Source organism: Neofelis nebulosa, chromosome 2 (assembly GCF_028018385.1).
Source record: "Neofelis nebulosa isolate mNeoNeb1 chromosome 2, mNeoNeb1.pri, whole genome shotgun sequence".
NCBI classification, from domain to species: Eukaryota; Metazoa; Chordata; class Mammalia; order Carnivora; family Felidae; genus Neofelis; species Neofelis nebulosa.
Window position 1 is genome coordinate 126,051,733 of NC_080783.1, and position 72,089 is coordinate 126,123,821.

At 41.2% G+C, this 72,089-nt stretch overlaps 1 protein-coding gene across 2 annotated transcripts; it reads right to left on the bottom strand.

The window, feature by feature from the left end:
- Positions 1-4,092: 4,092 nt before the first annotated feature.
- Positions 4,093-57,076, bottom strand: CTTNBP2NL (CTTNBP2 N-terminal like). Of its 2 annotated transcripts, none has more exons than XM_058716203.1 (6): positions 56,972-57,076; positions 43,859-43,982; positions 40,833-40,940; positions 14,539-14,769; positions 9,494-9,601; positions 4,093-8,311 (listed from the first exon to the last, which is right to left on the bottom strand). In XM_058716203.1, exons 3-6 carry the CDS (start codon positions 40,929-40,931, stop codon positions 6,830-6,832), a joined length of 1,920 nt encoding a protein of 639 aa, XP_058572186.1. In that variant the 5' UTR covers positions 40,932-40,940; positions 43,859-43,982; positions 56,972-57,076; the 3' UTR covers positions 4,093-6,829. The 2 variants fall into 2 exon arrangements, with proteins under 2 accessions (XP_058572186.1, XP_058572185.1); XM_058716202.1 differs by lacking the exon at positions 56,972-57,076 and adding an exon at positions 46,739-46,862.
- Positions 57,077-72,089: the final 15,013 nt, after the last annotated feature.

The window sequence follows — 72,089 nt, forward strand, 5'->3', positions numbered from 1 at the left end:
GGGGGAAGAGCAGAGACAGAGGGAGACAGAAAATACCAAGCAGGCTCCACGCCATCAGCGCGGAGCCTGGTTCTGGGCTGGAACTCATGAATCTTGTGAGATCGTGACTTGAGCAGAAACCAAGAGTCAGATGCTTAACTGACTAAAGCACCCAGGAGCCCCTATTATTACTGTTTTGACTGTTGTGTGGCCAGTGGAAGGAGAGTGGACTCAAAGGCCAAACAGGCGAAGGTTTGAATCCCACTTGTGTCGTTGAATCTCAGCCCTGCTCTGCTGCAGGTCCGGAGGCAATTTACTGGGCCTCAGTCGGCCTTAATTACCTTGTGGGTCAAGAAGGAATCCCTGCTTCGATTAAATCAGGTAACATAGGAGATGCCCTGGCACCAAATAAAATACTCAGAAAATGTGCCTGCCCTCCTTTGGAGGAATTGATCGTGACCTAAAGGGACAGAGGAGAGTCTGAGATGGAGGCTGGGTGGGGGGTGGTTACACACCTTTGGGATGCACAGGAAGGGAAGAGAGGGAGAGGGGGGAGGAAGAAGGGAGGAAAGGCTGAGCTGCGTTAGTCTCAATAAAGGGCTCAGCCAACCCTACAGGGGTTTTGAACTAGGGAACGACCCGGCAGAGTGGTCTAGATTTGGGATGGGGGGGCCAGGTCTTTATACTCCATGCCAATCAGTCTTTGGACAGCAGCTGCCCCTTACAGGAGAGGTGACCCTGGTCAAGCCGATTCCTTTCAGTTCAGGCAATTCCTGAGGGGCTTATACCCGAGGGCTCTTTTCTGACATTTCCTGCAGCTCAGGCAATAAATCCTTCATTTCTGAAGGGGACCTGAGTGGCTACCATGTTGAGTTAGTCAGTTGGACTCTTGGCAAATCAAGTAGGGGACTGATACCCCGGGGAGAAGGCCAACCTTCTCAGTAATTTCTCAGAGGCAACCATTTCACAGCGGCGCGGAGAGAGCCACATGATACTCCACATGCTCTCTGGTGTGATGGCAGCATGAACATTCACGCTATGGGGAGAAGAGGAGAAGTTGCTTTTATATCCCTCCAAGGCAAGAAGTCACTTGCAAGGTGTCCCAGAAGGATTCATTTGACTTAAAAAAATTTTTTTTTTCAAATGTTTATTTAAAAAAAAAATTTTTTTTTTAACGTTTATTTATTTTTGAGATAGAGACAGAGCATGAACGGGGGAGGGGCAGAGAGAGAGGGAGACACAGAATCGGAAGCAGGCTCCAGGCCATCAGCCCAGAGCCCGACGCGGGGCATGAACTCACGGACTGCGAGATCGTGACCTGAGCTGAAGTCGGACGCCCAACCGAATGAGCCACCCAGGCGCCCCTATTTATTTTTGAGAGAGAGAGAGAGCATGAGCTGCGGAGGGGGCAGAGACACAGAGGGAGAGATACAGAATAAGAAGCAGGCTCCAGGCTCTGAGCTCTCAGCACAGAGCCAGACGCAGGGCTTGAACCCTCGAACCGTGAGATCATGACCTGAGCCGAAGTCGGGACGTTTAACCGACTGAGCCACCCAGGCACAGGTCATTTGGCTCTTTTCAAAGTTTGGTTTTCATTTCTCTCTTTTGCTTATGGAGATTTTGAGGGTAAGAGGGAACACTTGTGGGTAATGCAGGATTTTTGCAAGGAGGTCCTTTCTCTATTTGCCTTTTCCTAGGTTTTCCCTACAAGTTACTTGGGAATGTTTTGCAGATGCTGTGCCCTGGGGGCTCCTTCTTACACCAGCCCCAAGTCCTTGCAGAAAGCACACCACACTGGTGTCTGTCAGTCTCCCTGAAACAGGACTCAGTTCTTGGGGACTTCCAGTGCCTCTGTCTGTGACCACGTCCTAAGACTAAGACAAGCCAACTGAAGCATCATGCAAACACAGGGAGATACTGCAGTACCCTAGGTAAACCAGGGCTTTGGAGAGAGGAGAAAAGACATTTGCTCCTTTTCTAGTTAACTTTTTATCTGCCCACAAAGAGCTCTGTGTGCTACCATAACGCTTTTGCCAGAATTACCTTCAATAACCCTGTGTGGCATTTAAACCCCACTTACACAATTCAGTTGTCTCTGTTAACATTTCATGTGTTAATGTTTTGCTTTGCCCAACTAGAAGATGAGTACCCTGAGGGCAGGAAACACAGTTCAATGTGTGTTTTCCATAATAGCTACCTTTCTGGCTCATCTTAAATATTTAAGAAACATTGGTTGCTTGAGGGGAATTAACAAGAAAGATGCTTTTTGTTCAGCATATCTGACCTGAGAAAGGTCTCCTGGCGTTGGTTAGGTCTGAGAATCCACTCCTGGGGGTGGGGGTTGTTAGGGCCAGTGGGAAGAGCTGTGTGGTGTCTTGCAGGGTTCCACCTGGTCCAGCCTTAGAATCAGCCCAGGCACTCATCTTAGAGCCCCACCTTGGATTACTGAATCAGAATTCCCAGGGCAGGCCCTGGGCCTGGCCAACAAGCACCTCAGGAGATACTCATTTGGGAAACACAAGTAGTGGAAAGTGGGAAGCACCAGAGGCTTAATCCATGCTGTCACTCACCAAGGGCCCTTATACCAATTTCTGGTACTCAACGACCTCATCTGCACATGGGCGGTAACACAGTGCTGGGACCCAAGTAAGTACTCTTGGCTCTGAATATCACTGACATTCTGGCAAACCAGATTCAGGAGTTTAAGACATCACCTCAGGTCAGAGGCAAAGTTCTTGTGAAAGAACAGGTAAGGGCAATGAGGCACTGTTTCTCAAGATCGAGCCTCAGACCACCTGCATTAGCAGGCCCCTAGGCCGAATCCTCAGGAGTCCTTATCTTAGAAGGTTTCACAGGTTACAGTAAGGTTTGGGAACCGCTAGCCCAGTCTTCTTTCTCCTTTGCTTTTACCAATGAATTGGCCATTGATGTGCAAGCGGCAGATGGGTGCTCTTAAGTTTTGTCAACTGGCTTTACAGCAATTACATGAAAATTACTCCCGTGAAACAATGCTCATTGCTTACATCAGACTCAGAATCATGAGAACAGATCCTATTTTGAAGCCAGCATTTCAAGACATTTAAAGTTCTGTTTCAAAGACCAAGCATCAGAAGAGCTGCTTATAAATTAATTGACAAGGCAGCATTGCTACTTCTGGGGAACATGGCGGAGCAAGACGGTCCTAAGGCTCACTTCGTCCCACAGATACACCTAGATAACACCCATAGCAGTATAAATAACCCAGAAAATGACCCAAAGACTGGCAGAATACTCTCCACTGCTAAATGCAGAGAAGAGGCCACCTCCAAGAGGGTAGGAAAGGTAGAGACACGGTCTAGAGCCAAACAGACCTGCAGGATCTGCAGGACTGTCCGTGGGAGGGAGGGATGCTCTAGGTGTAGAAGGGGAGAGGAGCAAACCCCACCCAAGGCATGACGGACCACCTGGGGAAGACAAGGCAGCATTACTGACAGTGAGGCTGTTCCGGGAAGACATACCCAGTGTTTGTTGAAATGATCATTAATTGGCTTAAATGCTAGAAACTTAACATATGTAAACATCCATATTGTTTGAACGTCACAAGATTTTCAAGTGCTTTTGTCTGCCTACAGCTCTCACTTGCTAACGATGTAGCACAACAGCACTGGACTAAGAGGAACGATGAGGGATTTGATAGTCACCTGTAAAATGAGAGGGCACGACAAGATCAGGCGTTCTTAAGCTAGAGTACGTGAATCATGGATGGCTCCAGGGTCTTTGGATTCTGTGAAGCCATCAACCAAACTCTACATACTAGTATATCCATTTGTCTGGGGATGGTGCCTAGCTTTTTTCAGATTCTCAGGTCCAGACCCCCCCCCCCCCGCCACGGGTTTGAAAAGTACAGACTGGATTATTGCCAAGGCTTCTTCCAGCTCTAAGGTTCTAAAGAAAACCAATATGCCAGCTCCTTTTGGAGTCTAACCTGGATGGGTCACTGACTTCACTTGGGTTTTTGAAAGCCACAGATGAGTGCTTCCTCTACACCACCTGCTCCTTCCCCAACAAAACAGGCCCTGTTGTGCAACATCCTTCACTTTGTACAAACAAGACTAGATTTTCCCCCAGACAGAATGATTTAACTTGTTTTAATGTAGTCTGCTATAAAAGTGGATGAAGACTTCTGCATGGTACATTTGGCTTTACAAACGATTTAGTTAATGCTTGTGTTATGTGTCGCACATCCATTATAATCTGTTGAGTAGTAACACAGCTTTCACAACATGGGTTAATACCGAAATTGTGAATCATGGAACTTTTACTTAGCACACACACAATCTACAGCAAATTTAAATACTAATCTAGAATACCTAACTGGAGTATTGGATCCATTGCAATATTGTGCTTATTTATCTTAGAAGATAGGCAACTAGCAAAAATACACGTTTCTTTTGCATTTCCCCCACCCCCATATTACACTGTAAAAGAAATACATTATTCAGTGCATTTCCTAAGAAATAAACCTCCTTATAGTATTTCTCTCTCTCTATATATATATCTATGCCAAAACAAAGGAAGAGCACAATGCAACTTTTAAGATTACCATTTAGAGCAAGAGAGGTAATAAAACTCTGGGGCTATAGCCCCCTCTCCTGTTTAAAAAGTTCAGCTATTTTATCATCAACACTTCATTTGGCTATGCGTGGGAATAAAATTTCATGCATGATCGCTTTGGGCGATTTCTAAGATACCACCTTCATCATTTGGTAGATGCCCTGGGCCATTAGTAGTATTTTAATTTTTTCTGTATTGGCCTTAATCAAACCGTAAGCCCTGGAGACACCAATTGTGATTTATACATTGATTTCCATCACCTGCCTGTCCCCCCATCAATTCATATTGGATTGGGAAGAAGTAGATTTAAATTATAGCAGGGCAGGGCTTCTGGGTAGACACTGGCTAGGGAGAATGTAGGTGAGGACACCAAGGCCTCTCCATCCATGGACAAATCATATAACCACCTTGTTTGAGCTGGGTTGCAAAGTCTTGTTTGGAAGACGAGGATCCTCATTATATTCTATAGCCTCTGTCAGCTGTACTAGCCTACAAGTTGGAGAGTGGAGGTGTCTGTCCTCACAAACTAACAACGATGCAAATGATGGAAGTTTCTAGAATGAATGAGGTTGCAACTTGTCAGCTTCTGAGCTAAACCCAGCTGCACAAGTGTTTAACCAGAAGTTTAAAATTGTTTTTGAATCTGTTTTGATATTTAAAAATGAGAATGTTTCTGTGAAAATCTGGCTTTCCCCCAAATTTGAGGAGCTGGTAACCCTGGGCTAACACTATCGCACGGCAGCAAGCAGCTGGAGCTCAACAGGGGTGGCCCTTTCCTTTCACAGGGGGCCTGGGCACTTCCGTTTGCTACAGCTCCCCCTCTCCTGGCTGTCTTACAGCGCTTGATTGAGTGACCTGTTTCACTCATTCATTTGGCCAGTGGAGTTTTGTGATGCTGGGGTGAGTTTGGCTCTGGTTTTTCGTGATGCTGAAGACCTGACTTCATTTGGAATTTCCCCATGTCCCTGTGGACAAGATTCCTCCTTTGACTGATTGGGTCCCAGCTGCATCTAGTTGCTGTGACAGGTAATCTTAATGTGCATGTCTACTCGTCCTTTATGCTATATTGCAAACTCCAAAGATATAATCACGCTAATATTTATGTGTTTAAGTGTGTGTATGTTAAACACGTAAAGGGGTGTGTATCTATACATATATGTATATATGTATGTGTGTGTGTGTGTGTGTGTGTGTATATACACACACACACACACACACACACACACACACACACATTCTTCCATTTAGGGAAAAGTTAATTTGGTTCCACAGATATAGACACCAAGTGTTGGCAGCTCGGAGAAGAAGTGTAATATTGGTAAAACCTGTATAATTCTGACTTATAATATTACAAAGAGAGTGACTTTTCAGTTATTGCTTTTTGATTACAGAATAAAGATCTCATTCTGTTGAAAAACTTTTATACAGAACGAGTAGCCATTTTCTATTCAAGTAATAGCGATTGGAATCAGAAGTTCCTTACACAACAGTAGATGCCCGAAGACATTTTTTGAAAGGAGATGTGATTTCATTCCATTCAAGAATTTATGCAGGAAACTGGGAGTGACTTAATTTTTCAGAAGTACAAGAAAATCGGCACCCCAGCTGCTTACTGCTCAGGAGGGTTTCTCAAGGGCTCTATAAAGCTCAGCTTTGTGGGGAGTCCACAACCACCTTTAGGATTCCCATCCTACTGTTGCAGCCTTGTTTCTGGACACAGAACTTATATTAAAAACAGCAAAAGAGGGTTAAAAGCAGTGTTGGTTTTTAACATTCAGGATTCACGGAGGATCTCATTTTCTGCAATTAGATGATCCATTTTGTGTTTTCGCTGCAGAATCACATTCATATGGCAGTCTTATTTCAGGCACTTTTTAAACACGTTCATCTGGAATAAAAATTTACACGAACCACTTTCTGCATAATTCAAAATGAGTGTTGAGTGATTCTAGTCCCAAAATAGCAAATCACCACCTGGTACTCAATTAGCTTTCTCCATCACAACAGGTTGGTGACTGCCGAGCTGGAGATGTCTTTGAGGTGCCCTTCCCGCGTTAGTACAAAGGTGTGAGTCATACAAATCCAAACTACTCGGTTTCTACTTAAAAAAATACAAAAAGGTGAAACACACTAAATGTATTATACAAATGGTTTCAGCTACTATCAAAATAAATAACATGATCTGACTCAACGGTTTGACTCTGAGCTCTTGGACAAAATCTGGTGGAATGTCAGACGTGGAGCCTCCCGCTAGGGACTAGCTGCTGGTAGGCAGAAGGATCTCGACGTCCTTGCCGTTAGCCACAACGGCATTTGAACAGCAGCTGCCGGCTAGGTCTTCTGCGGCGGCCAAGGAGGAGGCCTGGGAAGGGGTTTTGGTCAATGGAGTGGTAGTGGATGGAGAGGGAGTGAGGCCCGGTTTTTTGGGTGGGATGGGAGGCGGGTGTCCCCTCTCAGCTCTGGGGATGGTGGGGGACTTGATCCCTGGAGACAGAGGGCTCAGTGGACTGGACACTTTCCCTGGAGTAGGGGAATGGCTGGTGTCCCCTCTCGAGGTGGCAGTGCTGGCCAGATTCCGATAGTCTGTGCCAAAGGGAGAGCTGTTGGGGGAGACAGGCTTGATCGGCCCTTGCTGGCTAGTGAACCTGGAGAGCACCTGAGTGACTGTGTTGCGGGCCTGCTGCTTGGCGGCAGAGTTGTCTAGGAGTGTGGGAGACAGGTCCCTGGATGGAGGGCTCTGCAGACCACTGGCCTGTTGGTCCTGATCTGCTTGGGACTGAAATTTGTGCCGCGCTGCATGGAACCGCTGGTTGATCCCTACTTGGTAGGATGACTGGTAGCCGGGGCTGCTGGCTGAGGACCCCAACAAGCGCTTAGTTAGCACTGGGGAAGAACAAGGAGAGGATGTGAGAGAGGAGGAGGCGGTGCTGCTGGGAGACAGCGAGCCCCCGCTGGACGGGAGGTGACCAGGTGCTGGGACAGGAGTCTCAATTCCCACAGGACACCCGCCATTCTCCACTGCTTTCTCTTGGGCCAACCCCACAGACCTCTCTCGTGGAGGCACTTGGTTTTCCACACTGCTGCCTGTAACCGACTCCTTGGCAGTTTGTATCTCGGGCTCCAAATGGCCATTGGTTTTTGCATAAGAGTAAGTAGGAGTGGTGGGGCCAGGCAGCCCAGTGGTCAGCACCTTGGCTACGTTGCTCCCGTGGGTTCTTTCTGCCTGGAAACCTTCCGTTTGGCAAAATACAGACACCAGCACAGGAGACTCAGTCGCTGTGCCCTTAGGTACGGTTACCGGTTTCTTGGATTGCTCAGTAGGGCTACTATGCTGGTGAGAAGCCTCCAGATCCTTCACGATCTTCTTCAAACTTTCCATCTCTTCTTTTAGAGTTCTGGTCCGGTTCTCTTCTCGGTTCAGTTTTGCCCTCAGCTGCTCTCTTTCAATGTCGAACTCAGACAGCTGCTTCTCCACCTGGGCTTCTGTCTGCAAGCCTCGCTTCCGCTCCGCGGCCAGCTCTTCCTCCAGCTGGCTCACCCGGCTCTTCTCCTTCTCCAGTTTCCGGCTCAGCTCTCCCGCCCTCTGCCCCTCCTCGGCTGCCTTGCTGGTGGCTTTCTTGCATTCGAGCACCAGCACGGACGAGAGCTGCTTGTGGCGGGAGCGCTCCTCCTCCAGCTGACTGGACAGCTTCTTCTGCTCCTTCTCAAACTTTTTCACTTGGGACTTCTCAAATTCCAGCTGGAAAAGAAGGCCGCCATACATGGTGATTAGAGTAAGAAAATGAAGAGGTACGCTGCAAAACTACTCTCCAGGCGAGTGTCCTGGCTAGCTCTTCTCTGGCACGTGGTCTGCCACGGATGCCATGTGCTTAGCTCCAGTATTTCTGAAGTCTTACAGTCCCTCCCACGGAAATGGACACGCTACGGCTTAATCTTTCCCTGATGGTCGAGGAGGCACCTCTGCTTCCTGTACTGTTATCGGCAGGAATATGAGCCATCATCTGTGTTTTAGGTCTATGGAGCGCTCAGAAGATTGGAACCCACCGATACAGAAAACAGGAAGCCATATACACCAGGTTTCGTGCTGAATGCTGATGAAAACAACGATTTATTGATTTTAACTCTGATAGAGTGAACACACGGTATTCTGTGTGTCTCAGGTGTACAACATAGCGATTCAACACTTCTACATGTTACTCGGGGCTCATCACTTTGAAAGCTTTGGTAATCATTCTTTCTGGTCTTAAAAACGAATAGTTGCATTTAAACGCTACTTGTTATGCAAATGCAGTCTATTTTAATTATCATCCCAACCCTATTTAAGGCAGAGAAACTCTGACCTAGAGGGAAAGTGTTGATGGAACACTATTAGTGTTTTTCAAACTCTGAGACCCAGTGGATGAGGGAACTAATCTCATGAGCCACGATCAAAATTAAAAAAAAAAAAAAAAAAAAAAGTGGTTATTGTAACCAGTAAGGGTTATATGGGATTTCATCAGATTTTTGTTTTAGGCATGTGTTTATGTATGTATATATATTGGGCTGTGATATAAAATGTATTTCTTACTAGGATTCCTAGGTCAAAATACTTGAGAGTTTGAAGCTAGTGTTCCCAGAGTACATTTTATAGAATGACAGTCCCACAGTGAGTGATCTATGTCAAAACAAGATTCTATGAAAACATAGATTTGCTAAACTCAGAATACCCTATCTTGTTCTTAAGACTCACAATGTGCTTTTCTGTACTACAGGGTCCAACAAATTGAATTAGAAATCTATTTAACTTTGTTTAATCCAGTAATTCCCAGATTTGACCACAAAGCCCTTTCTTTTTGAGCAACACTAATTTCCACCCTGCAGAACGATCTTTGAGAAATGCTATTCCAGGCAAATGGTGTTGTGAGCCCCTCCACCTAACTACCTGCTGGGTCAGCCGCTCTCTCTCCTTCTCCAGCATGTAGGTGACATCATCTCCTTCAGCTGTGTCCTGTGCGTGCCTCTGCCTTTCTTCCTCAAGGTCTAGGATCACCTTTAAAGAATTAAAAAATAATAATATCCAAATAGCAGGGAAATACACTTGTAATACAATTAAATACTAAGTGCCTATCTAAGCACTTAAGATACTTCTAGAGATCAATCAGTCCATCCCAGTCAGGGCCATCAAGGATCACATTATCTAGCAGGGTAAAAGAGATGTAAGCTATGTGCTAGAAAACAGTAAGATCTATGCTTTACTTCAACATGCACAAAATGGCATGTAAATAGAAGAGAGCACCTAATTAGCTATAGGGATTGAGAAGGTTTCCAAGGATGCAGTTTGCTCTGATTAGGGGATGGGTGTGGGTGACAAAGCAAGGCAGGACCATGGAAAGCTGCAAGCTGAAAGCTGAGATCTTTCCCTCAAGCTCAAATCACTGTGCCTTGCTTAGTCAGTAATACACATTTTGTATGCAGTTAGCTAAGAGGTGGAAAGACTCTCCGAGTTCTTCCTGCATGTAAAAAGGCTCAACACTTGGGATCTTATGTGTAGATTTTTCACAAGGCCTCTGATTAACCTGCCTACCCCATTCCACTTATGCTGGCACCAAAGGATTAAGCCCAATTTGGAGGCAAATACTGCACAAATTTAAAGGGACATTTCCCTACAAATCAAAACCACATTGAGATACCACCTCACACTGGTCAGAGTGGCTAAAATTAACGACTCAGGAAACAACAGATGTTGGCAAGGATGTGGAGAAACGGGAATCCTCTTGCACTGTTGGTGGGAATGCAAACTGGTACAGCCGCTCTGGAAAAGTATGGAGGTTCTTCAAAAAATTAAAAATAGAACTATGCTACAATCCAGTAATAGCACTACTAGGAATTTATCCAAAGGATACAGGAGTGTTGTTTCGTAGGGGCACATGTACCCCAATGTTTATAGCAGCACTTTCAACAATAGCCAAATTCTGGAAAGAGCCCAAGTGTCCATCAACTGATGAATGGATAAAGAAGATGTGGGTGGTTTATATATACAATGGAATACTACTCAGCAATGAGAAGGAATGAAATCTTGCCATTTGCAAAAACATGGATGGAATGGAGGGTATTATGCTCAGTGAAGTAAGTCAGTCAGAGAAGGACAGATACCATATGTTTTCATTCATATGTGGACTCTGAGAAACTTAACAGAAGACCATGGGGGAGGGGAAGGAGAAAAATAGTTTCGAACAGAGAGGGAGGGAGGTGAACCATAAGAGACTCTTAAATACAGAGAACAAACTGAGGGTTGATAGGGGGTTGGGGGAGAGGGGAAAATGGGTGATGGGCATTGAGGAGGCACTTGTTGGGATGAGCACTGGGTGTTGTATGTAAGCGATGAATCATGGGAATCTACTCCCAAAGCCAAGAGCACACTGTATACACTGTATGTTAGCTAACTTGACAATAAACTATATTAACAAAAAAAAAAATAAAGTACAGAGGAAAAAAAAAATAAAGGGACATTTCCCACATAATCCTACCTATAACTGCAATATTCTGAAAGGCAAGCGATTTCCTAGCAGCTTCTGCTCCTCCTTCAGAGGTGCCTTGGCCCATTCCTCTAAGACAGAGCACTGTCCTCCCCATGACCATTTCTCATCCTATCTCTTCACTAACGGAGGGAGAAAAGTTTCTGGCACATGAAACTCCTCTTTAAACACAAAATGTTTTCGTTTACCAAAATGAAAACATCTTGGTATACTTCCTTCCAATTTAAAAAAAACCCTAACTTGGGCAACTGGCTGGCTCAGTCAGTAGAGCATTGGATTCTTGACCTCGGGGTTTTAAGTTCGAACCCCATGTTGGGTGTGGGTGTGGAGATTACCTAAAAATAAAACAAAACAAAACAGGGGCGCCTGGGTGGCTCAGTCAGTTAAGCGTCCGACTTTGGCTCAGGTCATGATCTCACAGTTCGTGAGTTCAAGCCCTGCATCAGGTTCTGTGCTGACAGCTCAGAGCCTGGAGCCTGCTTCAGATTTGATGTCTCTCTCTCTCAAAAATAAATATACATTAATAAAAAAAATTAAAAAACAACTTCTAACTTTTCAATTTAGTAAAAAGATAAGCTTTTGGCTACGGGTGGTAGATCATCTCCTTTCCCTTTGGAGAGCCCTCTAAAATTATAGAAATGGAATGCAAAGATAAACACCCACAAAGACAGACTGGAGCAGACAAGAAATGTTAAAGGAGGGAAGGAGGCAAGAGGTGGTGGCTCCTTTGGTGTGGGGGAGGAAGCTGATTCGCCCTGCAGGGCCCCAAAGAGGTGTGGAACCTGGAGGCGGCAGGTGCTGCTGAGGAGAGGTCAGATGAAGGATAGGAAACAAGAAGATTGGCTCAAAATCTGTATTTTCCAGGAGTTATTTGTCCCTTCCACCTGATTCCTGTACAAAGAGTATTAGGTGTCTATTGACCAGGCATTAGGCAGACGTTTATCCTCAGAGGAAACTGAATGTCACAGTCTCAGGATTTGGGAATAGCAGATACGACCGAGAGTGAGTAAGGAAAGGGGATTGTTTGTTTTGGGAAGGTGGTAGGGTGGAAAGGGAGGCAAGATGCAAGATAAATCTGCACCTATAATGAGAGGAAGCAATTTAAGTGTCAAGAATTGATAAGGGGGTGGGGGTGCCTGGGTGGCTCAGTGATTGAGCATCCAACTCTTGATTTAGGCTCAGGTCATGATCTTGCAGTTCGTGAGTTCAAGTCCAGCATTGGGCTCTGTGCTGATAGCATGGAGCCTGCTTGGGATTCCCCCTCTCCCTCTCTCTCTGCCCTGCTCCCACTCTCTCTCTCTCTCTCTCTCTCTCACTCTCTCAAAAATAAATAAACATTAAAAAAAAGAATTGATAAGGGGGGAATGGTATACCATTTAGAAATATGGAATTTACCAACCAAAATAAATGGTCAAAAGGAAAAAAGTGGTTGTCTCTGAATATTGAGGAGAAGAAGGAATGGGGAGAGGTGGATCAGGGAACTCTGTGTTTCATAATAAGCAGAGTAACCATATAATTTACTGTTCAAACCACAACACTTCTGAGAGTCAAAGGGGGTATTCTTAATGACTATCCCAAGGCGATAGACAACAACTGGGACTCTCTCAGGCAAACAGGGCCAATAAACACTCTAATTATAAGCCCCTAGGTACTACTGAATTTGTAACAAAGTCAGTGTTTCACTTTGATAAAACACTTAAAAAAGACAGGTGGTTGATTTAAAATATTTGACACTCACTTAAAGGAACTTACGTTGAAATATAGTATTAAACAATTTTGAATTATTTTTAACTTCTTTCTCTCCCTAATCACCTAGAGCCACAAATCATCTCAACACTACACCTTTCATGGGCATCATGGCCAGCCAGCCATTCAGCACCGTTCAACTGCTTCATGGAGGAAAGGGGAAAAAGGCCTGCTTATCACACAAGGATGCTGTGAAGCCTTTCGTAGAGGATTATGTAAAAGCCCCCCAAATTTAGGCAACTAACCCAAACGTACTGATACATTTAAAAAATTTTTTTACTGTTTATTTATTTTTGACAGAGAGAGAGAGAGAGAGAGAGAGAGAGCGCATGAGCGGGGAAGGCGCAGAGAGAGAGAGGGAGACAGAATCCGAAGCAGGCTCCAGGCTCCCAGCTGTCAGCACAGAGCCCAACCGGGGCTCAAACTCACAGACCATGACCTGAGCCGAAGTCGGACACTCAACCGACTGAGCCACCCAGGCGCCCCCCCCACCCCCCGCCACTGATACATTTTAAATTGGGCATAAGTGTCTTTAGTTCACTTCATTCTAGACCAGAGGTTAAACCCTTCTGTGTCCCGGACAATTCTGAGAATTCAATTAAAGATATGGGAAAAAATTCACATTCTACAAAAATGCATAAACTTTTGGCATTCTGTATATTTTCTGGAGGATCATGGAACATCTGAGGCCCATCCATGGTTAAGAATCTCTACTCTGGCCTTTCATTTGGACACTGTGAAGAGTTAAGAAAAATCATGGGCAAGACCTATGCTGAAGCAATCTGTCAGGTGCGTTTTAAGCAGATGGCTCTCTAATGCAGGCAATCATAAAAGTAAACTAAAGTTCATCAATTTGCAGCCACTGACCCCATTTTTCAGAATAAAATGTTTCCTGCTAGATGTGTTGATGTCTCCCTTGCTGGTATAAATCTAAACCAATACTTTTAGAAAATGTAGATTTTAGCCAAGCACCTTTTATAGGCCAGATTTCAGCGGTAAATGACAGGTCGGGGAATAAAATCATAAGCATTAGAATTCCAATGAGATGAGGTAGAGGAAAGCACAGGTCTGCCTTCCTAGCTCGGGGCTGTAAGACCGGGAGCCAAACACACACACACACACACACACACACACACACACACACACACACACTTTCCTAATAGGTTCGAACAGCTTTAAAGTAAACAATCCTAGGGACTGTTTATCATTTTACGAAAAGTAAAATGCAATGAAACTCAAAAGTAGGAACACGTGAAAATAATCTATTGGCTTCCATGTTTATAGTCAGGTAAATTCTCTCCCTCATCCAGCATTCCCCAAATACCTGCTCATCTTGTTATTTATCACTTAAGTAAGCAAATAGGGAACACTCTGTTCACCTACAAGCTTGGTCAGACCCCAGTTTGTTGCCAAAGTCTGGACGATCAAGAGCTGAAAAAACATAGCCAGTGTTTTGGAGTGTCATATCGAGAAGGAATGCCGTCTTTAGTAATGTGTCTGGCATCTTCCCTAAATTTAACATTTTGAATAACTTGTGTTTTCTTTCTGATCTCTTGGCTCCGGGGTAAGCTGCGGGGCTTTTGACACCGGGGAGACCTCCCAGCTGACTTACTGTGGAAACTGGCAGCTGACAAGAAAGTATCTGGTATTATTTATCAAGTCTTCCTAAGAGTTTATGTGGCACAGGTCAGCTGGGTGAACCCACCTTCCGGTGCCTGCTCTCGGCCGCGGCCAGCTGGGACAGCATGCGTTCCTGCATGTTCTTGCATTGCTTCATCACCACCTTAAGAACAGAGAGTGGGTTTGTGCAGACCGGCTGCTTCTCGCCATCATTTTTCTCCTTCAGTGTTTCAAAGTCTCTCTGCAGGGCCATTAAAGGATCACTGATGTTGTATTTTCCATAGCGTTCTTCAATGAAAGTATCTCTGTGTTGGGCCTGGGAAAGAGAAAAACATCAGCATTTTGCTTTTTAAAACTATTGCGGAGGGAGAATTGCTAGTTGTTACACATTAAAGGTGGTGGTGGTAGTATGAATGGAACCTGCTGACTACAGATCTCATTGGTGCTTGAGCCATCTGAACGTAGAAACAACAGTGGAGAGGGGGCATGGTATAACATTAACGAGGACAATTACTTATGTAGAGCTAACTATGTATTAGACATTGTTGTAAGCATTTATATTCACATTAGATTATTTAAATTTTATAAGCCTATAAGGTAGGGCTATCATTTTCAATTTGCAGGTGAGAAAATTATTAAACAGTGGCCAAGTAACCTGTTCCAGGTTACTCATTTAGCAAGTGGTCAGAAGTAGGTTTTAGGGGCGCCTGCGTGGCTCAGTTGGTTAAGCATCCGATTTCAGCTTGGGTCATGGTCTCACGGTCTGTGAGTTTGAGCCCCGTGTCGGGCTCTGTGCTGACAGCTTGGAGCCTGGAGCCTGTTTTGAGTTCTGTGTCTCCCTCTCTCTCTGCCCTCCCCCATTCACACTCTGTCTTTCAAAAATGAGTAAATGTTAAAAAAAAATTTTTTTTTTTTAAATGCAGTAGGATTTAAACCCAGGCAGCCTGGCTCTAACGTCTATGTCCTTAACCACCACGCTACTGCCTCTGCTTATGAATGCTTGTACTACCAGCAGGTAGTTTATGAGTTTACATATTTAGGGATGTAACAAGGCAGTTGTAGATAAGTAAAGGACACTAAAAGTGTTTTCGCATTATGACTATTTGTGATTTGTATATGTGCTGCCGAAGCGAGCACATGACTATTTGTGATTTGAACACTCAGTTATTGGTGGGTCAGGAGGGTGGAGGCACTCACAACCAGGTGCAGACAAAATCCCTTCTACCTGCTGCCAAATTCTACCCTTTCCTCTAGTCTCTGTTCAGCTGCTATCTGCCACCTTCCTTTTTGTGCCCCTCAGGCTTGGTGGGCTTCAGGCTTGAGAGAGAAGGTGCTTAGGGAATGGGGGCTGAAATCCGCTTTAGGGCCTGGGTTGTCAAGTTGGGTCCAAGGATCAGGAAGGGAGTAGAAAGAGAAGTCTTTGGCTTCCCTATTCTCTCAGCTTTACTAGGAGGGACCTGAAGTAATTACTTCATAAGAGCATCATAGATTACATGCAGGTAACAGAGTGACATTAACAATTCCTTTACTACACAGACTTGGAAACGTTTCCTGGGACATTTTACAACCAAAAGCAAAAATGAGGTGTTAATACAGCATTGAGGAAACTTTCTCAAAAACCACAGCAAAGTACTATATAATTTAAGCTTTCAAATGAAGTCTAGTCATAAAAACGACTGACATTTATCAATGTTTAGAAATTATTTCATCAGAAGCAGGTTTTCTTTCTCTTTTCTTCTTTACTTTTAGGAGCTAGGTTTTCTTACCACCATCATCCACAAAGAGGAAATCATTTGAAAAAAAAAAGGGAAATTCACAATTCAATGGCTATGCTTAAAAAACAAAACAAAACAAAACAGAGAACAACCCCCTCCCCCCCACCCCCGACAATAAAGCAAAACGGGGTTTAATACAGAAGAATGTTTCAGTGCTGAAAAGGTGATGCTTCCTTCGTTAGACTATCCAAGATCAAGATCCAGGAATCACTTAGCCTTATGCTCTAAATTGTGTTGGTGTCACGTGGCAACTGTTCAAAGCAGCGTTAGAAGCCCTGTATTTTACTTCTAGCTTGACTACAACCATTTTAAATGATGACATTATTGGGGTATTTGGATAATACTGGTATACTGAAAATATGAAGAGCCAAATAAATCCTGTTCCTTTAAGGTACCATCTCAAGATAACCATAACCACCTTCCTGACCATACTACAGGTTTGTGTGCATGCACGAGTGTGCGCGTGTAAGCATGTGAATTAAAGGGGTAAAGATTTGAAAGATTGAGTCCAAGACAGAATCCTAGTTTTTCAGCTCCCAATTAAAAAGCAAATCCTCAGTAAAATTTTGAAATAGTCTCTCTACCATTTTAGGATGGAGAAAGACAAGACCAATTCCTGAACTGGCTATTTTTATTTTTTAAGTCATGGTGAGAACAAAACAGAAAAGGCTAGTTTTTAGTTACACTTTTAAAAGAAATAGTGTCAAACAGCAGGGATTCATCAATGTTTTCCTTTCACCAAGAACATCTGTTTAAGTTGAGCGGTGCTTGGGTGGCTCGGTTGGTTAAGTGTCCGACTTTGGCTCTGGTCATGATCTTGTAGTTCGTGAGTTTAAGCCTTGCATCAGGCTCCGTGCTGTCTGCACGGAGCCCACTTTGGATTCTCTGTCTCCGTCTCTCTCTGCCCCTCCCCTGCTCGCACTCTCTCTCTCTAAAAAAAACAAATAAACATTGGGTGCCTGGGTGGCTCAGTCGGTTGAGCGTCCAACTTCGGCTCAGGTCATGATCTCAAGGTTCGTGAGTTCAAGCCCCGTATCAGGCTCTGTGCTGACAGCTCAGAGCCTGGAGCCTGCTTCAGATTCTGTGTCTCCCTCTCGCTCCCTGCCCCTCCCCCACTCATGCTCTGTCTCTTTCTCTCAAAAATAAACATTAAAAATAAATAAATAAACATTAAAAAAATGAAAAAGAAGAACATCTGTGTTGAGTTTTATACCTCAAACTTGAGATTGACAACCTAGCTATTAATGTCCTAAGGCAAATCCAGGTTCAGAAAAATATTTAGACAAAAGAAGAGGAAAAAACCTTTAAAAAGTTGAAATTCCACTGTTCTTATTGCACATTGTTTTATTCATGATTTCCATTTCTGTCTGATTAGTGATGGTAAAGAAATGATTATTAGTACTGAAATTGGTTTAGCAGGGCAGAAAGGCAAACGTAAACCTGAATATTTCTATGGCTTTCTCCTTTTCAGAATAGCACAGAGAAGAAAAAGTGGGATGGGAGAGCAGAGCTGGGAGTACGATTCGTGACCTTGACAGATTTGCTGAGAAGCTGTCTCTCAGGTTTGAGTATATAGTTAACTAATCCCTGAAAACATGACTTTAAAAAACCCACACTGTTATTATCCAGTATAATTAATAAGCATCACTGAGTTACAAGTCCTAGACGAGGAGCTTCTTTGGTAAGGTCTCAGACTTCTCTGAGAACAGCTGTTACCCTGTCTGTTTTCTCTTGAAGTACTTCCCAGTAATTCCATAATCGCTTGCATGGTAATTACAAGTTATACAAAATTGGTGGCTTTGCACATAAATGAAAAGAATCTGTGGAATAATCTAAAAAAGCCTCCTTGTCACAAAACAATTCTTGTAGGCAAGTTCTACTATGGGGCCCAGATATGGGAAAAGTGAATTCGAAGTCTGTATTTATTATACCAAACACTGGAGTAGAAAATGGGGGAATACGGTCTTTTTCAGCCAACTCAATGCCTCAGTCAGGTAAGTGGTATGGATGACAGGTTTAATAGAACAATTAACCAAAAATAGATGTTAAGAATTGAAGAATGAAACAGCTTTACTGGAGGTGTGTACTAGGTATCTATTCCTGCTTAACAAACCACTCCCAAATGTAGCAACTCAAATAGTAAATGTTGTTGTTGTTGTTGTTGTTTTTAAATCTCACACAGTTTCTGAGGGTCAGGAATCTGGAAGGGGTTAAGCTGGGTGGTTCTGGCTCTGTGTCTCATGAGGTTGTAGTCAAGCTGTTGGCATAGGCTTTGGTTCCTTGCAGTGTGCTGGCTTCCCACAGAGCAAGTGACATGACAGAGAGAGAGGGAGAGAGGGAGAGAGGGAGAGACGGAGAGACAGAGATGGACATGCGAGTATCTTTTAGAACTTAACCTCAGAAGTGACATACCATCACTTCTGATGTATTCCATTGGTCACACAGACCCACCTGGTACACGTGGGAGGAGACTGCACAAAGGGTATGAATATCAGGAGGTGGGGTCATTGGGGGCCCTCTTGGAGGCTGGCTACCACAAGGGGAATGACTAGATATGCTACCTCTATTGTTTACATCTCAAGTCAAAATTTAGAGACCAAGTATCTACTAAGTACTAAAAACTGTCAAGGCTGAGTTTTAATACTCTAATGATATGTCAGCTATTTTATAAGAAATTTTAAATGATCTGGATTGGAGTTTTTGGAGGAGGAATTCAGTAATATAGCTAAAATCAATCAATTTCTGCAATTTCATTATTTTCACTTCACTGACAACATGTATTTTAACTGAAGAGAAATTTCTACATTTTCAGAAAACATAATGGTCTTTAATTTCAGACAACAGGAAGATAATTGGCTGGTTAGACAGATTCACTGATAAAAGGTATTACTACAGCAGACAAAACATACAGTCATCTGTTACTCATTTTTCCTGTCATAGGCGGAATGAAACATACCAATACTGAAAGCTTAAAGTAAAATCATATAATGTCCTTGGAGCTTGCCATGTTCGTTCTCTAAAATTATCAGCTTTGCTATGATAAACTTCAAAAAGAAATATGAAGCAGTCACCTCCTCTCCCCTCCCCAAGATTATTTATACTATTTTAAATATATATATTATACATTTTATCATATATAATAATGTACATAAATAGTATAATATAACACATGAAAATAATACTATATATATAGCATAATAGCATACTATTATAGTAATATATAAGTGTGTATGTGGATATCTATCTATCTATACATTTTTTTCCAACGTTAAAATAGGAAATCATCATTCTTTGGATGATAATCACCAACATAAAGGATGGTTCCATATCGAAAAGTGAAGACAAGGCCTACTTAACTGGGGGTTTACATTCAAGTATGAGTTTTATTTAAGACTCAGGCTGGAACCCTAAATGGATTAGGATACATCCTTGCAATTTATTGCCAATTCTGAAGTGATCAGCAATATAAACTTTGTGCCTTTAAAAATATCTGAATACCTCCATTGCCAGAGACCAGAAAGACCAAAGAACATGATTCCAGGATGGTTTTAATTAATGCTACAACAAAAGCATGTTAAAACTATCCTTTTCAGGGGTGCCTGGGTGACTTCAGTCAGTTAAGCCGGCTCTTAATTTAGCTCAGGTCATGGTCTCATGGGTCATGGGATTGAGACCCATGTCAGACTCTGCACTCACAATGTGGAGCCTGCTTGAGATTCTTTCCCCTGCCCTCTCCTTCTGCCCCTCTCTGCTTGTTTGCTCTCTCAAAAAAAAAAAAAAAAAAAAAGAGATAAATAAATAAACATTAAAAATATATTTTAAAAAGCTATCCTTTTCACATTTAAGTTGAATCTACTAATTTTCAAATAATTTATACTCTGGAGTCCCTGATAAATTATAAGTAGCTGCACGAATAACTGGAAATAAAGAAACCATTCTGGGGGCGCCTGGGTGGCGCAGTCGGTTAAGCATCCGACTTCAGCCAGGTCACGATCTCACAGTCCGTGAGTTCGAGCCCCGCGTCAGGCTCTGGGCTGATGGCTCGGAGCCTGGAGCCTGTTTCCGATTCTGTGTCTCCCTCACTCTCTGCCCCTCCCCCGTTCATGCTCTGTCTCTCTCTGTCCCAAAAATAAATAAAAAAACGTTGAAAAAAAAAAATTAAAAAAAAAAAAAAAAAAAAAAAGAAACCATTCTGGATAAAGATGATAACATTACAAGTACACCCTTTGTTTTAGAAGTTCCTCTTACTTACTGAAAGAAAACTGGATTTCAATGTTTGACAATATTAATAAAAGAGAAGTTAGCCACATTTGAATTAAACTTTAATTTTTGGAAAATGGTACAGAATTTAACATGAAAACTTTATGATTTAAAAAATACTTCTGACATATTATTGAAAACCCATTAATCCACTTAACCATAAATGCTATTTTCTCAAATCTAGCCTTTCTACACATTTATTTTCTTTTTTTTTTTCAACATTTTTTTATTTTTTATTTTATTTTTTTTTATTTTTGGGACAGAGAGAGACAGAGCATGAACGGGGGAGGGGCAGAGAGAGAGGGAGACACAGAATCGGAAACAGGCTCCAGGCTCCGAGCCATCAGTCCAGAGCCTGACGCGGGGCTCGAACTCACAGACCGCAAGATCGTGACCTGGCTGAAGTCGGACGCTTAACCGACTGCGCCACCCAGGCGCCCCCACATTTATTTTCTTTAATAACGTTTGGCTCTGGAGTCTAACATAACTGGCATTGTTATCCGGGCTCTACTACTTTCTATCTGTTTACCTTCAGCAATTCCCTTAACTTCTCTGTACCTCAGATCCCTCATCTGTAAAATAAGGGCAACATTCTACCTATAGGTTTATTATAAAAATTAAATGAGTAATACAGAATGCTTCCTGTAAGTACCTGGCACATAGTAAATACTATAAATAGAAATTAATTTTTCAATAACGAAGTTTAGAGTATAGATTTTCCTTTTAGACCCAATGACTAAACCCACTCCTGGAGGTTTTAAATCCTGGAGATTTAAGATTCTGTAAAACTGGACTAAGCCAGGAGATCTTCATTAAAAGCAAAACAAAATTCACCAATCCCCAGATAACTCCAAAGTAATACATCACTAAAAATATATTGGGAACCTGAATAACCATTAACAGTATTTATTTAGTAATTAATCCTGAACTGCTATGTGACATTTTATGTAATATCGTCAGCTGGTATTTATCTTCTGCATTATGATTAAACATTTCTCATTTTTCTGTCTTTTTTTTCTTCCTGCCTAGACTGTAATGACTCAAAGGAAAAAGCATTCCTCATACATCTTTCTTCTTCCTATATCCTATATTTCCATTCAAGCCCAAAACATTGAACAGATGTTCACTTTCCAGCTTTTTCCTGATGTCTCAGCTTCTCCTTACTCTTATCATAGTTAGTGAGGTCAATAATTTATTCCGCTGTTAAGAAAATCTATGATTTACTTAGTGTAATCATTTAAGGTAATATTAATTTATACAGTTAGCAAACTGACTTTAAAGTAGAATGAGCTTCAAAGATTCCCTTTGGAGTCAGCTTGCAGCCGCAGATGTTTATAAAATCAACTATTTACATAAGGATAGATGACCATTTATTATTATTTGACTAAAGTGCACTAAATTCTTTTGAAGACTAAAAATGGTAAGTTTAGTACAAACAGATATTAAGTGTGATACTTCTAGCTAGTAGGCTGCTTGTTGATAGAATATGGGTAAACAGCTTAATGTAGCTGCTTCAACATTCAAATTCCAAAGAGTCTTATGAAAACTCCTAGTGAAATTGAAATAAATGTATTCAGTTTTGTGGTCTTTGTTCTGTTTTATTTTTGTGTGTGTAGGGAATCTATGTGTGTGGTTGGAACAAATTACATCTATATTCTGGACTGGGTCTATGTAAATAAGTTTCTGAGCTGGGGAAGAAAATGCGTAAAGACAGTCAAGAAGTACTGAACAAATTAATGCTCTTGAATATAAATTAGAATTTTAGAATATAACTCTAATGGCACATTAGATCCTAATCTCTTTTATTCAGGATGCTGTATAATGAGAGTTGACATCTATCTCACCATATACAGGATGGATCACAGACCCAAAGATAAAATGCAAATGGCCAAAAAGCACATGAAAAAGTGCTCAACTCATTAGTGATCAAAGAGATGTAAATTAAAACAATAACACTAGAAAACCACTAGAGGGGTGCCTAGGTGGCTCAGTCGATTGAACTCTGACTTTACCCCAGGTTATGATCTCGTGGGTTTGTGAGTTTGAGCCCTGGGCTCATCAGGCCCTGCTGTCAGCGAGGAGCCCAATTTGGATCCTCTGTCTCCCCCTCTCTCTGCCCCTCCCCACTCGTGCGCACATGTGTGCTCTTACTCTCAAAAATAAATAAACACTAAAAAAATTTTTTTTAAAGCCACTAGAAAGGCTAAAATTAAAGACGGACAACATCAAATGTTGGGAAGGAGATGGAGCAACTAGAACGCTCACCATATTGCTGGTGGGAGTATAAATGGTGTAATTACTTTGGACGTTAATCTGGAAATTAATTATAATGGTAGAAAAACGCCTGTCTGCAGTTAAGTATTTATCCAAAAGAAATGGAAACATAAATCCACAAAAAGATTTACACACAGCTGTCTGAAGTAGCTTTACTCATAACAGCCCCAAAGTGGAAACGACCACAATTTCATGGTGAAAAAAATCACAGCAGCAGTCGCCTCTGGGTGTAGGGGAACAAGGAATCAGGAAGGGGCACAAGATGACTTTTTGGTGTGATGGGAATGTTTGTCTCTTGATGGGGATGTAGGATGTACGCATTTGTTGGAACTTATTGATCTGTGTATCATCACTTAAGATCTGTGCATTTCAGTATACCTAAATTATATCTCTAGTTCAAAAATATAAAAGCACATAATGAGAGTTAAAGGGAAAATGAAGTTATAGTATTATATGCTTTATATATAGTGTTTCAGAAACATGGAATGTTCCAACCAAAGTAATTTTTAATAACAGCAGAAACAATGAAGGAGGTGCTAATACTATATAGTGCTTATTACCTGCCAAGCACTGTACTCAGTGTTTTACACATCTAATCTAATCCTAACATCATACCTCTGGAGGTGTACGTCACTTATATCTCCATTTTATAGAAGAAACTGAACACAACTGAACCTTTGTCCCAAGGTCACAAAGCCAAAGTTAGTAGTGGAGAGGTATAATAAATGGTATATAGTGAGTACTGCATTTGTTAGCTGAATGAGTAATACATAAACAGATATTCCCTAGGACTTTGGAGGAATTAATTTCAATTTAGTAGGGGTCTGTCAGTAGCTTAAAAATAAAATAGAACAGAAAACATTGTAGAGCATTGAATGTTGTGAGTAATGTTTCGAGAAACTTTTCTTCTGATCTAAGAATATAGGGGTGTGTATATGTATATGCATATGTACGTGTGTGTGTGTATGTGTGTGTTCGTTCCCCGGGTCACAATATAGTCTATTTTTTACTATTGTGTCCCTGTCAAAGTATGAAAAACACTAAAATAAAGAATCCAATTAGTCTGACTCCTGAAGCTATGATTTTAAACAGTTTCGGGGCGCCAGGGTGGCTCAGTCGGTTGAGCGGCCGACTTTGGCTCAGGTCATGATCTCGTGGTTTGTGAGTTCGAGCCCCGCGTCGGGCTCTGTGCTGACAGCTCGGAGCCTGGAGCCTGTTTCAGATTCTGTGTCTCCTTCTCTCTGACCCTCCCCCATTCATGCTCTGTCTCTCTCTGTCTCAAAAATAAATAAACCTTAAAAAAAAAATTTAAACAGTTTAAACTGTCATAAATAAATTCTAAAAGAAGTAATAAGGAATCAATCTTACTGCTTTATTTTAAACTAATGAATGTTATAAATGTCTACAAACCACGACATGTTTGGCCTAACATCAAATATACAAAAATGTTAACAAAAAAAAAAAATCTGTGTTATTCGGGTTAGACAACCAAAACAGCACTGGAGAAGTCTGGGAAAATTTTTGGACATATGGCTGATTCACAAGAGCACATGCTTTGAATGCTTTTATTGAACACTTAATGTTTGCTGGGTACTACAAATGCTAAGTGATGTGGGCAATGATAAGAGAAGAGAGATTTGACTAAGTAAGATGAAGTCCTTTGCTCTTAAGGAGCTCAGAATTTGCCAGACAAGTTTAAGGCCTGAGAGCAGAAATAAACACACTGCCTCTGCTTGTTTAAATGTTTTCTAAACAGTATCATTAATGTTTAGAGGAACACCAAGTACAATTTATTTGATCAGGACTTTCTAAGCCTCAGACCTTACACTCAGAAGGAACAGGAAGGAAAAGACCAATCCTGGAAGTGGGCGGGTGCTGGCAGATCAATAGGACCATCAGCAACTTAATGAATCACAGGAAACACCATGAGGTTGAGGGGGGCATATAATCCAAAAACTGTCTCTGAAGTATTGCATAAGGAGACCCAGACCGCAGACTATAACCTGAGTGTGATACTTTAAGTAACTATGAACTTGAAAAACTTCATTAGAGGTGTGCTCAGCCTCTTTAACTCACAATGTATTAACAGTGCAGAAACTACTTCAAGGCTAACATAGTCAAAAAGAGCTCATAAATAAGATTGAAAGGGTTTCTTCTTCTAGTTAGGGGATTCTATGGAGGGAGCTGTATGATTGTGGGATGAGACTTTAAACATTTTTTCGAGGTGAGATTCTTAAATCACAAACACAGTCTGTTACTGCAAGGAAACGTGGCAAGAAACAAGCTACTCAGAGGAAAGGTCGCAGGAAGAGGGTCCTTATTAGCCTAGCTGAGAAGTACAGAGTGTTCACATTGAGAAGTGTAGCAAGTAAACAGGAATAAGAAGTTTGTGGGGGTAGAGGAAGGTGGCGGGAGTGTACAGACAGGGTCAAATGAAAAAGGGGACTAGGTGTGGTTTGAGAACCACACACAGTGAGAGCAAGATGTCAGGGCAGGCAAACAGAAGCAGGAACCGTGCTAATTATACATCCTAGTGTGAGAAGGTAGAACAGAGTATCTAGGATGACATATTAAGAGAGATCAAGCTCTATGTCCCAAGTCAGAGGCTGGAAGGGTGGCAACTTCTATTGTCACTGCAGACTAATGTGGAGGGAGGCAGCTAGCTATTCAGTTGGGAAGGATGGTTTTTCTTCAGAGAACAGAAGGGGAAGAGGAGTAAAGAAGCCAGGACCGAGAAGTAAAAGGTGGGCTCTAAGTGCGGTATGGGTGTTTAATGACAATTTTAAATGTGAACCGACAATGCTCATCACTACAGTAAGGTACTGAATAAATACATGGTGAAACCCAGCATGCTCAAGTTGACCACTAATTACTACTAATTCCAAGTAATCCTAACCCGAGACTGCCTTTGTCTTCATAATAAAAGTCTACTGAGGGGTTTAGACTATGCATGGATGGGAAGAACAGGAGTTATCTTTGGAGATACAAGAGTTTTTCCTTTTTACTCTATGGGGTAGCAACACCTTTCAGGAACTTTAAGTGTCACCATGGACAAGAATGGGATAACCAAGACCCCTTTACCATTTTAATCCCAATGGGAATAGAACAACTGGCTCCATTCTAAGCCTCTAAGACTGCTTCAGTGCTCTTCCTTAAATGACTTCTCTTGGCCTCATGTGGTAGTCATTTGTCCCAGGAAAGGAAGGATAAGGGACTGAAAGGAAGATTTTTTACTTTAAGTAGGTTCCACACCCAGCCTGCAGCCCAACGTGGGACTTGAGATCAGGACCCTGAGATCAGGACCTGAGCTGAGATCAAGAGTCACTTAACCGACTGAGCCACTCAGGTGCCTCTGAAAGGAAGATTTTTAAAGGGAAAAGTGATCCATTTGGAAAGCAACCAGAGAAGGGGGGATGAGGGAGATTCTGTGGGAGCCAAAAGCAAGAACAAAAACCTACTGGACAAATGGGAGATAAGTGAATATATTCTGAAAGATAGAGAGAGGATATGTGTAATTTAGACAGATGCCCATGGAGGTCCTTAGCTGAAAGTCTGGTAAACAATATTTTTGTATATATCTAGACAGATAAAGAAAGACAAGCAAAGCTGTACTCTTAAAAAAAAAAATACTATTTTCAATGAGGCACACAAAGCTCCCGTTACTAATCAGTCAGGGAATGCAGATGACCACATCTCAATTTGATAGGAAAGGACACCACGGTAAAATGTCAGCTGAAAACTAAAATATGGTTTTTCAAAAAACAAACAAATAAAATATGGTCTTTTTTTTAGATGAATACATGTGCATAGTGAGCAAAGGTACACATCCCAATTATTTGGTATCCTTTACTACAAATACAGAAACAAACATAAGCAATGATTTCCTGTCTGAAGAACAAATTGTTCCTTCTCAGTACAGGCTGAAATGTAAATAATGTCACCAAGTGGAAATCATCAACAGGAAAAGTAATGAAACTATATTACTATAGTTAAGGCTCTCTTCTCAAAAATATTAATTAGTAAGTGGTAATCTATTTTGAACCTTCAATACACTGAAGTTAGACTTAAAGAGCCTGAACGTATTCTGTCATATAACAAATATTTCTGAAGAACTTCTGAGGTTCTAGGTATTTGGGATGTAGTGCTGAACAGGATTAAGTATCCACCCCTCCATGAGGAGAAATACTAGGCCTAAAGAAGAGAGAGGTGAAAATCTATCATCTGTGATGCGTAGCAGCATGAATTCATAAATTTCCATATTATCAATAATCCAGTGCAAAGAAAAAGAAATCACATTAAGTCTGACTCAATTCTACAAAAATTTTATTGGTAAAATAATGTGAGGCAATAAGAACAAAGCCTTCCAAATTTAATAACACGGTCACATACTCCTATCTACCAACGAGTTCAGTCTTTTGTGGAACAGACAGCTATTGAATTAGATTAAAACAATTTTTTGAAGTTATGCGTTATCTTAGAACTCACTAGGTGGAGTTGGCTTTCTGATGCAGAAAATACTTTATGTTGTTGTTAAACAATGGAATATTATGAAGTGCAGATATGAAACAGAGCCAGGAAAAAATACTTTGAAGGGTTATAGGTCTCCTGCTATGATAATAACATTTCTTGAAATTTTCATCACGTAGTTGCTCATGCATACACTGTCAGCTCTATTTGAGTCCATCACCTGTGAAAGAATCTGCTTTAAAGGAAGAACTTTTAGGTGTCCTGTTCAAAAGCAGAATCTGAAAATTCGTGGGAAATCTACTTTTGCTTTTTTGGGAGACAATCAGGGATGTGATGCTAACAAGCTCATGCTTTACCTAGGCATGCTAGGCTTGTCTCTATCCCCTTAACTGTATTTTAGAATTAATATAGATTTATGTGAGAGGATAAACCAATTAGAAATAAAGACAGTTACAAAGTAAATGTTGTTCTTATTTTCTTTCTTTTTTAATATTTTTATTTATTTTTGAGACAGAGAGAGACAGAGCATGAGCAGGGGAGGGGCAGAGAGAGAGAGGGAGACACAGAATCTGAAACAGGCGCCGGGCTCTGAGCTGTCAGCACAGAGCCCCACGCAGGGCTCAAACTCAGACTGTGAGATCATGACCTGAGCTGAAGTCGGACGCTGAACCGACTGAGCCACCCAGGAGCCCCGATGTTGTTCTTATTTTCAAACTCTATTTCTTAAAAATATAGTTAAAAAATTTTATTTCTTTATTTTGAGAGAAAGAGAGAGGGGAGGGGCAGAGAAAGGGAGAGAGAGAATCCCAAGCAGGCTCTGCACTGTCAGCACAGAGCCCACCGAGGGGCTCGATCTGACGAACCTTGAGAACATGACCTGCGCCCAAATCAAAAGTTGGACACTTAACCAACTGAGCTACCCAGGTGCCCCTAATTTTTATTTTAATTTCATCGTAAATGAATATTTTCTCATAAAAAAATTTAATTATGTAGATAAAGCCAAATTCCTTCCTGAATACAAGCCAATGTCTCCACCTCAAGAGTCCTCAGTATAATCAGTATCCTCTCAGACCTTTTCCAAGCATATCCATAAATGTGTATATGTGTACTTTTTTCATTTATTGTGTCTAGAGATCTAATAAGTCAGTACACTGCTTGTTTTCTTCTCATAAAAAATAAAGCAGTTACATAATATGGCATAGTAAGGATGTAACAGTTTACATTGATATATTTTACTGACGGATATTTAGGTTGTTTATAATTTTCCATTCCTGCATTAAACAATACTGCAATGAGCCTCCTTGTGCATAGATGCGAATAGTTTGGTAGAACAGATACATTACTCTGCTTTTCTAAGGAAATAAATGCCCATATAATAAAATTTCCTGCTTCATTCTATATATGCTCCCTGTCCATAAAGATTTTCGGCAAACGCACAAGATGGTTTCCTTCTGTCTTTCAAATTTTTCCTATAACTAGCTATACTGAAATACTAAATGATGGACCACAGGCTTTAATTTTACAAGCAACCTCTTTGTCTTTCTTTCTCTTCTCTTTAAGGGGAGCCACTAGAAATAACTTCTGATTAATCCCAAATCACAAGGCTAACACATGCAAAGAAGACACAATAAGAGGAAGTCGAAATAACAGGAATAAGCTGTTTCCCTTTTTTACTTGTTTTAGTTTCAGGCTGAATAAATGCAATGAAATCCCCCACTGTTATAATCTTTTCTGAAGCCTCTCCCCAATGGCTACAGAATGATGTGTTCTCTAAATAGGTAGCATTTTACAAGCTAAATTCCCCCTTTCTTTCCTCAAAGTCATACAAAAACCAGGCCACAGAAAGATGTCAATTAAATGAGAAATTTGCTTATTTTTTGGAACCTTCACTCTTGAACTGCTAAATGCCATAATTTGTAATATGAATGATGGCATGTGCTAAAAAGTTGTATAGCAAGTAGCTGATATCAGATAATTATTCTTAAGAGCTGTTATACATGGGGCTCAATGTCTTTCTCTCTCTCTTTCTTTCTTTCTTTCTTTCCTTTCTTTTCCTTTCTTTTTTTTTTTCTAATGTTTATTTTTGAGAAAGAGAGAGAGAGAGAGAGAGAGAGAGAGAGAGAGAGAGCGCGCACACCAGTGGAAGAGGGGCAGAGGATCCGAAGTGGGCTCTGCAATGTCAGCAGAGAGTCTAATGCGGGGCTTGAACTCATAAGTGAGCCGTGAGATCATGACCTGAGCGGAAGTCAGATGTTTAACCAAGCCACCCAGGCACCCCACAATGTTTTTCTGATGCAAGAAAAGACACTTAATCACTTAAGAATGCAGTCTACTTTTTTTTATAAATACCCGACTCATAAACAGCCCATATATATGACCAGCCTTTCCTGCTTCTTTTGGCTCTTCTCTGCTAGTGTACCCACCACTGAACCTGGTAACATACATGCCTTTTAGTAATTTCACTCCCTTTTCGGGGCAGAACATTTTTGGGGAGCTCCTACCATTCTCAAAGGAACCGAGTCAAGGGGAAGCAAAGAAGAGGCTTTGTGAGATGTATTTCCCTATGCTCACTTTTCTGTGCATTATTTTTTCACTTACTATATCTTAGAGAATGTTATACATAAAGATTTCTCATTCTCTTTAATGACTGCATAGTATTCTGTTGTGTAATCATACCATAATTTACTTGGTCAGAACCCTACTAATACACACACAAGTTATTTCCAGCATTTTGTTGCTATGACCAATATTGCAATAAATGTCCTTACACATACACTTTATTATATAGGCCTAAGTACATCTGTAGGATACATTTCCAAAAGTAGATAATGAAACTAGGTTAGTAGGATCACAATCTGCCTTTAATGAAAAATAAAGTATAAAAAAAAGAAAATAGTGTAGTATAGTATGACATGGTATAAATATTATAGTAAGACATAGAGTTACTATATATTTAGTGAAATTTTTGTTTTAATCGATACATATATGTGGGTGGGTATGGACGTCCTGAACTGTGACAAAATGATGGAACGTATTTCAAAATGTTTAAAAGATACCTCTTTAGACTCTGGTATGATGAAAAGGTATTTTTACCATAGCCTCCTTTCTTCTTCCCTTAAACTCTATGATCTTTTTATTGCATAGCTTGGGAGCTTAGGTTGGTTTTCAAGCAGAGACAGTTGAGTTATTTAGAGTGGGTTGGAAAAGAATAATATCAACAATATCAGGAAAAACACACAGGGAAGAATTTAACTGTAGTTCTAATTAGCTCTAGTATCTTTCCCTACAAAGTGAATAATATGTGACTAAATTATTTTCTTAGGGCATAACTATTAATAAACAAGAAGCTGTTGTATAAAACTATTGCTACCTAAAAGCAAGGCTTTCTAATTCTAAAGTAATTTACATATAATACCGAAGTTTGAAGGAAAAAAAGTAAAATTTGCATATGATTCCACTACCCAGGGACAACTACTATTAACACCACAACTACAAATTTCAATCTATTTGTTTGAGTCCTTTTTCTGTGTATACACACATGCACACATGTAATTGTTATGATCAAGATTAAAGGATATATTTAATGTTATGACCTGCTTTGCAAATTTAGCATTACGCTGTAGGAACATTATTACTATGTCATTAAAACTTTTTCATATGCATCATGTTTTAAAATAGCTGTGTAATAGTCCACCACATGGATATATTACTAATTCATGTAGCCATTAACCAAGGGTTACTTTTTATAAAGAATTAATTGGAACTAGATCAATATAACTATGTTATCATGAGCTGTTTGAAGGTAATTGGAAGTAACTTATAGAAAATTTTTTCTGTAAGTAGATTTTTACATAAAGCCATTTAGACTACAGCAACTCTCCTCAATAAATAAGTGTTCTGAGATTAGTAAATTTAATAAAAGAAACCAGTATTGAATTTTTAACTCAAAAACATAACAGAGAAGTAATACTATGTCTACCTATTCTGCAATAACTCACTCTGGAGCAGCATTCAGATGTAGGGTTGTTGCCTATAAATAAATCCTCTTTAAAATGAATTCTCTTCCTGTGGTCCAAATTAAGAAATAATTAGGAAATAATAAAGAAACGGTATATATATTTTTTCTAAATGTTGATTTAAGAGAGTGTATGCATGCAGGTACAAGTGGGGTTAGAGCAGAGAGAAAGGGAGAGAGAGAATACTAAACAGGCTCAGATGCTGTCAGTGCAGAGCCCTACATGGGGCTGGATTTCACGAACGTGAACCGTGAGATCATGACCTGAGCCGACATCAAGAGTCGGAAGCTCACCCGACTGAGATACCCAGGCACCCCAAGTATACTTGGGTGTCTATTTCCTGACTAGTCATATGACATACTAAAATACAATTTAAATCATTCAACATGAAAAGATAATCTTTAATCTTCAATTAGATTACTTCTGTTACTCCTAGGAAAGAGATAATAATATTCTATCAGAAGGTGAAAAATGAACATGATGTTTGTTTTTGCCTCTTTAGAAAAATTATTTATCCAAAATAATAAATAAAATTATTTATCAAAAAATAAGAAGGTAATAGACTATTAAAACTAATAAACACAAAGGATAAAAGCAGCTTTAAAGGGAACAGTGCATAAAGCAACAGAAGTATTCTGTTTCTTTTTTTGAGATGTTTATGATTTTTAAATTACTATTAAGTTTTGCCATTGGAAAAATAATTACTGAACTCTATTCAGCAGAATTTTAAAAATTAAATTACAGAATTATAGTTTCTAAAAAGTAGTAGAGCAAAGCTGAAAAAGCTACTACACATCACACTACTTGGTCAAGAGAAGGTCAATAAGGGGATGAAGCTCTTTCTCAGATAATATTTCAGACACAGAGCAAGGACATAACCAATTATCTTCTCAATTGATACAGCAAAAGCACAGGACAAAATCCAATATTCATTCCTGATAAAAACTCAGCAAATTAGGAATGGAAAGAAATAGCCTCAACTTGATAAAGAACATCTGTGAAAAACTTACAGCCAACATCATATTTAATGATGAAAAACTGAGCATTTTCCCCCTTTCCCCTTGTCAAGAACAAGACAACGATATTCTCACCACTCTGACATGGTACTGGGGGTTCTAGCCAATGCAATAATGCAAGAAAAATAAAAAGCATTTACATTAGAAAAAAAAAAAGTAAAACTGTCTTTACTTGCAGTCATGATTATTTGTAGAAAATCCAATTATTTGTATAAAATAGCTTTTTATAAAAAAAGCTATTAGAACTATTAAGTGAGTGTAGCAAGTCTGCAGGATAATGAATCTATATGAAATCGATTTTATTTTTGTATAACAATAATAGTCAGAAATTAAAATTAAAAAACAACACCATTTATAATATCATAAAAAGGGGCGCCTGGGTGGCGCAGTCGGTTAAGCGTCCGACTTCAGCCAGGTCACGATCTCGCGGTCCGTGAGTTCGAGCCCCGCGTCAGGCTCTGGGCTGATGGCTCGGAGCCTGGAGCCTGTTTCTGATTCTGTGTCTCCCTCTCTCTCTGCCCCTCCCTGTTCATGCTCTGTCTCTCTCTGTCCCAAAAATAAATAAAAAAAAACGTTGAAAAAAAAAAATTTATAATATCATAAAAAATAGGAAATAGTTAGGGATAAATCTGACAAAAGATGGGAAAGACCTATACACTAAAAACTATAAAGCACTGCTGAGAGACCTAAATAAATAGAGAGAAATACCATTGTCATGGATTAGAAAATATAATATTGTTAGATGTCTATTCTCCCCAAATTTATCTATAGATTCAATGCAATCCCAATAAAAATCCCAATATGATTTTTGGAGAAACTGATGAGCTGATTCTAAGATTCATATAGAAATGCCAAGGAGCATGAATAACCAAAACAACTTTGAAAAAAACCCCACAAGTTGGAAGATTAACACTATCTTATTTTAAGATTTACCACAGTAATCAAGAAAATACGGTACTGGCATCAAGGTAAATCAATGGAATGAAACAAAGAGTCCAGAAACAAACCTACAAATATATGGAAAACTGATGTGACAAAGATGCCAAGGCCATTCTACAGAGGAAGGACAGTCTTTTCAACAAATAGTGTTAGAACAATTGGACATCCATATGAAAAGACTTTGATCCATATGTTGTACTATATAATATATTAATTAATTGAAGTATCATAGATCTAAGTGTAAAGCTTAAAACTATAAAATTACAGAAAAAAAAACATAGGAGGAAACCTTTCCGACCTTGGTTTAGGAAAAGAAGCAAAATCCATAAAAGAAACATTGATAAATTGGATTTCATTAAAATGAAAAACTTTTGCGCTTCAAAGGATATAGTTAAGAGAATGAAATGACAAGCCACCAACTAGGAGAAAATATTTGCAAGATATGTATCTAATAAATGACTTGGATCTAGATAGATCAGAAATCCTCAAAACCCAATAATGAAAAAACAACTCAATTTTAAAAATGGCCAAAATTTTGAACAAATCAGAGAATATAGATGGTGAAAAAGCTCATGAAAAGATGCTCAACATCATTAATCGAAAAGGAAATGCAAAATAAAACTACAGTGAGATATTATATACCTATGAGGAAGGGTAAGATTAAAAAGAGTGGCCATACAGGGTGCTGATGAGGGTGTGGAGCAACGAGACTCAGACATGACATACATGACAGGTGGGAATGTAAAGTGACATGACCACTTTGGAAAACAGTTTGGCAGTTTCTTAAAACAACAACAACAACAACAACAACAACAACAACAACAACAACAGCAACAGCAACAACAGACATACACCCACTAGGTAATATAGCCATTCCATTCGTAGGTATTTATCCAAGAGAAATGAAAGCATATGTCTATATAAACCCTGGTATGTGAATGTTCAAAGCAGTTTTATTTGCAGAAGTCCCAAAGTGGAAACAATGAAAATGTTCATCAACCGATGTGGAGCATACATACAATAGAACACTACTCAGTAATAAAAGGAATGAACTATTAATACAATAAAAACATGGATAAATCTTGGGGCGCCTCGGTGGCTCAGTCGGTTGAGTGTCCGACTTCGGCTCAGGTCATGATCTCACAGTTTGTGGGTTCAAGCCCCACATCAGGCTCTGTGCTGACTGCTTGCTCAGAGCCTGGAGCCTGCTTCAGATTCTGTTTCCTTCTCTCTCTGCCCCTCCCCCGCTCACACTTTGTCTCAGTTTCTCAAAAATAAATAAAATGTAAAAAAAAAAAAAAAAAAAAAAAAAAAAACATGGATAAATCTCAAGATAATCACACTGAGTGAAGTAACAGGACAAAAAAGGGTACATTTTATAGGATTCTACTTATATAAAATTCTAGGAAATGTAAACTAATCTCTAGTAGATTAGTGGTTTGGGTGAGGATGTAGGAAGGAGTGGGGATGGTTAGGTAAAAGGGTTACAGAGGAATATTTGCAAGGGGAGATTGGATATATTCATTATCTTGATTGTAGTAATGGTTTCATGAGGGAATACATCTAACAAGTATCAATTTATATACATTAAATATATGCAGCTTACTGTATGTCAATTATACCTCAATAAGCTGTTTAGAAAAACAAAATATAGGGGCGCCTGGGTGACTCAGTTGGTTGACAGTCTGACTTCAGCTCAGATCATGATCTCATGGTTCATGAGCTTGAGCACTGTGTTGGGGTCTGTGCTGACAGTTCAGAGCCTGGAGCCTGCTTCGGATTCTGTCTCCTCCTCTCTCTGCCCCTCCCCTGCTTGTGCGCACACTGGCTCTCTCTCACTCTCTCTCAAAAATAAACATTAAAAAAATGAAAAAAAAAAAAAAGAACAACAAAGTATAACAACAGTATGCCAAATCAAACAATAGAAAAATACACAAAGAAATCAATGGGAAAAAAATCGATTCTAAAAAGGCTTCCACATTGTCCCTGTATTTCCTGTTTTCATTATAGGGGTGAGGGGGGATATAACATAACATCTGTTTAATGCCCCAGAACACACCCTTAACCCTTGCTGTCTGAAAATACACACTTTTGGTGGTGGGGGTAGGGATAGATCATCTCAAAGCCAACAATTCCTAAAAGAAACACAAGCTAAAGTATAAGCCCTGTTGACAACAAAGACTTAATCTAAAGATTAATCTTTCTTATGAAGAACAGCATTATTATCAGTATTTCTTGCTTTATGGAATATACTTTTGTTCCAAAATGGGTGGACTGTAAAACCTATGTTCTAATAATAAGAAGAGTAAATGAACACTGGGCACCTCAAATAGCATTTGGTATCTCATTTAATCCTCCCCAAACCCGTATCATTTTACTGATAAAGCTTACAGGGTAAATAACTGGCTTAATGTACACGATTAAATAGTAGTGTGCTAACCTTTTGATTTGAAAGCTTCATGCTCTTAACAGCTACACTTAACTGAATATTCTAATTGATAGCTTTGTAGACTGCCTAGTAATTATCTTTATGTTTCTTTTTTTAAAAAGCTAGGATTTCATTTATATACTTTACTCAGAGAGAGTAGGAATTAAAAATATCAGCCAATCCACTAAATAAATAGATAAATAAATAATAAAATATGTCCCAAACAGCCCACTGGTTTCTTTTTTTTCTCTCTCTTTCTTTTCTCCCTTTTCTTTTCTTTTCTTTCTTTCTTTCTTTCTTTCTTTCTTTCTTTCTTTCTTTCTTTCTTTCTTTCTTTCTTTCTTTCTTTCTTTCTAAGTTTATTTATTTATTTTGGTGGGGGGGGGGGGGGACAGAGAAAGAAGGTGAGAGAATCCCAAGCAGACTCTACACTCAGCACAGAGCCCGACATGGGGCTTGGATGCTCAACCAACTGAGCCACCCAAGTGCCCTTATTTTCCAAAATTTTTAAATGGCCATGATGTCCTCTGTCTTCTTCTGGAGTAGTCAGTCCTTGCTGGGAAGCCATCTCCCAGATCTGCTTGGAATTAATGAGCTGAGGCTCTCTTGCTCAACTGTGTGATTCCACCCCAGCTTCCCCTAGACAGTTGGTTCATGAGCAATGTAATTTGCTTTTGATGTGGAAGGGACTCCTATAGTGTTCTTATTCATGAAGACAAACTGGTCAAAGAGAAAGACTTTCATAAAGAATGTTTTTCTCTGACATAATCCCTTGTAAAACAGAAAATCACTTTATATAAAAGTTCAATTAGGACCAAATACAGTATAAATGGCCTCTGTAACAATTAGACTTGAAATACAGAAGAGCTGAATATGACACTATTTTCTATTGACTTTCCTGGTTCCATGCCAAACATGTCTTGGCTGCAACAGAAGAGTGAGGAGGCTTTTATATCTTGGGGAGAAAAAGAACATAACCACAGTGGGGGCTCTAGAAGGGTGTAGCTGCAATCTGGCACTTTAGCAGAGATTCTGGAAAATGAATGAAGCTCTTTTATAATTATAACTCTGTATGTAGGATCTGGGAACTTTATAATAAATATAACCCTATAACCCTATATAAATGCAACCCTTGCCAATGTGACCTACTATTTATTTAGCAGCAACAGTGAACCATATGGTTTTATTCAGAGATGCAAGGTTGAAGAACAGATTTTATGTCCAGGAAAAAAAATCTATTTTGAAGGTAAAGAGGGAAAGACAAAGGTAAGCTCTTTTACTTAAAAAGAAAGAAAAAAAAACCCATCATAACTATTTCAAAACCTTTTCAACCCACTAAGCATGAATTACTAAAGAATAATAAAGGAAGAAAATTAGTAAGCTGCCTTATTAGTCCAAGAAGTCCAACAAGTTGTCAAACAAGAATTATAGAAATTATAACAGTAAAATCTGTATAGGTTACAGAACCCAAACAAATAAACAAAAATAAAAAACAAAAAGCTACTCTACAAGTAAAAAGAGAGTTCATTTGAACTTTAAGAATCTTGTATGGCAGTTGCTTTTCTTGAAGGCCTGAAACAGTTTTGACCCCAGCTGCTACTTACTTTATCTAACAATAGACTGCTTCAAGACGTATCACTTCTGGCCAAGCTATTCATTTCAACTTAAACTGCATATAGCTCAAGCCTCAGAAGATAACTTTATCACCTCCGAGCCATATGCAGACTAAACACAACACTTGTGCCTGATTCTGAATGGTATCTTATATCCAAAAGTTCCCTTAATTATAGCTCTTCCTTCTCAAGCTGCTCTTTCAACTTGTCAGAAGCTGCCTAAAGTCACTAACATTGGATCTATGCAGAAAAAATATATTTTAGGAAAACATGTGCAACAAGGACCGACACATCTGTTGACGTTAAAACCAGAAGGCAGTGTGTTGCGGCCACATGAGAACAAGCTGTAAAATTTAGTAATTCACAACATTCACTTTAAAATGTTATGGCAATCTTTTATTTATTTATTTATTTATTTATTTATAATTTTTTTAAGTTTATTTATTTTGAGAGAGATAGTGTGAGTGGGGGAGGGGCAGGGGGGAGGGAGGGAGAGAGAGAGAGAGAGAGAGAGAGAGAGAGAGAGAGAGAGAGAGAGAGAGAATCCCAAGCAGGCTCTGCACTGTCAGCACAGAGCCTGATGTGGGGCTCGAACTCAGGAAACCCTGATATCATGACCTGAGCTGAAATGGAGAGTTGGACACTTAACTGACTGAGCCACCCAGGAGCCCCTTATGGCAATCTTTTAAAGCAACAAATCACAATGGCACCATCATTTCCTCTATTCAACAAATATTTATTGAGTGTCTATATGTTAGGCACTAAGCTGGGTGCTGAGGGTATAATGATTAGCAAAATGGGCACACAAAAGCTCTACAGGTTTGTGTGGTTTCTGAGGCTGAAAAGCAAAGAGAAGGTAAGGTCAGCCTGATTTTTCCATTAGAGGCAGCCAGCCCCCCACCCCTACCTCAGTTGTGGAAGGGTTGAAGTCCACAAGTTTCCGTAAAAGTCAACTGTAATCTGTAGGGGGAACCGCTTCCCGGAGTCCTCCTGCCCATAGCAGTAGATTCTCAGGTGAGTCTGTTTAACACATTACCAAACTATTGTAGTTTTCTAAAATCTGATTGCTATTTATAATGGCTCCTAGAAAATGCTTTCTGGGTTTTAAAAGGAGCCATCACCATGAACCAAGAGCTTCCTGGTGCAGCCCAGGCAGTGAACTCTTCGGGTTCTAAGCTGATGACGCCTATCCACACGAGAGCCAGGGTCACAGATGAAAACCAAGAGAAAGAAGTGGGAAAACAACAGGCTATAGGAGTGAGGATTGAGGAACGATCTCAAATTTTCCCCAATTCTTTTTTCTCTTCTCTTCATTGAGCAAATAAACCCGGGATAAAAATGGGAGGGTGTCCTGGGTTTAACCAGGTTAGGACTACTGGTAACAATGGGATAGGGTTATGAAAAATAGAATAGTTTCCAGCGATGTACAGGGAAAGAAAGAAAATTCACCAATAGTGACAAAAGGGAAGGCCTGTGGAGGTGGCAAAAATGAATCACCAGCCAGAGTGAATATTTATATGCAATATGTGCTGGCAGGGGAGTCATTAAAAAACTAGGCACTGTTGAGGGCACACTAGAGGCATCCATTCATATTATTAGCGACCAATGACCGTTCCTTGGATATGGCATATACTATATGCACTGAAAGAATATACATAAAGGGAAAAAAAATGAATCCTACACTGTTAGGAGTATTTGCAATGCCGGGCAAATACTTGCAGTGTTACACACAGATACTAGTTATTAATCATTTATTCTTATCTCAGAGAAGGAAGCTTTGCTCCAGAGAGACTAAATGACTTGACCAAAGTCATAGTTCTAATTACTGGTATGGAAGGCAAAGACTCAGGCAATGACCTTTAACGTATGTGCCTTGGCACGTGTCGAAGCCATAAACATGTGATTCCCTGGGAAGCTACGCAAACCAAGACTGAAGTAAGCAGGGAAAGGAAGAAAATATGACCAACTCCATCCCCCCACATCAGAAGGGAATCACCTCATGCACTCTGGAGAGGGAAACCACTGGAAATTACTTATCACACGTTACAAAGCTACGAGGGAAAGCCAACAAACAAAAACCCAATAGTTTTCAGTGATAAACTACCCTAAGGCATATTTATTAGACAGAAATGTCAGTCTTTTTTGGTCAGCCTTGAAAGACAAACTAGCACGTCACTTTAAATTTAATAGCATATAGAAATAACGGTTTAGATTTTATTTTTATCACAATTATAATTTCAGAGTAATCCAAGAAAAGACTACCCAGGTTTCACTAAATGAACACATTTACTCTTCTATCACTGCAGGAAGGGAAAAGGCAAGCTAGAGAAGAGAAAAGCTATAGCTTTTTGTATGAACTCGACTGAGTGGTTATTGTTAGCTACTCAGGAAATCACCGATTCTCTGAGCCTCCTGGAATGGCAATGAGAAAATTATCTTTGTTGCTATAAAAAATGTCTTCAACAATGGAGGGTCATATGAACACATACGAAATATTAATGCAATATTTAAGAAGGAGCTAGGATAATTTTGAAAAGGGAAAACAACAAAGTACTTCATAAACCTTTTACCAGTGAGCTTCAAAATGTACACTGATAACAGAGAACAAACTGAGGGTTGGTGGGGGTGGGGCAAATGGGTGATGGGCATGAAGGAGGGCACTTACTGGGATGAGCACTGGGTATCATATGTAAGTGATGAATCACTGGGCTCTACTCCTGAAGCCAGGACTACACTGTATGTTAACTAACTTGAGAAGAAAAAACAAAACAAAACAAAACCAGATGTATATCGATACAAGCTCTAACTAAAACTGGAAACTACAAAATTCTTGTTAGATCCTTAGACCGGGTGTATTTTGCAGGGGCTCTGCTCTCTCCAGCATGCTCAAGTCTCTCTCCTTTGGTCACTTGTCCTCCTTCTCCTCTTCCTGCTGCTCAGATACTCTTACTGTCTTTTCTTCGCCTCTCCAAGTCTGATCTCAGGACAGACTGGGAAACACTCTTACAGAGGTGTAAGGGATTCACAATACCTGAGTTATACTCCCTTGTATTTTTTCAATTAGACTTTGTTTTTTAGAGCAGTTTTAGGCTTACAGAAAAACTGAGTGGAAAGTAGAGTTTCCATATAACACACACCCACTTCCCCCACCCCTTGTGTCTTAGCAGATATCACACACTAAAACAAACGAATCCTTCAACAGGGGTCTAGAAAATCCAGAGATGGTCTTCATGGAGTCCTTGATCTCCCAGATATTATATATTGAATTTTGGTATATGGCTGTATATATATGTTTTTAGGAAGCAGGTTTCATCAGGTTCTGAAGCAGTTGGCATTCAAAAATGGCTAAGGCCTCTAAGCTAAAAAAATGACGCTCAAGATCCAGACTAAAGGAAATATTTTGGAGTCGGAAAGGCTTTACCAGTGTCCCTAAAATCATACCACGCAAGGTAGCTGCGGGAGCAAGTATCAGTGTGTATATCCAGGCCTCTAACTTCAACAGGGGCTATAGAAATACCTTGGTTAAAGAAATTACAACCAATGCAACGACTTTGAAAACATACGATGACCTCTTTTTTTCTTTTAACGTACCTTTAAAGCCTCTATCACAAGGTCCCTTGCTTCAAGCTCTCCTTCAAGAATACTGAATAGTGTTAGGAGTTCAGGCTTGCTGAGCTTTTCCAGATTCATCCTGAAAGCCTAAAACAAAGACAATGATCAGACAATCTCCAGAAGACAGAGTTGGTTTGATATGGCTAAGGAAAAAAAATAAAGTGAGTCACACAAGGAAAGAGCCACAATCACAGCATAAAATGCCTTAAGGCAGCAAATGGTTAGAATTAAGTTTAAAAAAAAATGGGAGCTTTCTGATGTTAATCATAAACTGAGCAGTAAGAGAAAATAAAATTCACCTTAAGTATGAATTTCGTCATCACTCACAAAGATTAATTTTCCATCATTTTCCCTCCAGGCATATTTACAAACATCCTGGGAGGTCTCAGAAAGAATTAGTCACTAGTTTTGTTCACCAGAAGTGCAGGTAAAATTGTGTTACAGTGAACACTATTTCACCGAAAAATTGTTAGAGCATGAAAAGATTTCTCAGTTTTAGATAACCGAATTCCTAAACTGTATATAAAACATTCTGGCATCCCTCTGAAGGTGGTTGAAATGAAATTTAAGCAAAGAGAATGTCCGGTGGCAGTATGGGAGAAATTTTTCTTTTAAACTGTCTGTCTACTTTCACAGGGAACCTCAATGAAACCATATACAAATATACTTTTACGTAGTTTCTTAAAATATATTGTCGTTTAAACATCTTCATTGGACAGGCTACTACTAACTGAATTTATCTGACTCCCCAAGTTCCCGTTTCTATGAAGTCCTGCATCTTTTGAGACATGTTAAATGGCAAACCACATAGCACAAACTCAATCCTTTCCACAAGATTAATTTCTCAAAAGCCACATATAGACAGAAGTTAGATTGCCAGACAATTTTCAAAGGGTCTTCTGACAGGGTGCACAGTGAGATACATTTTTGAACTTCCAAAGCTGAGTAAATACTCCTTTCCTTCTCCTGTATTGTACTTGCAAATTGTCACTTCCATATAGTTTTCTTTAAAGGGAATTGCAACATGACAAGTTCACACACCCTCCCGTAATTCCCAACTCTTATGAGCACATTAAATTTTAGGAGGCACACAAAAGAGTCATTGATTCCTTCCAGACCTACTGCCTCTAAGTGCAGGAAAGCATGTAGAAAAGGCACACTTCACTGTGTTGTCAGATTATGTTCCAGGACATGCTGTACAAATCTTTTGCCACATGGCAAAATATGTTCAATCAAACTTCAGCTCTGCTGACTTTCTAACTACTGAGTTTTAGCAACTAGTGAGTGATCCTCACTTCAGCATTACAGAAGACATCTCACAACAGGTATTTTACAAATAAATAAAAACAAAAACAAAACCCCACACCTAATAAAGCTACACTTAATTTAAGCTATGTTGGAAAGAGGGGCGCCTGGGTGGCTCAGTTGTTTAAGTGTCCGACTTTGGCTCAGGTCATGATCTCATGGTTTGTGTGTTCGAGCCTCACGTCAGGCTCCGTGCTGACAGCTTGCTCAGAGCCTGGAGCCTGCTCTGGATTCTGTCTCCCTTTCTCTCTGCCCCTCCCCGGCTCACACTCTGTCTCTGTCTCTCTCAAAAATAAATAAACATTAAAAAAAATTAAAAAAAAAGATATGTTGGAAAGAGCATGCAGCTTTGCAGACAGATGGATGTCAGGTCTGCATCTTCAGGTCTGCATCTTCTAGTTGTGGGATTTCTTTCTCTTTTCTTTTTTTTTTTTTTTACGTTTATTTATTTTTGAGAGACAAGAGAGAGACAGAGCATAAGTGGGGCAGGGGCAGAGAGAGAAGGAGACAGAGAATCCAAAGCAGGATCCAGGCTGAGTTGTCAGCACAGAGCCCGACGCGGGGCTCGAACTCAAAAATCAGTTGAGTCACACTGGTTTCTTAGATAAAACCCTTCCCCCTCTTCCTGAAGGTTTCATATTTTAATATCTCAGAAATTATAAAGCAGAGGGAAAATCTCATCATTTTAAGCCCATCCTCTTCCCTCCCATGATGTTCAGCAGAATAATGGGCATCTGTGAAGGTACTCTGTAAATACCAACTACACTGAGTAAATCAACTGGATGGAGAAGCACCAAAGTAAAGATGATGGTGTTCAGACATATTCTTTTTTCCTTCAGTATCTTTGTAGTCCTTAAATACTCTTATTTAGAGATCTAAAACTGGGGCTTAAGGAAGCAATGTGATGTGAGTAAAGCATGACAGACGGGGGGGTGAGGAGTATAGAATTTTAGTCTGAGCTCTGCTACTAAGCAACTCTGTGACTTTGAGGACAAAAAGTACCCAGTTAGACTGGCACGCAGCCTCCTCACAGGTAAAATCAGCCTAGATAATCTCTAAAGTCCTTCTTGGTTCCATTTAAGCTTTCATGGGTAAAAATCAAGAATTGTTAGAGAATCCAATGAACTAAGACTAAAGTGAATATACAAAGAACTAAAACCGACTGTACCTAAATCAAAGTCTTGTATCTGCTGTAATAAACACACATCCTCATAAAGGAGTAAAATTGAAACACTCTTTAGAGCCACTTTAATTATAAAGGAGTCCAGCCCTGACAAGAAAAAATTCCATTCTTTGTCAATGGGATAAAGAATAATATTCTTGTTATCTACATTTATAAATCACTTCTGCACACAAATTTCAATATCTGGCACATCCTGCCAATATGTGCCCATTCACCCAGCTTAGTGTCTACATGAAGTGAAGACAATGCAAATCTGACACAGGAGGAAGAAAAGGGCCACAGCTATGTGACTGAAAAGCAATAGGTCTGTTTGTACATGTTCCCATTACCTTTCTTTATCAATATTAAAATTCAACAGTTCTTTGCTGTTCTTTATTATTTGAATCTAATCTCAATACACAAGACATCATGATAAATTTAATATATGAAAGATAGTAAAACCGTACTGTTGCAGGATGATGGTGATATTCCTGGGAGTGGGGACGGAAGTGGGAGTGGGGGGGGGGGTGATACTGACCTGATAATCGGTGGTCACACTTTAGTCCTCAAGTATAAATTCTCAAGGTTTTCGTCAGTTAAAATTTGGGAAAATTGACAAATATACTCAAAATGCCATCAGCATGGTGGAAAAGTGTCCAATGCTGCAAAATAATAAGAAATTTATTGTCTATGTGACCATACTATAAACGATTTGATAAATCCCATGAATGTCAACTGTCATTGCAGCTGGTAAGGCCTGACAGGTGTAGGTTGACACAGAAAGAAGAAAATAGCCACTTCTTCAAGTTGAGGCTGAGTAATATAGGAAACATACCATGAATCTCACTTCCCTTTTGCAATTATCATTAGGGAAGGTAAGGGCTTTCAAAATCTTTTTTTTAATGTTTATTTATTTTGAGAGAGAGTGCACTCGAGTGGGGGAGATGCAGAGAATGAGGGAGAGAATCCGAAGAGGGCTCTTTGCTGACGCAGAGAGGGGGAACTCAATCTCATGAGCTCATGACCTGAGCCCAAATCAAGAGTCAGACACTTAACCGACTGAGCCACCCAGGCACCCTCAAAATCTTTTTTACTTTAAAATGTCCAATGCTGTTTCAAGGACTAATTTATGAATGTCCTAGAAGAGAAAAGACAGTCTCCCTGAATTGACAAAAGCCTATTTGCTTAAATCACCATGATTTATGCACAATATGCTCAGAGAAAAATAACATAATTACAACCCAACTTTTCAAACTGCTAAATTTGTGTAAGGTACACGCTTATCCCCTCACCTCCTGCTAATCAGTGAACAAACAAATCAACCTGTCACCACCTGGACTTTGTCTGTAAGGCTAATGACTCATCCCAGCTCCTACTTTTCCCCGTTTCTTTTTTCCAACATTAGGTGTTGAATTATATGCCAACTTTTGGTGTATGTTTTCCTAATAGTAGATCAGACCCAGCAAGCTTTTAAAAAAAAAAATGATAGGCTTTAAATTTTATTTGATAAACCATAATTTTTGTCTTGAACTTTACGGCACTCAGTCTTAAATGAAACTCCAGTTTCTGCCTAATATATAAATTACGTGGCCCGAGACTTTCAGAAAAAGGCTGCTGCTAGCTCCAAACTAATCATCAGAAATATGATTGCCAGATTTTTGGCATGCCATATTGTAGTCTACAGACATGCTCTCTACTTGTTTTCTAAATGAGCTGTTACTTGTCACTGTCATCATCCATTAAGTGACTTTGAAAGACAAGATCATTTCAACCAGATGCTCAGCTCATTCCTTCCACTTGAATCTCTCCAAGATGCAACTTTCCTTAGAGTTTAGTGGCAGATATGTTTGTCTAAGGAACACTACAGTCTATAAACTTGAAATAAAAACCAGTGGTGGACAAGTTGTCTGGATACATTAGCATATGCTGTGGTACAGCATACTAGCTGTAGCTATTATATTAAGCTTTATAGTTTTCTCAATTAAAAAATAAATACAGGGGCAACTGGCTGGCTCAGTTGATACAGCATGTGACTCTTGATCTCAGGGTTGACTGTTGATCTCAAGGTTGTGGGTTCAAGCCCCACATTGGGTGAGGAGCCTACTTAAAAAAAAATAATAAAATAAAATAAATTTAAAAATATAAATATATAAATATATATATATATGAAAAAAAGATAAATGATACATACTTTAAGACCCTGGAAAAATAAGCCTATTCATGGGATAAGTACGAAACTTATTTTTAGGTTATCAATAAGTGATTGCAAACATCAGTTTTGCCCAGAGGACCATTCGGTCTGTTCACATGCTACTTTCCATCAAGTAAGGGCCAACAGGAGTGCAGGAGTCTTCTCCACAAACTTTTATGTGCCAACAGTCACAAGGGCTGTGGCTCTCAAGAAGGGCACCCTCATCCACCACTGAACTTCCTAAATGGCACTGCCAATTTTGCCCTGAAGGTGCATTGCCGTGGCTTAGGCTCTGTTCATTTTATTCTGACCTTTTCCCTTCCCTGGATAATGCTCAAGCTCCATTCATTCTAGTTCTGGTCGTTCCTTCTCCTTCTTGAGGAGGTCCCAGCTTTTGCTCTGGAACTCTGAATGAATCCTCCAGGAGAGCAGGCGTTGTTGCCTCTTCACCACAGAGATTGGTTGGCAGAAAAAGAAACACCCCAAACAATCTCTATAGCTGTGTAAGCAGTAGGGCAGGGTGGAGTGGAACACAAGAGGGATGTTTGTCTATCTAGTATCAGGGCGTGTGTATGTCTTTATGTGGAACCGAAGACTTGATTTCTAAATGGTGAATGATATGGGGCATAAAAGAGGGAAAACAACATTTTTGGATGAGTCTTAGATATTTCTGGATATAGAAACACCTAAAAAAATCTACACAGATCTGTTTTCTTTTTTTTTTTTTCCTTAAGTCAACTTGTCTAGTATAAAAAACAAATCAGTTGTTTTACCCAGAAAATCATGCTTGCAACACTGGATAAAAATCACTTCTTTATTTTATACTCAGATGTCAAATTGAAGAAATTTATACTTGGGCTACAACTGACTGGGATTCAGGCCATTTAGTAAGTTTTTAGTATTAGCAATAAGATATGAGCAAAGATATAAAGCAAATTTGCTTCAATTATGTAAGGATTTTCACATACATATCAGCTAGGCCAAGGAGGCCAATTAATTCTTAAAATTCAGAGTCAACACCGCCACACAAAATGGGTGTTTTTTTGACAGCTTTCCACTAGATAATGTACTTCCTTAAAAACCCAGAATATATGGAATTTAAAAAATCAAATAAACATGTCCTATTTATAAACATTCAATCTAAATATGGACAAAAATGCACTGCTATTTTTAAAAATGTATCCAAAGCATCCTATTATCTGGGGGTGGAAGGCGTTGACATATTACCTTGACTATCTCAAAAAGATTGAGGTTTCTCCAGCCTCTGGCGCTTCTGGTTTTCCAGAAGCGTTATTTATGCATCTGGGGATAAGAGTGTGATACCTCTCATTCCACTTTTGGCATTTTAGGATTAGGCTAGGGGAGAAAAACATGTCAAAATACTATCAGAAGATAATTTTCTGACCTAGAAAGCGTACCTTTTGTACATTTACCTAAGAGAGCTGTTTTTGCTATTATTATTTACAAAGATTCTAAAACCAAGGCATAAAAACAAATCTCATTTTATTGAATTCTACAGCACTAAGCAATATAAGCTTTACTACATATGTCAAATCAATCTTTCAGTTGAAGATAAACGATATTCCGGACTATTTGGATCCTTACGTGTCTATGTGTTACAATTTAAATGCTTGGACTAAATTGGGTGCCTGCCCTCATTCATATATTGAAGTCCTGATCTCCAGACACCTCCGAATGTGATGCATTTGGAGATAGGGTCCTTAAAGAGGTAATTAAGTTTAAATGAAGTTATTAGGGTGGGCCATAATCTAATAGGGCTGTGTCTTTATAAGAGGAGGAAATTTGGACACAAACATGGGACAGGGAAAGACCACGTGAAGATGCAGGTGGAAGATGGCCATCTCCGAGTCAAAGACAGAGGCCTCAGAAGAAACCAATCCTGCTGACACATTGATTTCTGACTTCTAGCCTCTGGGATTGTGAGACAATAAATTTCTATTGTTTAAGCCAGCTGGTCTGTGGGACCTTGCTATGGTGGCCTGAGCAAACTACTGCAACATGCACTTTTTTTTTCTTTTTTTTTTTAACGTTTATTTATTTTTGAGACAGAGAGAGAGACAGAGCATGAACGGGGGAGGGTCAGAGAGAGGGAGACACAGAATCCGAAACAGGCTCCAGGCCCTGAGCTGTCAGCACAGAACCCGACGCGGGGCTCGAACTCACGGACCGCGAGATCATGAGCCGAAGTCGTCCGCTTAACCGACTGAGCCACCCAGGCGCCCCCAACATGCACTTTTAAACGCTATTAGAACAGCTAGATCTAAGACTTCCCCTTACCAGGAGAGTGCTGGAACATATTGCTCAGAATGCCTTTTGTTTGTCCTATTGCTATCAATTTGCTTTTTCCAGCCACACTATAGACAGTATTCTATAAAACAGGATGGTTTTGACACAGTTTCAGAAATTACAAATTTCAGGATCCTGAAATGTAATATGAATAACGCACTTAGAAACTGCAACAGTGCTAAGGGATCAAGATGCTTGTGTATCCAATACTGTCAATATAGACTTTGAGGCAGGCCTCAAGAAACCAGTTCTGGGTCAACATTTAAATATACTTTCAGTTCTCTATTCAAACACATTCTATTCAAAGCAGATTCTAGGATACCAGATTTTCTGGATTTATGCTTGGTACAGAAATGAATAATATAATTGAGCCTATTGATGTTGATCACCACCACCTCAGAGTTTTATAGCATAGTTTTCTAAGAAGAATTCAAGCAGGAATAGTAATAACAAAAAAGACAAACATTTATTGAGCTAAATAAAAACAAAACAGAAAAGATAAACATTAATGTGTTCCAGGCAGTGTTGCAAGTACTTGACGCAAATTAATTCAATCCTCACAACAAGCTTGGATGACAGATGCTATAACCATCGCCAACCCCCCCATTTTATAGATTGGAAAAGTGAGGCACAGAGGCTAAATAACTTGCTCAAAGTCTCAGATCTAGTATGTGGCAGAAATAGGACTTGAACCAAGGTAACTGGATTCCAAGGCCTTCCTTAGTAACTACTGCTACTTGGTAACCATCATTCACATCTGATCTCATTTTATCCGCTTTAGGAATTGTGTGGTAGAAAAACCTCAGCTAAAACGAGATTCACAAAGCTGGAAGGGACCTGAGAAATAATCTAATTCAGCATTCTCCATTTTACAGATGAAAACTGAGGCCAGGGTTGTTAAGTGACTTACTGAAGATTATAGTTACACAGTAAAACTAGGTCTAACACTTATGTCTTTTTAAGATCCAGTCTAATCCACTTTCTGGGACACCATGATGATATCAGGTTTTTGTTTTGTTTAGCTCTAAGACTTAGGCATCTCTAGTTGTATCTCTCTGTGTGTGAATGTCTGTCTCTTTATCTCACTATGTGTATATGTCTGTTTCTCTCACTGTCTCTCTTATTTGTTGCCAACAAGATTTATATGTATATTGAGGAAAAGAAGGAAGTGGCTCATGCCCATAAACAAACATTCAAACATCTCTTCCCCAAAATGAGGACATTTAGCACAAGGCTATTAAAAACAAGTCTGTCTACCTGGATATCTGTTTACACCCTTTCAAGTACTCTCGTCTGAGACAAGACCGAACCAGAAGAACTACATTAGTTAAGCTACTGGAATGTATGTTAATGAAAATGAATAATAGATTTTATGTTAATATTTTGCATTAAAAAGTATGTCATTTAACATTAGAAAAATACCAGAAGCATGAAGTATATTTGTATATTTGTAAGTATATGTCAGTTGGCTTTCTTTAGTTAAAATGAAATTATAACATGATTTCATTGACATATGTATGTGTATCTGTCTGTACTATCTATGTCGATCATTCCCCTAAATTTTTGTTTTTCTGAAATAATGCCACCTGAGTCGTAAAATACCACAATGAAGGAAAAATAACATATAGATTGATTTTCTTTCCAGTAAAATGATTCATGGGCCACAATTCCAGGAGCAGCCTGAAATGCAAAAACCCTTCATATGTCAATGTAGAAGGAAGTTATGGACTCCATCAGGATTCCAAACTGGAAAGAAACAGAATGTATAGTATGGAAGATGAACCAGAAAACAGTCAAGGGATTTGTGTTGTAGCCATGCTCATAACCCGCCTCTCTGGGAACTGCAAAAAATCCCACAATGAATATTATAACTGATGGTGGTTTTTTACTTTTTAAATTCTGATTTCCCAATTTTTTTAATGTTTATTTTTGAGAGAGAGAGAGAGAGAGGGGAGGGGGCAGAGAATCCAAAGCAGGCTCTGCACTGTCAGCGCAAAGCCCAAAGTGGGGCCTGAACCCATGAACCCCTGAGATCATGACCTGAATTGAGGTTGACCACTCAACTGACTGAGCTACTCAGGCACCCCTTAAAGTGTCTTCTAAATCAGAGATCATTGATTTTATTTTTTTGTTTGCTTGTTTTTTGTTTTGTTTTGGGGGGGGGGGTTAAAAAATTTAACAATTTGGTATCAGCTGAAAATTACCAACAACAGACCGAGCAATTGTTCTTTGCTCCAAAGTTCTTCAGGGACAGTAATTCTCCTAAGAGGCAGCATGTCAATGAAAAGCTGCATGCGCTTTGGAATATGACACGCCCAGGTTTGCATCCTGGCTCTGCTACTTCATAGTACCTCGATCCACTTAACCTTTGAATTTGTTCTTCATCTATAAAATGGGATGACACCACCGACTCTAACAGGATACTGAACAGTTAAAATGAGTGACTGGTCAGTTCTCATCCCTGGAGTACATATTTGGTTTCATCAGCAAGGATAATGAAATTTTCCTTTTGCGATGAGTTGCCAGTTTCTATCATTCGTGTTGTCTAATTTAGAAATCAAAAACAAGTTTACTCCTGACTTGGCAGGTTGATTTGCTCCAGGAAGGAGATGGCCTGGCCAGTTTCTGGGAAAGTCTGGGAGAGACACGGTTCAGGCCAATGGTTATCTCCATACTTGGGCAAAGAAAAGGACATTCTTCTGCCTACACTAGCTTTTTGTGACTTCCAAACACAGGTGCTTCCACAGAATCTGTATAGCTTTTAATTAAGTCACAATACATTTTTAAAAGTTTATTTATTTATTTATTTATTTTTGAGACAGAGAGAGCAAGCAGGGAGGAGCAAAAAGAGAGGGAGAGAGAGAATCCCAAACTGATGTGGGGCTCAAACTCATGAACCATGAGACCATGACCTGAGCTGAAATCAAGAGTCAGACAATACCTAACTGACTGAACCAGGCTCCCCTAACCAAGTCACAATTTTAACTTAATGACTGAGAAACTGATTTTCTAAACATATCACAGCCATTTTTTACATTATATTAAATGCATAGTGCATATGTATCTATATCCATAGTCCAGGAGCAGTTATCACATTCAGCTGTTCTGTTTATATATCTGTCTTCTTAAGACTTTGCTCTCTTAGACAAATCCTCTGTCCTAATCAACTTGATGAAACTTAGCACCTAGCAGTGTGGTTCTCAGGGGTATTCAAAAAATGCTAGTTGGAAAAGAAATGTACAGCATAGTACCTTGAATTACAGCCAACAAGACTGGACTTTCTCTTTTAGCAAACGAGAAGCCAGTAAACATTTTTAACCAGGTGAGCATCATAGTGAAAGCATAGTTTTAGGAAGGTTAAGGCTTGAAGGACAGAGCTGATTTGATGTATGGGAAACTGGAAACAGGAAAAGTAGGCAGGAGAAAACTTTAACAGCATAGGTATGAGGCTAAAATGTGTGAACTAGGATGGTAGCAGTAAGGATGCACGAGAAATACCGATGCGAGAGACTCCATGCAGAATTTACAGTAACTTGGTACTGGCTCCATTTAAGGAGGTGAGAGGGGAAATAATCCCAGATCAGCTGAGTTTGTAGACTGTCTGACTCCAATAATGACGCCATTAACACAAACAGGGATGTTAGAAAAGGAACTGGTTTTGGGGGAAAATGATGACTGATATGAGGCATGCTGAATAAGAAGTTAATTACTCAGTAAACTTCCTAAGAGGAACAAATGCGTTAAGAGTCAGTGTGGTGAAAGCTAAAGGTCTAGAAGTGAAGTCTTTAGGGGGTAAAGCCTTTTAAGAGAATTTCTTCTGTGCCTTCAATTTAAGAACAAGAGGCAATAGGAAGAAACTGATACATCAGACTAGACCTGATCATTTTTGTACCCCCAAATATTAGATCGCTGAAGAACCAGATTGGTTCTGTCGTTACTCCTGTACCATCTACCCCAACAGTAGGGACTAGTTAGCAGAAATTAAGAGATGGGGCACCCCTACCTTCCACACCTCCCCACAACAAAGTTAGCGCTTCTCTCTTCTTTCTGCAACTTACTTGTCACTTACCCTTCCTTCTTCTCTCCTTTATAACTTACAGTTCCTATCTCTTGTTAAAACAGTTCCTGGCTCCTCCTGGCTCTCGCCAGTCCTGGGATGGCAGACCCATAGAACTCTTCAGCCTCACCCTCCCCAAGCAGCTTTATGCAAAGGACCCAAGCAGATGCTCTCAAGGCTCAGGGTCAGAAGGGGGGGGGGGGGGTCTGGTGTGTATAAACCCTGTCATCCTGTGCTGTCCTATTTTCCTTTCTAGTTTCTACTGAACTCAGTAACAATTAAGGATAACATTCTTTGTGGCTCGGCAAGTCAGAAAGGATTCATTGAGCAGAAGGGATACATTTAGATTGGGAACTCTGGCTTTGGACCTGAAATACAGACTTTGGAAATACTTGGCAGGGAGGAACCATATTACTGCATTCTCTACTTCAATGCCTGCTTGTAGTCCTGTTTTCCTCAACCCACACACCCCTGTCCTGGATTCCCCCCACCTCCACTCTTAACTGCCATCCATTGTTTCTTCTCACCTGTTCCTAGGATTGCTCCTTACTTTGGGGGACAATGGGGAAGTTGTCTTCAGAAGGCAAAAACCACTTTTGATCAAAATTACCACTGAAAATCCTTTAAATCTCACAGAAGGTACAACCCTGTATCGTCACAATGTCCACAAAACCACGTATATGACTCTGAGGATGGAGGCACTTAAGATTGTAGAGTTTGGAGTGTGACAATGGACAATTCAGAGAAGACACCAGATGGTTGAATCCCTTGCCTTTCTTTTTCTCGGGCCAGAAAAACTCAAGAAAGGTAATTTGCGTGACAAAATTATGAAACCCACACTCTATGAGACAGACACACACACTCTCCTAAAAATCCTTGCATCAGATGTTTGAGATCACGACATGTATAAGCTTTGTTTCCCTCAACTCAGGAATCTTAGCTATATATTGAAATACTTAAAACCAACCGAATGAAAACTAAAACCATACACAAATTCTTCGTCTTTGCTAAAATGCTAAGGGAGTAAAAGAATGTTTAATATTAAATTCTGTAACTCACAGGGAAGTGCTAAAAACGACAGCAATAACATTTACTAATATTGTGTGCTTCCTACATGCCAGGGACCTTGCTCTGTGATATATATATATATGAGATATATATATATGATATATATATATCATATATATATATGAGATATATATATATGAGATATATATCTCATATATATATCTCATATATATATATCTCATATATATATGATACATATAATATATATGTATATGATATATATATAATTAGTTCATGTAAACCTTAAAAAAACACCTCTAAAAATTATTTCTATGTCGCAGTTGAGGAAAATGGGATATGGTGAGATAGAAAACTCTGCCTTTGCCTGGGTCACATAGTAAAAGAGCCGAAGAGTTGGGATTTGAACCCAGGTTTGCCTTTGGAGTCTGTGCTGTCAATTTCCATACTCCATGGCCTCACAATAAATAAGCCATTTTCTCACTGAAATGCTCTGAACTGAAACTTAGAAGATGTGATCTTTAGTTATTAGCAGCAAACATTCAGGAAATAAGAAAAAATAGCCTTTAGAAACAAGCTGACAAGCCATTCCCGGGTCAACCACCACAGACGGGACACATTTCCTCTAGAAACAAACAAATAAATAAATCTCTGCTTCTCATATCATGCCACCAAACACCAATTCAATGGCAATCCCTCGAAACACCACTCTACTCCACTCAGAAAAGCCAAGAATTCCAATCCTGTTCTGCAAATTAACTGGTAGCACTGCAAACTTGATTTTGCCAAGACAAAAATCCACTGTAGACTGAACACATTATGCCCACCATAATCAGTTTGCATGATTCTTTTTTGTTTTAATTTTTTTTTTTTAACGTTTATTTATTTTTGAGACAGAGAGAGACAGAGCATGAACAGGGGAGGGTCAGAGAGAGAGGGAGACACAGAATCTGAAACAGGCTCCAGGCTCTGAGCTGTCAGCACAGAGCCCGACACAGGGCTCGAACTCACGGACCACGAGATCATGACCTGAGCCGAAGTCGGACGCTGAACCAACTGAGCCACCCAGGCGCCTCTGCATGATTCTTTTATTTATTTACTTATTTATTTTAAGAGAGAGCACACGCATGTGTGGCAGAGAGAGGGAGACAGAGGATCCGAAGCAGGCTCTGCACTGACAGAGCAGAGCCTGATGTGGGGCTTAAACTCCCGAACTGCAAGGTCATGACCTATGCTGAAGCCAGACGGTTAGCTTAACTGACTGAGCCACCCACCCAGGCACCCAAGTCTGCAGGATTCCATTCAGGAACCCAATACTATTTGTGTCCCTATTCATGTACTTAGGGCTAGTTCAGAAAAGCACAAAATCAACTAAAAATTCACTTAAAAAAATTCCCAAAGTAGCTCAGTAACCTGTCAAAATCAAACACTCAGAACCTGTTCTTAAAAAACAGCAATCAGTTCCTAGTGTGCTCTCTTAAATTTACCTCATTCCACTCAGGTCAGATTCTTAGAAAAATAAAATCCTAAAATGACTAGCAGTGATTACATTAGCAAGTCTGCTTCAAATTTCATTACAGCAAAATTATACATGTAAACATCAGACATTTTCGTATAGGAAATTCAGCATTTTAAAGTCACTTAAGATACTGGAGTTTCATAAGACATCAGGTAGGGAAAATAAAGTTACATCAAGGCAAAAAGAAGTGGGCTGCTTATACTAAGTTTATACCTTATCAGTAATTTGTCTTTCTAGTCTACCATAAGGGGACTGCTTCAAACTAAATTCAACAAACACTTATTAAGTCAAACTATGTCCCAGGCACAGGGAAAGACACAAAGCTTTAAAAAAAATTACTACTACCTGCTCTCAAAGAATTTATAATTTAGTGACACAGATTGGACATATACATAAATATCCTCTGCGTACAATGTTTTTCTTCACCTAATGACCAAACAGTTGTTGAAAAAGGCAGAGGAAGGATTTCCAAGACCCAAACATGTATCAGACGGGTCTTGCTTATTATGCCAAATAATCAAAGAGAATTATTTGCTCTTTCCTCTCTGCTCATTAAGGCCCTGGTAATCACCCCTGCTTTGGTTTCTTTAGTCTCTTACCTTAGTTTATTTTCTGTTCTCCACTCATGTAATAAGATATATCTTTTTGGGATTTCCTGTTCTGCTTTTAGCTTTTTCCGCTGCTATTGCTGGGGGCCCGTGTCTTACCCTCCTATCGCAGTACACTTTGTGTTTGCTGGGGTGACCTACCACACAGTTTTTTCTTTGTGCTTTTTTATTGGAGATCTGGAAACAATCACGGAACAGATCTGTGAGCACTAAGAGTGGCTCTGAAAACTTCGAATCTAACTATTGAAAACTAATAATCTTCTGGAAGTCTACCTACAGAAAGTCTAATCAGGAAGGTAAGAGACGGCGTTATAATTGCCTGCTATGATTCCAACTCCTTGCATCTCATTGCTATGAGCCTGGCTACAGAGAACAGTAGTAAGATGGACTTCAGAATGAGAGCAAAACAATGTTAAAAAATACAGCAAATATTAATACCTGGAAGTGCTACCAATAGATGATTACTGGGGATTCATTGTCATTAACATCAGGCTAAAATCATCAATATTTTGCACCTGCTGAAATGAAGGTCAACTTGACAAAGCCTTTAAGAGCACAATACAGAGACACTTCTTGGTAGTTACAAGTATGTAAATAGCCGGAATTAACCTTGCTTTTATTTATCCTGATCTCTGAGATTTAAAACTTGCTCTTACTTTTCATCCGCTAAATGTTGGTAGGTGATACTGGTCTTGTAAAACCAATCAACAACATCATGTATGTATCAGTTTCCCCTGGAGGGAAAAACCCACCATAAAAGAAGGGCTAGAGAGTAACCAAAGGCTTAGGGACCGGATTAATCATAAACCTAGATGGCTGAACCTGAATTTTCCTCAAACACTTCCTGTCTTTTGTTTCAACAGAACTACACCTTCAAGGTTAACTGCAGTCTCCCTGAGCAATGGACCAGCCCACCCTAGAGTGGGAAACACTCATTCCTAATCCAATGCTCTTTATTTACTTATCGACACTGTTTTAACAGAAAACACGCTCCTATTCACTGACAAACAATATACACTGCATTCTACCCACGAAAGGCCAACTCTGCAGATATCCAACACACCCACCTCAATGTTAAACATAAAAGGATGGTTTTTCCTCAAGTTCCTAGGGCAGATACAGGATAGAAAGCAAAAATGAAACGCAACCCAAACCTAAAAAACCCTCGGAAGTTAGGTTCTCCCTCAAGGAACAGACTGAGGGAACCTTCCACTGAGGGAAGGTACCTTTAAGGGTGATGGGGAAGTGGGGAGTTACTATTTCTCCTTCCTCCAGAGTCTAGAACAGTCCCAAAGCGGGTGAGCTCTCGATCCCTGCGCCCCCCACCCCCACCCCGGGAACAGAGGATCCGAGGGGCTTCAGGAGGAGGGCTGAGGATCAGAGAATGGGGGATGGGAAGAACTGAAGTAGGGGAAGGCCGCTTCGTCTCTCAGAGCTGGTTGTCTAGGTCGGATCTTGATTTCTGCTTCGCTCACTTCTCTTTTTTGGAAAACAGTGATTTTATTTTACGCATGAAACTAGCTCTGATCCCACTCTAGCGAGCAGGGACAAGTGTAGGGAGGGATGTCTGGCCTCCCGGGGGTACAAAATGGGGGCGGGGGCGGGGGCGGCGGCAGCCTAGAGAATGGAAACCTGTGCGCCCTCCCCAAGACTGAGGCGCTGGGCGAGAGGATCCCTTAAGCGAGGGGTGTCAGGAGGGAAGCCCCTTCTGCGGAGCTGGGATTGACCGGGGACAATAAGTAGTTGCGAGGACCCTCGGAGGATGAGGAGCCGCCTCCTCGGGGAATACCGGGAGGCGGAGGAGAGGGCCCCGCCCCCTCAGGGGATGGGAGAGAGCGCCAGTTAGGACTGTGGCGGGACGACACCGGTAGTCCTACCCTTGCTTTTCTCTCGGGAACCCGGCCTCCCAGCCACCCCCAAACCCCAGCCCCGGCGGCTCCTACCTCTTCCCGGCGCTCCGGGCTCCGCTCCCCGCCGCCTCCGCCACCCGCTCCCATCCACAGCCCCCGGAGACCCCGCCCCTCAACCGCCAGGCGGGGGCACTGGCATTCGCCGGGGCCAATCGTCACTTCGCTTCCTCAGCCCAGGCACCAATGCGCGCGGGCTGGAGGAGGGGCTTCTCCAATGTCATTTAGGCTCCTCCCGGGGCCCCAAGATCCCTTTTGTTTGGGGACAGCCAGGCTGGGATTGAGCTCGCGTCACTTCCTGGAGGAAGCGCCCTCCTCCGGCCCGGGCTCCGGGGTGGGCTCGCGCCCCTCCCGGCTCCGCTTCTGCAACTTTCCACCTTGCGTGCGGCTTCTGGGCAGCGCGGTGGCGAGTGTTTCGTGCTTTACCCTACTGGTCTGGGAAGCTTAGGAATGGCGGGCTTTGGGTGCCCAGATTGATTGGGCATATTAACGCTTCATTTTATCCAAAATGTTAATCAATAAAGTGTCCTTTTGGTGTCTGCATTAGAATTAGTTGTTGAAAAGCCGGTAACGTGGCTTTTCTTTCTCTTGGACAAGCTTGTGGGTGTGGTGCTAGAAGCTAGAGCGCAAAGATGGTAAACCTGGAGACAGTCCCCGCCCCACCCTGCCCTTCTTTTCCCACATTACGTTTGGAAGAGAACTACTGGCACTGGAGCCCCCGGCGCGGGGATACTGGGTAGCACCAGGGAGAGCAAAACCCAGTGGGACCTACCTTCTAGGCAGAAGTCGAGTTATTGCAAATTAGTCTGTCGAGGTTTTTAGTCTCTCCAGGTTGTGCCGGTCAAATGAAGGGACATCTTTGTGTCCTTGGCCCCATTATACTGTGGGGCAATGGCGTTTGCAGTGAAGCTGGAACAAAGGACGGTGTAGAGGATGCAAGGAATGTCTGTCCCTTCTTGTGAACACAGGAATGCAGATCTTGCTGGTAGCAGCTAGCCCTCCTAGGACCAAATAACCCAGAGAAGGAAGAGGATGCATCCCTGAGGTGAAGGTTTCCAGATTCCTTTTCCATAGACTGCACTCCAGTTCACAGGTTGATTTAGCTGGTTAAAATAATAATCATATTATTTTTAAAGGTTATTTATTTTTGAGTGAGCGGGAGAGGGACAGAGAGATGGAAAGAGAATCCTAAGCAAGGCTCCTTGCTGTCAGTGTAGAGCTGGATGCAGGGCTTGATCTCAGGGACCAGGAGATCATGACCTGAGCCGGAATCAAGAGTTGGTCATTTAATCAACTGAGCCACCCAGGTGCCCTAATAATAACCACATTATTTAAAATACAATATAATAAATACTTACGATACAGTTAAATATTTGCAATGCATGAATATTGTATTGCTTTTAATACATTATTCCTATTCACAACGATTATTAAGCAAGAAACTATTAGGGAAATAGAATTTGATGAGGTTTTTTTGGGGTGCTAGTGGGGCTCGTGGGGTCCAGAGCCGATGGCTGAGAAAGAATTCTTGAAGTCGTCTTTGGTGCAAAAAGGTGATTTTATTAAAGCGCGGGGACAGGACCCGTGGGCAGAAAGAACTGCCCTGGGACCAAGAGGAGAGGCTGGTAATACACTGTGGAGTCGGGGAGGTAAAGTCCAGGGGAAGTTTCCAGTGAGATTTTCATATGCTAAAGAAGACTCTTAGGATACTGGAGCCCTGGCCATTGTCAAGCTAAGGTTGTTTCCCACCCCCTAGCAGAGTATTAGCATCAAGATAGCAGGGAGTTCCTGTAGAAACAGTTCGCTCTGCCTGCCTCCAGTATTTGTCAGTGGGCTGCAGGTTATAAGGAAATTTAATTTTATCTGCCATTTCCTTCTGCCTTTGTTTCCCACATCAGTATTCGGGTAGGCAGACTTAGTCCTTAAGACAGATACAGCCCAGCCCTTATGCAGTCTACAGCCTGATGGAGGATGTGGTCAGTCTGTGCAGTTACAGAGAAGTTTGAAAGAAGAAAGCCAGAATTTATCATGTCATCACAGTGGCAGTTACTCTCCTATGATATCTTACTTAATCTGCACTACTATATGATAAATCTTCCCTATCTCCCTGAGAAGATAGAAATTAAAAGAAATCAAATAAGGTCACAGAGCTAGTAAATGGCAAAGAAAGAACTTCCAACAAGGATGTAGGGACTCCAAACCTGTGCCATATTCTGCTGCCCGCACACTGACTCTCACAAGGAGGACTGGTCCAGAGAATGGGCCTGAAAGACTAAAACCACCATCAGAGCTAGAAAAAAGCTCCTTGCTTGCCTGCCCAATTAATTGTAGGCCTGAGAGAGTCATCTCTATTTAAAGGACAGCAAGACTGTGCTGAGGTGCTCAACAGCAGCCCAAGGACTTTTGAAGTAATGAAGTATGAAATTCAGAACTGAAAGACCCCGTTCCTTGTGTTCAGGAGACTGATGGTCTGAGAGGTGGGATGAAGGCCAGGCACAGAGTAGGTGCTCAATGAATACTGACTTGACTTAAAAGCAGAATGTCTGGAATGGTTAAAAACATGGACCGTGAGGTGCTGGGATCGGCCGACAAACTTGAAAAATCCCATTTCCTTCTCCTCCCTTTTGCCCTGCCTCCGTGTTTGCAATGAGGAAGTGCCTCATTGCCTGACAATGAGGCAGATGTGGGAGAACAGGCTATTTTCTGCTAGCTTCTGAGTCACTCTAAGAGTTGTCCTAGTGAATCAGCTCCTCCCTCCCTCCCCTCCTTTCCTTTGTAGCTATTAACCCACCACCACCCATTCTACTCCCAGGGGAACTGGGAGGGCAGTGCTTTGTGGTTTACTTCCTTTATGGCCACCAGCAGCTCCCCTGACCCCCTGGGCTCTCTCTGCCCATTCCTGAGTGAGTGTGGGAGGACCTAGCAAGAATGACATCATCCCTGTCTGGTAGGAATCAGAGTCCTGAGGGTGTTCAAATTGCTTTCCTTTTCATTCGTCACCTCTGGAGGTAGTGGACAGGAGGAGTTGGTGACCCTTATGGAGACCCTTAGGCTGCAGTATGAGAGAGTTCTGGAGTTTTGTGATTTTTCAATACATAGAACATGTAAATAAATTTAGAATCTGGTACAAAGGTGTACACAGAGGTAGAAAGTGGGTTCATAATAATACCTTAAATTCGTACAACATTTGTATATCTATTACTTTATCAACTTGCCAGTAAATATTTATTAAATGCCTACAGTGTGTCAGGCAACAAATTCATAAGAAGTGGTAAAGATTATAGATTGTGTCAATTTTTCTCCAAATAGGTAAACTTCTTGGGTAAGTGTTCCATAAATGTTTATTTGCTGTTTTGCGGAGGTAATGATGGAATAGACTAGAAGGGCTAAACTAGAAGAAAAAGAATTTAGAGCTCTGTTGGAGTTCTCCCTTTTCACAAGCCATATGAGTTTCCTATGGCTGCCGCAAATTACCACAAACTGGATGGCTTAAGACAACAGAAATTTATGCGGTGCCTGGGTGGCTCAGTTGGTTAAGCATCTGACTCTGGATTTGAGTTCAGGTCATGATCTCACTGTTCATGAATTTGAGCCCCACATCGGGCTCTGCATTGACATCATAGAGCCTGCTTGGGACTCTCTCTCTCCCTCTTTCTCTACCCCTCCCTTGCTTGTGCTGGTTGGTGTTCTCTCTCTCTCTCTCTCTCTCTCTCTCAAAATAAATAAATAAGCTTTAAAAAAAAAAGACAACAGAAATTTGTTCTCTTTCAGTCTGGAGGCTCTAAGCCTGAAATCTAGGTGTTGACAGTCTGGTTCTTTGGGGGAGGGAGCTCTGAGGGAGGATCCATTCCTTGCCTCTCTCCTAGGCAATCCTTGGCATTCCTTGGCTTATAGCTGCATCATCCCAGGCTCCGTCTCTGTCTTCACATGGCCTTCTTCCTTGGGAGTCTTATGTCTATATGTCCTCTTCTTTTCTTATAAGGATAACAACAGTCATATTGGATTTAGAGCTCACTCTGATGTAGTAGGACTTCATCTTAACTCATTACACCTGTGAAGGCCTTATTTCCAAACAAATTCATGTTCTGAGGTTCGAGGTAGACAGGCACTTTGGGAAGGCGTACATTCAAACCAGGACACAAGCCTACTTGACAGAGTAACCTTCCCCACTTAACTCCATTTAAGTTCATCAGTAAATGGCATGAAACTAAGGAACTGATTCCTGAAGATCACTTTGTTCTATGACTGTATAATTATATATACAGGAAACATTTATCAAGTCTTTACTGTATGCCAGGCACTATGAGATTGCTTTATAGTTCATCTCATTTAACCTATAAAAGAATCTCAGGAGATAGGTGTGAATATTCCCATATTACAGATGAGGAAACTGAGGCACAAAGAAATTCACGGCCATGGAATTCATAAGAGATGAATATTGGATATTTACTCAGATCTGATTCCAAAGTGTACCCATCATACTTACTATGCTCTATCATCTTTCCATCATGCTAGATGGGAATATGGGGAATGCAACAAATATTTTAAAATTTTGATTTATGGACCACTTGGAGTTGAGTAGCAATCTTCCTGCAACTATGAGTATAGTTTGAACCTATTTAAAACAAGGGAAAGCAAGAGAGGAGGGAGAGGGTGGAGAGCAATGGAAATTTAATAGGGAAGAGGAGAGCCATGGGCACTTACCTGAACCTCAGTTTCCTCATTTGCAAAATAGAATAGTTCCTTCCTACAACACCTGGTGGTTGTGAATATCCAAGCGAGATGATGGGCATGAAAGTATTAGATAAACTCTATGAGGGATTATTATAAACTGCCTGGGAGATCTTGCTCAAGCTCTTTCTTCTCTCTGGCCCCAGCCCTTCAGCTAACATCTGGGGCTCTATAAGACTTCTTCTAGCTGTAACGCACTGGGACCTACTAAGTGGCTGGGGGGCTAGATGTAGAAGTTGTTGTGACTGGGAAAAGTGACCTGTCTTCCTCACCTCCCATTTTCTTCAACCCCCAGGGGGCTCCTCCACCAGGGGATCCAGAGAGGGTAGCCTAGAAGCCAACGAGTGCTCTCTAGGCCGGTACCAAGTTGAAGCAGGAGAGGAGATGTGCTCTCCACGGATCCCTGCATTTCCCCCTATCATCTGTCCCCACAAAGGCCTTTCTGAGTATTCCTGAAGCGTTTTCTTCCTGCTTGGATCATCCTAACTGGGTGACTGGGGCATAGGAGTGGAGAGATTCTGGGCGTGGCCCTCACTGTGTTCTCGAGCTTATTGCTCCCCCTAGTGCCCAGAGAGGAGTCCTGCAGCTGTCGCCTTCCCTCTCGGCCATCCCCGTGAGTTTCAGAAAGGCTTCTTCCCTGACAGTTTTTCTTTTTATGGGTGTGGGCTGAGCGCACAGCAGGTAAGGTCTCCAAGGACCACCTGGAGGGACAGATTCTCCTGATTTCTAGCTAAATATTGAGGCCAGCTTGGCCATGAGGGAGCAGACACACTCTTATCCTGGATTGTGTGGGGGAAGGTTGAGAAGGAAAGGGAAAGAAATGTAACACTGAGTGCCTACCTTGTATCAGGCAGGCACTGTGTCAGGAGGTTTACTTATATCACATGTATAATCCTTGTGATCTCTACATATGTAATCCTTGTGATCATCCTAAGAGATAATTATTATTATGTCTACTTTTTCAGATAAGAAAACAAGTTCAGAGAGGTGAAGTGTCTTGTCAAAGGTCACATAAAAACAACAATAATGTGGGGCGCCTGGATGGCTCAGTCCGTTGAGTGTCTGGCTTCAGCCCAGGTCATGATCTTGCAGTTTGTGGGTTCGAGCCCCGCAACGGGCTCTGTGCTGACAGCTCAGAGCCTGGAGCCTGTGCCTGCTTTGAATTCTGTGTCTCCCTCTCTCTGCCCCTCCCCTGCTCATGCTCTGTTTCTCTCTCTCTCTCAAAAATCAATGAAAACATTTTTAAAAATTTGAAAAAACCAACAATAATGTTAATAACATCAACTGATTGTTTGGTGCCTACTCCACAGCAGGCACATTATTTCTTTTAATTCTCACCACAGACCTTTAAAATAATCACTATAATCTCTATTTTACTCATGAGGTCACTGAGATTTAGGGAGTTTAAGAAAGAGGTAACTGAGCAGCTCGACTGAGATCAAAGAGTGAGGTCCTCTGGACTCCAATCCCACACTGCTTCCCTTGTACCATTGCCTCACAGAGCCAGTGGGTGGTAGAGGCAGGTCTGAGCCCAGGCCTGTGTGACTCACTATTCTTTCCATTGTGGGGGCTGCCTGGTGGCCCTTCCCGAGGACCAGGAAACTAAGGCCATGTGTTTTTTTTTTTTTTTTTTTTTTTTGGATATCCAAACTGGAGACAGGATGGCTATGAAAAAACCAAGGCAAAAGTCCATAGGATCTTGGGGAAATGCATAACTGGGGTGGCACCCTGGGAATTGCACTATGGTATTCTGTTAGGCGTCTTGGGCAGAGTACCCAGAGGTCCCTGAGTCCCATCTCCCTCATCCTACGTGGATGCTATCCTATCCACATGCTCCCCTCAAGTTGGTGGGCTAGGACGATGAACGCAAAGCTCACAGAAGAGCAAAAGAGAAATGCAGATGGGGTGCCATCTAGCCCGATAGAAAATTCTTGGAAATAGATGGGATAAACCATGGAGTTCCCAAATCACCCAGCCAAGTTCCCAAGGATTGGGTCATTTTTAACTCATCCCCATCACCCACAAAAGACAGGTTAGTCATAGGTCTCTGGAAGAATACTCTATGCTGCTTTGAAGGAATCTCAAATTTTCCTTTTCATTCTGATCTTTGAAATTATTAAATTATTATTGAAAGACATATGCCAGATGATGAGCTGATAAACTGGTTGATGTTATGTTTGTTACTTCCAAATATAAATTTCATAGAGGCAAACAGATGGAAAAAGATTTCAGTTCCTTTTTTTTTTTCTTTTTAATAAATTGACTATTTCATTAAAGGTTAGCTCTTTCCCTTTCTTCCAACCTCTCCTCTTTCTGTCTCTTTTCCTGTTCCTCCTCTGTCCTAGGTGCCTCCTTTCCCCCAAAGTCTGGAGCCAGACCCCTCTGCTATGCTGAATTGTCTTGCCAGAAGCATTGAAGCTGACTGGAAGGCTGGTCTTGTCTTCCCCTCTGTTTCCCCTTCTTCCCTACACATGGCCTGACATTAAGCAGAAAGTACTTTCTGTGCTACAGCCAGAGACAGAGATTCAGCTTGGCCGAGCTGCCCTACGGTTTCGATCTGATGAAAGCCAATTACACACTTCCCCTGGCCTGTTATTTCAGCTGAGGCACCACATGGTTGGTTGAATGGGTCCTTGTTGCTCACAAAAGGGAGAAATATTTGTAGGGAAAGTAAATGACCCAGTTATGGCTGCACCATCATTTCTAGGCAATTTCCTAGTAAGTGGCCCTTTGGAGTAGGCTGGTGCTAGAAGCTTCTATGCCTTCGTTTCCTGCTTCATGACTCCTGCTAGGTCCCTGCAGGGTCTAGTCTGCCCTGAACAAAGTGACCAGGGGACCCAAGTTGGAAGGAATCTGTACATTGCTTATCCCTTTTTCTTTCTGCCACCTTGCCTTCTTTTTGTGCTCCTTTTATTCCTGAAATAACCGTTGTGTTCCCATCATCGTTACCACAACAAGTAACACAGTTGTAGGCCTCAGGGTACCCGTAGTCTTGAGGAGAGGTAGACTTGTGGGAATTGTTGACCCCAGTTCTCCTCCTTTCTGTGACCACACTTTCCAAATGACATCACTCAACCCACTGTCTTACATCATAGTCGGGATTCCTCCAGATGTAAGGGACAGAAAACTCCATCCAAACTGGCCAAAGTGAAAACACATTTCAGTGGCTCATGCACTGAAAAAGTCTAGGACTAGGCTGTCTTCAGATGAGCCTTGATCTGCCTTCTCAAAAATGTAATTGGGACCAGGTTTCTCTCTCTGTATCTCTCAACTCTACTTCTGTGTTGGTTCTGATTTCAGACTTGAAGTCTGAAGCATAGTGGTTCCAGTTTAATACTCAGTCATATTCGTCTCCCTCTTTCCCAGAAGTCTGAGAAAAATCCTGCTCTGTTCTCTCGGCTCTGCTTGGACCGGATGTTCATCCCTGAACCTATCACTGTGGTCAGGGGGAAGAGTTGCTTTGATAGGCTAGATCTGGGTCATGTGCTCTATCTGGAGCTCTGGATTAAGTGTGGGGAAAAGCCATAGCCTCAAATGAAAATTCATTCATTCATCCATCCACCCGTTCATTCATTCTTTCATTCATTAATTCATTTCTAGAAAAAATAGGGATGGATGTCTGGGAAGCAAATAGTGACTGTTTTATTACAGATTTGAGGGTTTGTCTCATATTTGCTCTCAGGTTAATTTGAGCTGCAACCTGTTTCTCTAATCTTGCCCCAGCTCTTGGCCTGGACTTTCCCTTCTGCTGGTCATTGCTGGAAACTCTAGGATGGCTAGTCTTTGTCCTTTCTTGCCCAAAGCACTACTGAAGAAAGACTCTTGTGTATAGCAGCTTTTTATTGAGGATTTGGGGGACCTGGGGATGGCGTGGGCAGCATTGAAAAGGCTTTTAAAGATTAGAGGTTCTCAGATTTGAGGGTGTATCAAACGACCTGAAAGTCTTGTTAAATTGGAGATTGCTGGGTCCCACTTCCAGAGTTGAAACAAAAATATATTGAGTTCCTGTGTGTCAGACACTAAGGCTACAGTGGTGGCCTGCTCCAAATTTTCTCTAGCTTTGCTATGCAGAGCAATTTAATTCCTTATTGCCCAAACTTTTCTCATCTCTGTCCTACCCGGGGGGCTCTCACTTTTCATTGCCAGAGAGGCCCAGGAGGTTGCTTTCCTCAACAAAGGAATCAATTTGTACTATCCGATGGAGGTCAACTGACTCAAACTGCAGCCAGCTTCCGTGATACTGTTTTTCTTTATTTTCCCATGGTATCGGCAAACAGGGAACGTTGGTGAAGTACCATGCTGGGGGTATTGACTAGGCATAGCTTCAGAGGCACGAGAGAGGGAGTGGGATCTTCAGGGAAGAGCTGCCCAACTCTAGTGTGAGCATGGCGAAAGGAAGTAACTTGAGAACCAGACCTACTAGCTGTGGGGCCTGACCGTGCCAGTCAACTACCATGAGTTTCAAATCCCTTATCCATAAAACTGAGAAAATAACGATGTGTTTACTATAGGGTTGCGGCAAAGATGAAACAAGACACCAGGACACTTATTTATATCTCTTTCTCTCTAACACCAATCTGTCACCAAGCCCTATCAGTTTTACCTCCCGAATACTTCAAATGCTACATCTCCTTCTACCCTCACCTCCACCTCGGTCTGTCCACTGTCCTGTCTCTCCAGGACAACAGCTTCGTCTCCTAAGTGGTCTTCTAGATTCATCTCTGGGTCTTCTGGTCCATTTTCTACAGTGGGCTGAGTCGATTTCAAGAAAACACAACCTGAGCATGTCACCCCCTTCCCTCCCAATCAAAACTTCGGTGCTCTTAGGACAACTGGATTCACAAAGCCCTTCTTACTTGGTTCCTGCGTATCTCTCCAGAATCATCTAGTGCCACTCTGCCCCAGACAACTGGTGACAGACCATTTCCTTGAACAAACTTTAGTCAGGTTCCTCTGAGCCGTCTTGCTCCCTCCCCAGCCTCGCTGAGCCTACATAGCCAGTGTTACAAAAATCCTGCTGCAAGTCAGTTTAGGATGCTATCAGGCATGATATCCGATCAAGATCTTCATCCCCCTTCTTTGACATAGAGGTCCTTGGTGTGCCTTTAGCAAAAATCCTGTTAAGTCAGTTTAGCAAGAACCGCCCCCCCCCATGTGTCCTCTTAGAAATTTTCCTTCCACTGTCTCCTCACTCTGCTTGTTAGCATTTGTCCATTTGGATTTAGAGTTGAACCTGATCTTTCTCCCCTGTTGCCACAGCCTTGACACCTGTTGCAATAGTCCTGAATAACGTTTTCCTTACTGTGTCAACACATGTCAGGCTTATTTTTTTCTTTAATGCTGGCTGCTTTTCCGTTCCTCGGAGTCTTTGCTGATATTCTTCTGTTTTCTCGGGCTGCTTTTTCTCTCCTCTCTCTAAAGCCTATACATCTGTCAGATTTCACCTCCATGTCACGTTCTCAAGAGCATTTCCTCAACCCAGTAGAGTGACTAGGTTCCAGTATATTGCCTTCATAGCATGTGTCATGATTTGTAATTATGTATTTGTGCAATTACGTTGATTAATGTGGCTTCACAGAACTCTTTTGTGTGCTCCTTGAGGGCAGGGAGACCATGTCTATTTTGCTCATGATTCTTGTCTCTAGTACTTTCACACAGTACCTGGCACATAATATAAATGTTTGTTATTGAAGGAATGAAAGAATGAATACAGGAAAGTGTACTATATAAAAAAGTTGCTCTATAAGTCATTTTTCCTAGTCTCCAGCTGTGCTGATACTCCTGAACACTGTTGGGGGAGATACAAACTTTTGTGGCTTATTTCATCTACTGCAAACCTTCCTGGGGGGAAACCTTGGGTCATAGCTTTGGATGTGCAAGGTGTAGTTGGCCCTCCTGAAAACTCCCCTTAGAATGATTCACTCCTCAATGTCTAGGACAGTGCCTGGGACTTGGTGAACTTAAATAGATGACCTGGGAATTGACCCACCTACTGACCTGTTTGGGGGATTCCCAGGGATACTGATAATTCCCTTGAGACAAGTTGTCTCTTGGGTGGATGTTAATGGACATGGTTTTAGGATCTCATTCTGCCCTGATGGGCGCCAGTCTAGCTAAAGATTCCCTATTGGGAGGGGCACCTGGGTGGCTCAGTCAGTTGAGCGTCCGACTTCGGCTCAGGTCATGATCTCACGGTCCTTGAGATCGAGCCCCACGTCGGGCTCTGTGTTGACAGCTCAGAGCCTGGATCCTGTTTCAGATTCTGTGTCTCCCTCTCTCTCTGCCCCTCCCCTGTTCATGCTCTGTCTCTCTCTGTCTCAAAAATAAATAAACGTTAAAAAAATTTTTTTAAAAATGATTCCCTATTGGGAATAAAATACACAAGGGGTTTTACTAGGTGCCTGCTGCTCTAAAACGGGGAAATGGCAATATGAACTTAGTAAGATTTCCCATTTCTATGACTGCCCTCTGTTTTCCCGTTAGTGTTTGTTGGTAGAACCAGGGGTAGAGGGAGCCAGGAGAGAGAGGATACAGCACGAAAGCAGGGAGCTAGGTGTCTGTTTGGGGACCTGACCCCACTTTTACTTCCTTCCACTTTCTCCCTCCCCTTAGTGCCAAGCTTTCAGAGACTGCTTCCTGCTCCCCATTTTCACCTTCCACCTTCTCCTCATCTCTTTGAGGCCTTACCCCTGGCTGCCCTGTGCAACTGTGGTTTCCTAAGGTTTCCAATGACCATCTTGTTGATAAACCATGCGTATGTGTCTGGGCCCTACCTTGTGTTCCCTGAACCTTTGGACACTGCTCTCCTTTTTCGCCTTCTCTTGGTGGCTATGATGGCACCTTGCTCTTTTGGCTGGTGTCCTGCCTTTCTTTCTCATTCTGTATTTCTCACTTGTATCTGTGTCTCCTGCAGACAAAAGCTCCTTGAGGGCAGGGACTCTGCCTGGTTCATGGTTGTCTTAAAAGTCTGTATCATATTGTCTGCACACAGTAGACATGATTAATATTTGTTAAATGAAAGAACAAGCGATTTCCTAAAGCTTTGTCACAGCTAGACTACCAAAGTGATTAAGAGCAAGAACACTGAAGATAGCCTCAGTTCAAATCCTGGCTTAGACACTGACCATCTGTGTGGCCCTCCACAGGCTACTTCAGCGCTCTATGTCCTGATTTCATTACAGTATTTTAAAACTGTTTCTTGCCTCATAGGATTGTTTTGGGGCTAAATAAGTTAATGTTCATATGCCTGGCATAAAGCAGGTAAGTACGTGCCATTTAAACAGAATAACTTATTCTACTTGATGACCAAACATGGATAGTTTTGAAAGTGAAAGGGATGCTATTAATAATTATGTCAAGACAACAGGTGTAAACCAGGCCTGTCCTGGGCAAACAGGGACATGTGATCACCTTACAGGTAAGGGCTCATTAGGTAAATAAAGAATGTTTTCATCTTTGTTGGTTTTGTTACTTCTGTTCATTTTCTTCCAGTGATTAGCAGTAAATGTTTCCAACCATAAAAGCCTGTGCGCTTATCTTTAGGAACAACAGAGAAAAAGGAAGAACAGGGGAGGCAGTGTCATAAGGGATGGAGTTGATAGGGCAGCACCCAAGAAACAGAAATGAAGTTGAATTCTTGGGGTGTGGGTGTGGGAAAAGAGGGGAGCCTTCCCATATCCCCCTGAAGCTGTGGGTCTGAAGGATGGAAGGTGCATGCGGTTTCCTTATGGATGGTGTGATTTCAAGGGGCCCAGCCTTCCCTGGAGCCTCGTCTGTGGCAAGTATCTGTGAGCACGGCCTGTGCCGGTCCTCCAAGATATGCGCTTGCTGTCTGCTCACGGAGTTTGCTGTTTTCTCTCAAACTGTTTCAGAAACATGTGGTTCCATTTGCTTCCCCAACGGGGAGTGTTTTTTCATTACCTTAAAGTAGTTGTTTTTATGAACTAGGATAAACACCTGGTGGGCAGGAGTTTTAGCTCGTGGTCATTCCAATTCGAATTCCGTTATTTCTCCTGCTTACCTGGGGAGGGGAAAAATATAATTTCTAAACACAGTTTTCCTCTTTCTGGTTTCCCAAACAGATGCACCATCAGATAACAGCATGTCTGCAGCTGGCTGCATCTGCCCAGAATACCAATGGCAGGTGGCTCTGGTGGTGACCATGGCACTCCAGGGGTGGGGGAGGGAGAAAGCATCTTTCCTTATCTCGAAATACTGAAGCCTGTCAGTCTGAGAAGGTGCCATTCAGAGCCGTGTACCAACTTATCCTCATTCCCTCTCCTTCTGGGGTGGGAGCGGAAGTGGCAGTGGGGAGGAGGAAGGGGTAAGAGAAGGAACTAACATTTAGTGGTACTTCCTATGTGCCAGGCCGTGGCATCCTTCCATTTGATTTCATACTCAGAACAACCTTATGCTATAGAGACTGGTTTTTCTGTTTCATAGATAAGGAAAACAGGCTTCAAAGAATAAAAACAATATGCTGGAGATAGATATGTCAATGGTAGACAGGAATTTGAATCTGCTTCTATCTGATTCCAAACCCTGCGCCTTTTATATTATGTCTCTGAGACCCTGAGAGGGGTGAGGATTGACTCAGTTTTACACAGCCAACCCGGGAGCAGGCTATGTCTTTCCAGCCTCCCAAAGGGAGGGAGAGGCATGGCTGGACAAAACGTGTTGGTCAAGTGCTTAATTAATATAGGAGTGGGAAGGAGAATTGAAGTTTTTGGCTGTAAGTGATTCCATCTTTTGTTCATTCAACAAATATATATACAGTCCTTACTAAGTGTGAGGCACAATGTATCAACTTATGTGAAGAGTACAGCGGAAAAGGCAGACTTGAGGTTATGTGCAGTAATTGGTCTCAGATTTGGACATGTTGAGTTGAAGATATAGGTTTGTTTCTTTAAACTTTATGTATTCATGCATTTATTTAAGTATTTATTTGTTTATTTATACTGTGGGGAGGGGCAGAGAGAGCTGGAGAGAGAGAATCCCAACCGGGCTCCAGGCCCAGTGTGGAGCCTGATGCAGGGATCAGTTCCACAACTGCGAGATAATGACCTGAGCCGAAACCAGGAGTCTGACGCTTAACTGACTGAGCCACACTGGCACCCCAAGGTATAGGTTTTTCATGAGGCCTTTGGATATACCTATCTGGAGCTCTGGAGAAAGGTGCAGGAAATATGTATTTGAGATTGATCCTCAAATAGATGGTGGTTATGCCATGAGCAATGAGTGAAATAATTAATGTTCTATGATAGAGAAGAGCATTGAGAATGGAACATCAGGTAATCCCTATGTTTCAAAGGGAAAACAAGATGAAGAGTCTATAAAGAAAGTTAGGAAGGACTGTCCAAACATGTAGGCAGAGGATCAGGAAAGAGAGATGAATTTAGTTAGATTTGTTCCCCTCATTTCCTATTAAAAAATTTTTTTAAAATGTTTATTTTTGAGAGAGACAGAGACAGAGACAGAGTGTGAGCAGGGGAGGTCCAGAGAGAGAGGGAGACACAGAATCTGAAGCAGGCTCCAGGCTCTGAGCTGTCAGCGCAGAGCCTGATGTGGGGCTCGAACTCACGAAACGTGAGATCTTGACCTGAGTTGCAGTCTGACTGATTAACCGACTGAGCCACCCAGGCACCCCTCCCCAACTTTCTATTTAAAAATCAACCACTGAAGGGGCGCCTGGGTGGCTCCGTCGGTTGAGACTCCGACTTCAGCTCAGGTCACGATCTCGCGATCTCGCGGTCCGTGAGTTCGAGCCCCACGTGAGGCTCTGGGCTGATGGCTCAGAGCCTGGAGCCTGCTTCCGATTCTGTGTCTCCCTCTCTCTGCTCCTCCCCCATTCATGCTCTGTCTCTCTATCTCAAAAATAGATAAATGTTAAAAAAAATTAAAAAAAAATAAAAATCAACCACTGTGGTATAATTTACATGTAATGAGCACACCCTTGAGTATACAGTTCCCAGACAGATGCCACCATCAGATGCTACCACCTCAGCAGCCAGCAGGCGGTTCTGGCGCAGTTTTGACAAATGTATTCACACATGTAACCTACAATCCAGTCAAGATATAGAACGTTTCCATCGTATTTAAAGTTCCCTCATACTCTTCTCCACTTATCCCATGCAATCCCTGCTCCAGGCCATCACTGGTCTGGTTTCTATGCCCACAGATTAGTTTTGCTTACTTGAGAATTTCCTATCAGTGGAATCACACAGTATATACCTTTTTGTATCTTGCTTCATCAGTGTCATTGCATGGCTCAGTAGCTTATTCCTTTTTATTTCTGGGTAAAATTTCACTAAATGGATATATCACGAGTTGTTTATTCACTGACCTTTTGGTGGACACTTGGGTTATTTCTAGTTTGGGACTATTATGAATAAAGCTGCTATGAACGTTTGTGTACAAGTCTTTT

Excerpts from the sequence above, each read along its gene's own strand:
- CTTNBP2NL (XM_058716203.1), bottom strand. The coding sequence starts at position 40,931 with ATGAATCTGGAAAAGCTCAGCAAGCCTGAACTCCTAACACTATTCAGT. Across the intron at positions 14,770-40,832 it reads TTGTGATAGAGGCTTTAAAG|GCCCAACACAGAGATACTTT; the intron begins GTACGTTAAAAG and ends TCTCTTTCCCAG. Across the intron at positions 9,602-14,538 it reads CCGAGAGCAGGCACCGGAAG|GTGATCCTAGACCTTGAGGA; the intron begins GTGGGTTCACCC and ends AATTCTTTAAAG.